Source organism: Xenopus tropicalis, chromosome 5, assembly GCF_000004195.4.
Source record: "Xenopus tropicalis strain Nigerian chromosome 5, UCB_Xtro_10.0, whole genome shotgun sequence".
Lineage (NCBI taxonomy): Eukaryota > Metazoa > Chordata > Amphibia > Anura > Pipidae > Xenopus > Xenopus tropicalis.
The window spans coordinates 105,999,710-106,071,798 of NC_030681.2; the positions used below are offsets into that span (position 1 = coordinate 105,999,710).

Sequence of the window (72,089 nt, forward strand, 5' to 3'; positions counted from 1 at the left end):
TTTTGCTGTACTACAACCATTAATATGGGTATGGTCATGTGATAACATGGGTGTGGTATCAAGTGGGTGCAGTTTCAAAAAGGGGAGTGGTCAAAACTGGCTTCCATTATCGGCCCTCCACCACGTAGGTCGGAAAAATTCCGGCCCTCGGTACAACAGAAGTTGGACAGCACTGCTGTAAGTAATCATTTCTGAAACCAGAGAGCCAGCTTCAAGTAGGAACCAGAGATCATAGAGAAACAGGTCCAGTAGCTCAAAGGAAATAAAGCCTCGCTAGTGGTCAGATTTAATTCTCGGAGTCGGCATATGGTAGGTCTGGGCAGTGCTACTTACCTTGAGTAATTGCTTCATACGATTTGTACAAAGTGCTGTGTAAATATGTCAGTGCTACATAAATAAAGCATAATAATAATTATGCCTTCAGTGTCTTAATATGTAATAAGTGTTTTCATCATATTTTTTAATGCTTGTGCTAAGTTCTTTGAAATAAATAGTCATGTCACATAGTTTATTGAACAAGCTTTATGGATCAGATATAAAGCTTTGTAAAATATTTGCATTAAATGTAATTTTAAGATCTGACAAGATCAATGTCATGTTTATGATTTAAGATCACCTATACAGTACGGTTAATACAGACATGTATTATAGATGTTGTATAATATTAAAAGAATATCTTTTTGCCTGGACACAGAGGCCTCACAAGTACATTAGGGCCGGCATGTTTTCCACCCAGTGATCTCTTGATGGCTGATTTAGAGTGGAATGCCAGATGCTTTTCAGCTGAGTTAGATTCTGATGAGTGAGGACCAAGGCTGGAATGGCGTAGATTGTGGTGAAAATGCCCATGAACTACTGAAGGTTGCGCAGGCACCAGGGGAATGCTTGGATCAACCTGGGGTTGCTACAAACACATACACGTTAATATAATTATAGCTGCAGTAATTACAGTTACACAAGGGCTCACAAACACTTTACACAGGAAATGTTTACTACAGTTCATAAATGAATGTAAAATATTTCCCTGGTAGGAGATGACAAGTTAAAAATTCTATATGCAAATGATTACAGTATTATCATTAATGTTAGACACATTGCTGAATGTATCTAAGCTTTTAAGCATATTTCATGTTTTATTCTTGGCAACACTTTATGTAGATAATGCTCATTCAACTCAAATAATGCAATATTAAAGGAATTCGGTCATGATTTTTTGTGGTGTAGTTTTTATTAATAAATTACACTGAACACATTGCAAATAAATCATTCTATCATATAAAATATTATCCGGGAACCAATAATTTTTTTTATCCATAATATTTTTTTGTAGGCAGCCATCTCTTGTCATTGTGCCTGATCCCGTGCTTTCAGAAAGTATATAATTGCTTTCACATAAGCTATCACTTCTCCTACTCCATGTAACTGGAGGAGTCATGACCAGACTTGGTTGTTTTATTATTGAGTGCAATTCTCATATCTCCCACTAGGTGGGATAATTTTTAGCCATGTAGGTATTACCTGCCCATTGTTCTGCTGATGGTTTGCTGGGGGGAAAAGGGGAGAAGGGGGTGATAACATGCCAACTTGCAGCACAGCAGCAAAGAGTGAATGAAGTCTATCAGAGCAAAAGTCACATGCCTGAGGGCATGTGACAGATTTCTGTGCAGGAGCACTATAAGCTGATGCATTTTGTAAAAAAAATGTTTTACCATGACAGAATTGCTTTAATGAAAATGGCTGGTGTTTATACTGTATAGCCCATAGTGGAGCAAAAAATCTTGAACTTGCACATGTAATTCTGTCCTAAGCCAATGCTCCTGACAATACCCATAGCCCTCAGTCTAAAGGCCCCCATACACGGGCTGATTCTAGCTGCCGATATTGGTCCCTTACACCGATTTGGCAGCTATTCGGCCCGTGTATGGGCACTACCGACGGGCCTGCCCGACCGATCTCTGGCCTGAAATCGGCCAGATCTTGATCGGGCAGGTTATAAAATCAGGCCAGATCGGGGACCGCATCGGCTCGTTGATGAGGTCCCTGGACTGACTTTTCCTATGCCCGACGTTATAATTCGGTCTTTTGGCCCCAGGGCCAAACAATCGAATTGTTGATAACAAGTTGTCTAATTCCAGGCAGTGTCATTCTGTGGCTACTAAAGCAAATAAAGTGCTGTCTTGTATAAAAATGAGCATTGACTCAAGAGATGAAAACATAATTTTGCCTCTTTTTGGGCTCCAGTCCTTAAGAAGGATATTAATGAGCTGGAGAGAGTGCAGAGACGTGCAACTAAACTGGTTAAGGGGATGGAAGATTTAAACTGTGAGGTGAGACTGTCGAGGTTGAGGTTGTTTTATCTGGAAAAGAGGCGCTTGCGAGGGGACATGATTATTCTGTACAAGTACATTAGAGGGGATTATAGGCAGATGGGGGATGTTCTTTTTTCCCATAAAAACAATCAACGCACCAGAGGTCACCCCTTTAGATTAGAGGAACGGAGCTTCCATTTGAAGCAGCGTAGGTGGTTTTTCACAGTGAGGTCAGTGAGGTTGGGGAATGCCCTTCCTAGAGATGTGGTAATGGCAGATTCTGTTAATGCCTTTAAGAGGGGCCTAGATGAGTTCTTGAACAATCAGAATATCCAAGGCTACTGTGATACTAATATCTACAGTTAGTACTAGTGGTTGTATATATAGTTTATGTATGTGAGTGTATAGATTGGTAGGATGGGTTGAACTTGATGGACTCTGTCTTTTTTCAACCCTATGTAACTATGTAACTATCCTGGATTCTCCCGATATTGCCCACACGTAGGTGGGGATATCGGGAGAAGATCCGCTCGCTTGGCGACATCACCTAACATTTTGGCACCCCCAAGTGACTTTGCCTTTCCTTCTCCCTTAATTGCACTACAGACTTATAATCTTAATAGGCAGTGTAGGAGGCCTTGACGTGGCACGTGAGCTTACATATTTTGGCCAAAGTGTGGTACTAACACCTCATCTTTTGTAAAAAAATCACTCTTAAAGGCAAACTGAGTGCTGACAATTTTTTTTTCTATTGCTCCTGACCATAACATTACAGGGGAGGAGTGGTAGTATATAGCTGGCATCAGTGTGAGAAACAATTTTTAATGAGTTGTTTTATAGTTAAGGTTTACAAACCTGACCTAATTTGGCTTTATACCACATACTGTAGTTTATATGCCACGTGACAGGTCTGCCGTACTCTGTCCACAAAATTAATGTGCAAATCCATATAGAAACAAGGACTTCAGCAATAACATGCTATTTGGTGTACTTTTAGGACACCTACTCATAATAGATTGTAGTATACTTATTGTACTTGGATAATGTTATGTGTGTTTGTGATAGCTTTGCATGTCCCTAAATATTGATGCACTACAGGTTTAGCAAAGGTTGGCAAAGTATAAGATGTGTAGTTTAGGTGTCTTGGCCCTAGACCTTTAGCTATAGGAGCAGGTAATCCAAAAACCATAAAAAAACTCATTGGCTCCACACACAGGCCTGTCAAAAAAAAAAAAGTACAATTGAAAAACATCTCTGATACAGTCTTACGCATTTCTGGCTTTCTGCACTCATGCAATGGGCACATGGAGCAGATATGCTGTCATGCGACCCTCCTGTAGCTCCATTGGCAGGCATGATGTTGGCATGTGGAAATCAGTGGAAAAATGCATACTCTTGTGTTTCTATGCCAATATACACTCCGTGTAGCTCCACACAGGCTGACACCATGTCTGTGGATAAAGCTACAGGAGCGGGCCCATGACAGCGGACCCATTTTCCTCCACCTGGGTAAAAAATGCAGGCAAAGAAAAGCCTATGATCTGCTCCTTGTGCCCCTGGCCTTAGTCCCAGCCTATGAAGCACAAAGCAGGATAAGCTGTGTCAGGGATATTTCTCTAATAAACTGATTTTTACTTTTATTTTACTGGACTGTATGTGGAGTCCATGAGGCCCTAAACTTTGGTTTTTAGATTACCCAAGAATAATGGCACATATAAAGCTCTAAGATGCCACGTGCTTTGGGTGCCATATGAGTGTGGGAGACATTCTTGAATTCTTGTGATATTTTGCTTTTCTATTCCTGACCCTTTGGGAAATAAGTTCCTGTGAACCACAATTTTGAGTCAAATTTTACTTAAAGGAAAACTATACTTCTAACAAAGTAGGTCTCTATAAAAATATATTGCATAAACAAGCTCATATGTAAAACCCTGCTTCATCTAAATAAACCATTTTCATAAAAATATACTTTTTTAGAAAATTGCCATTTTAAGAACTAAGGGGCACCTCCTGGGATCATAGAATTCACGGTGCACACAAACAAGCCAAGGCACACATACATGCTAGGCCCCATCAACCAATTAATGGACAGAGTTCTGTCTTTTGCTTCCACTACTTCCTCTTACAGTTAGAGCTGCATCACTAAATGGTGGCTCAAGGGAAAGGATATAAAAGGGCAATATTTACTGATATATATATATATATATATATATATATATATATATATATATATTCCAGTTTGGTGAGATTATTTAATAAGTCACTTACATGTAAACTATCTGTTGGTTAGGTATTCATTCTGGGAGTATAGTTTTCCTTTATTCCTATAATAGGAGAAAAGGAATGTTCTGCTTTCTAATAGTTTGCTTTCTGCATGAGGTATGATGCAACTTAGGGCATAGGGTATATTTCCACAGGAGATGTTCCAAAAGGGGCAAAGTCATCAACCAAAAGCAACCTGTTAGGTGCTAAGGTAATGCTAGGTGTGAGAGATGATTTGTAGGAAAAGAATGTTACTTCTGAAACTTTAGGCAGATAGAAGCTCCCATGGAAAAAACTATGGCTAAATACACAAATATATCTCAGCAAGTCTCTGCTATACCAATATAATAACTATTAATTACCTATCAACTAATTACCTAATAAAGCTGTTGTTGGAAAAATGTTACCTGTGGCCACAACCCACTTTGGTGGCCATATAGTAAATACCCAGGGGCTGCCGGTGCAGTGGCAGCAAAGATACTGTACATACTTGTAAGCAATATGACTATGAAGATTTTCATTCATCCAGGTCATGGTATATCTAGTATAAATAAATCTTGAGCAACTGGACTTGCTAAGTAATCATTGAAGACGTTTCACTACTCATCCGAGCAGCTTCTTTAGTTCAATGTGAACTGAAGAAGCTGCTCGGATGAGTAGTGAAACATCTTTAGTGATTGCTTAGCAAGTCCAGTTGTTCTAGATTTACTTATACTAGATATACTTGTAAGCATTTAACCTTTCTCCCACAATGAGACAGAGCCGTATTCTAATAAAGTTTCTTTCTCATGCAACATCAAGTGGCCTGGCTGTTGCTGTATATAAAGGTGCAAAAAAACAAATGTGAGACTGCAGGTGGCCAGACAGACATGCAGTAACCATGAGAGAGGGAGAGAATCAGCAGCTACTGTGATCTTCATTATGGGATTTTGGTGTATTTGTCAGCAATTAGCAATGCACGCACATGGTTGAGTTTACTGCAAAATGTTAGTTCAAGGACTACCACTAATAAAACCATTTCTCAAATCTAAGAAATAAATGACATTTATTAGTCCAAAAATATAATTAATATAGATATATTATTATATATGCATCTACAAAAGTTGACTGGATTTCACTGGATCTTTTCATAAAACAGTTCTCCATTAACATATTATTTAAGTAAATATACTACCTGTGGTTCATAGACAGCACACTGCACATCAAGCTCTTCATCTTGTGCCCCTGGCAGCTGGGTTACACTGCCAACACAGGAGCCATATTGCTAGAAGTACATAACAAAATGTGTGTATGACATTGTAATACACAGAAATAGTTAACTTTAATGATTACACAAATGATTTCAATAGTGGTGTTTTACCTAATGGCAAATAGGCAATTTACTTACAGCATCATCTCCAGTCAGGGCCACACAGCTGTCCAAAGCCTGTTCCTTTGAGCAGTTAGTTGCTACAAAAATAAACTCAACCTGTACTTTATTGTTGGCAGGTCCCTGAAACAAAAATCCAAACAAATATAATTCATTTATTTTGGGTAGAACTGTAGTGTAAAGGATAAAACAAACAGTACCAAATGAGGGGGCCAACTGAAAGTTAACAGGGGACATACTCTATGCAGGTGGCTATTGTAGTTATAGAAGTTCATAGATAGTGATGAGTGAATTTTTTGCCAGGCATGGCACGGTTGTCTCAAAAAAAAGTTGTGTGTGTCAAAAAAGGCATCTGGTAGCTGCATTTCACAAATTTTTCACCCTTGCACTAGTTCCTCAGCAGTTTCGCAATTTATTTGCCGAAGCAAAACAGGACAGATTCGGTCATCACTATTTATAGGTGAGCTGACCAGTTTCTTTAATAAACAGGGCCCACTCGTCTTTTATTTAAGTTACTTGCTAAAGTTCAATTTTCAAGGAAAATATATGTAAACCAAGAAACACATCATTTCGTTATTGATGAAACAATGTTATTGCAGCAGCGCTGTAAGTTGATCATTATTGCATTATTGCCCAGTAAGCTTCATGCTTTATGTATATGTGCCAAAAACTCTGTTTTAAGTAGGCCCTACTTCTCTGAATTATACCCCTTTGTAAAGTAAGCCTTCCTGTTTACCAAATTTTAGCTTACTCCTAGCAATTTAGGTGTAATGCCTTTTAGTATAGGCCTTGCAGACACCAAGATATCTCCACTTAGGAGGTATTAAATCAGATCCTGGTGGGGCTGTTACAATAAGGCAGTGATCCCCAACCAGTGCCTCAGGAGCAACACAGTGCTCCCCAACCCCTTGGATGTTGCTCCCAGTGGCCTCAAAGCAGGTGCTTATTTTTGAATTTCTGGCTTGGAGGCAAGTTTTGGTTGCATAAAAAACAGGTGTTCTGCCAAACAGAGCCTTCTGTAGGCTGCCATTCCACATAGGGGCTACCAAATAGCCAATAACAGCCCTAAGTTGGTAACTTAGGAACGTTCTTTATGTTTGTGTTGCTCCCCAACTCTTTTTGCATTTGAATGTGGCTAATGGGTAAAAAGAGGTTGGGGATCCCTGCAGTAAGATATGGTAAGTTGGCTCCTGCAATGTTTCTGATGTCATAGTAAACTAGACCAGTGCCTAGTGCAATACTTGTGCAAGGGCTGGTGTCCGTAGTAGAAACCCTGCCTGCAGCATTCCCTGGTGAGTGACCCTGGTGAGACTTGTCTGTCTGCAGAATAGCTGCTGCCAAAGGGAAATATTACAAGTTTCTTTTAGAGAGATGTAAAGGTCTGTAATATAACCCCAACCTTTTATTTCATTTACCATAACAATTCTAACAGTATAAACTAGCAAAACAAATTGTGCGGTATACAGATGTATATACTGCATGTATAGAAATTACCTGAATCTGAGCACGGCCAATTTCATGGAGCTTGAAATACACAGTGTTATTCCCATTGTTGAAGTCGGCAAGTGCTACATCAACAGCATGAGCCACTTGTGTGTCATTCAGAGGCGCCAGTAACCAACAAGTGGGACAAGCCCGAAACACGTTTTCAGCTGAATCTAAACATTTCAGAAAAGGTATATGTCATCTTAACCACAAATGGTACAGATCTGACCATTTTAAAGGCCATAACATATCATTTAAAGGAGTCTATCTCAGTGGACAGTGTCTCTGATAGTAAAGCTGACCTATAAAAGCAGAATAGTGCAGAGGAGCTAGCAGGCGCCATCTTCTGAATCTTCATGTTCTCTTGGATCAGTTCAGTGCCATGGAGCTTGCTGGTGCATGCGCAGTTAAGTACGCCGGGATTACCAACTGTGCATGTGCCAGCAAGCTCCGCGTCGCCGAACTGACACAAGAGAACACGAAGATTCAGAAGCTGAACTGCTGTGCTAATCTCATTAGATGGAAGTAATGGAGCATTTGTCTGAGGTGGGTTAGTTCAGCTTTAAAGTGACTCTGAAGTGCTGGCCAACTTGTAGTTATCAACAGAAACCAACCAAATCGTATTCTTCTATTATTATCCTTGCTGAAATGGGTTGTTGGCAACTTAGATGCAGGGAGTCATTTATTGTCAGTCAAGGTACAGTGCTTATGAGTTTATCACCACACAACAGCAAGTGCAATTTTACAAGTTCCTCTAGCTCTTTCAAGGTATCCTGATTGGCCACTAGATGGTACTGTTCTCTTTGTTGACAAAACACAAAGCTGTTCCAGTGTGCACTATTGGGCAGTACAAAATTCTAACAAAAAGTCAAGTCTGATGCAGAATGCACTGAATGTTATGCTGCCATATGATGTGAATTAATAATACAGCATACCTAATATCATGAATTTTATTTTGTATATATACTGTGTCAGTCCCTAAGCTTAGGTAACTGACAGCAGCCCCAAGCATGCACAGCAGATCACGCAGAAGTAAGTGGGGAGCTACTGGAGAAACCTTTGGAGGCACAGCTTTTCACTGCTAAAGGGTTGCAGTGTCCTTGGGCTGGCACACATATGTGTAACTTTTCCAGCCTAATTTTTTGATCAGCTTTAGTTTTCCATAAATAAAGTGCAGCTAGCAGATACTTCCTTTAAATGAGACGAGTGGCCTACAAGAGCCAAGCATTTCCTTTCTTGCCATAGGATGATCTTGTTATACAATATTGCACTACAGAATATTTACCTGGTTTAGATTTGCAACTTACACCAATGACAGTAAAATTGCCATTCTGCTTCTGGAGTTTAACTTTGCAATCACCTTCCACAGCCTGTAAGGGAATAATGTATTATGTAGGGTCAGTTTTATTCACATTTATGCATTTCTTAATACTGAAACTTGTGTTTACAGGGGGTTGGAGTTGTGGCTGTGCACTTCTCTAGCCTCTCTTCTCTCTCCAAATGGTGCTCTATGGCTCAAGAAAACCTAGCTTTTTATGTAGGACATATGGCCGTGTACACAGAACACATGGGTACTGTTTTATTATTACAGAAAAAAGGAAAATATTTTTAAAAAATGTGAAATATTTTATTATAATGGAGTCTATTGGAGATGGTATGCCTGTAATTCAAAGCTTTCTAATATATTTATATGTTTCTTTTCGACATTTTTCAAATAAAAGTATTATACACATTGGGTCAAACAATGCACATCCAATACTTAGGGGCCCATTTACTTACTCACGAACGGGCCGAATGCGTCCGATTGCGTTTTTTTCGTAATGATCGGTATTTTGCGATTTTTTTCGGAAAATTATCGCGACTTTTTCGTTACCAATACGATTTTTGCGGAAAAACGCGAGTTTTTCGTAGCCATTCCGAAAGTTGCGATTTTTTCGTAGCGTTAAAACTTGCGCAAAACGTTGAGATTTTTTCGTAGTGTTAAAACTTGCGCAAAACGTTGCGCCTTTTAAGTTTTAACGCTACGAAAAAAGCGCAACTTTTCGCGCAAGTTTTAACGCTACGAAAAAAATCGCAACTTTCGGAATGGCTACGAAAAACTCGCGTTTTTTCGCGCAAATCGTATTGGTAACGAAAAAGTCGCGATAATTTCCGAAAAGTCGTAAAGGCGCCGAAAAAATCGCAAAAAATACGAAAAAGTCGCAAAATGTTCGTTTTCCAATCGGAAATTTCCAATTCGGTCGGAATTCGTGTCTTAGTAAATCAGCCCCTTAGTGATTTATTAATGACACTAATTTGACCATAGGGGAAACTTATTTGCCTTCACTTTTTCCTGCAGGTGTTTTGCATTCCCAGCATGAAAGCAAATTGACTTTCTTCTGTAGCGTTTTTGTTTGTTGTGTCTATTTGAAAATGTATACTGACAATGTTAGTTATACAGTGTTTTTTTAATGTCATAAAGGGTTTTCAGGTAAGACTGAAAAAAGCATTAGTTGTAGCCCCAAGAAAACAAAGGACATTTGCTACGTGTAGAGCAGCATGCCAAGTGCAAAGCACATGCGGCCTCTGCCATGTTTTTGCACTTTGTATTCTGCCTTACACTCTAAATGAATTTCCACATGGGGGTTGCCCCATGAATACAGTACTGCTTGCATTTAAAAGAATTGGGGAGGCACATAGGAGTCCCCAATCAGATGCACAAGTTAATGAGTGGCGACAAACAATGGTTGCAGGGCTCTGCACTTACACCCTGCCCTATGGCAGACTGTATGGGCAGGGCTGGTGCTGCTGACACTGCGTTCTGCTTTTATGTTTTGTTAAGTGCAAAGCACAGTCAGGCCTTTTCAAATAGACACAACAAACAAAGCGCAGTCAGGCCTTAAGTGCTCTTGTTCTGCCCAAGCTTTATATTACCCCAACATCTTGTGTATGCACCAGAATGGGGGACCTGATGCCACTGCACTGGCTACACAATTAGAATGTGAGGAGGGAGGGGGAAGTGAATGCTGAATGGAAAGAGAAAGTAATTGTCTGAAGACACTATATTATTAACAATTCAGCAAAATATCATTTTTTTTTTCAAATTAGTTTAGCACCCCAAATAGTTTAGCACCCCAAATATATCCCCTTCAAAGATAAGCATACCTGTTCTGCTCTGGGCCTCACTGGGCAGTTCTCAGCAGGTGTGGGACTAACCCAAGGACATTTTGACTCCAAAAGGTCAAGTTCCACATAGAATACTTCTCCATTAGCAGTCTAAAACACAAACACAAAACCTTTTAGATTGAATACTGATTAGATATTCATCCCACCCAGGAGGACTTAAAGTTGGAGATATTCTTGAGGTGTTAAGGTCTCTTAAAGGGTTCCTCCACCCAAAAATGATTTTTTATTTTGTTGCATAATGAAAGAAAATATAATTCTAAGCAACTTTCCAGTATACATTCATTAAAGATTTTCAAAGTTATATGTAAATGTAATTGTGTTTATCCCAGTGTTCAGGTTTCCTCTGGATCCTTTAACCTGCTGGCTTGCAACAATTTTTCAGGAGTCAGAAATAGCGAGAGAGCAGTCAGAAACTGCTTTAGATTGCAATTACATTTACATATAATTGTATGTATGTATATCTTTATTTATAAAGTGCTACTTATGTACGCATCGCTGTACAGTAGAATACATTAATACAAACAGGGGGTTATTAAGATAATAGATAAATACAAAGTATTACAATAAAGACAAATAAATAAAAGATACAGTTGCAATAAGAGTCAAAAACACAAGCGGATGGAGGTCCCTGCCCCATAGAGCTTACAATCTATATTGTAAAACTAAAAAATGCTATATTTGTTGTGCAAATAACAGTTCTTTTGAATGGAGATCCTTTTAAATTTTCACTAGTGATTTTAAAATATCTTGCTTGATGTAACTGGTTTATTAATGAGAATTTCTGATTAAAATTACCAGATCATTCAGCCTTCACTTATTGTATAACATGTGACCCACATATAATGTTTTGGAGTCTACAACATGTCAAGGCATAAGGCATAAAGATCAGTCTAAGCCAATCTGCTTGATATTATCCTTCAGTACTCAGGGATGTCTTATGTGCTAGAAGCTGTTCAGCAGCAGCGGGAAGGCCACGTGCTTGCATGCCTGTTATACCAACCTCAGGTAGTACATGAATGTCCTCCACCTGGTTGAGAACAAACTTATATCCATGGTGGTGATTGGCATTGATGTAATGAAGAGCTGTTAAGGCTGCATCATTGGCCTCTGGGCTATCACAGTCGACAATCCTCCCTGTTGGTTTTTTATGTACAGCAGAGGCAATGCAAATCAGTGACAAGGAGAGCAGAAGGAGCTTCATGGTACCGCTATTTTCCTGAAGCTAAGGATGGTGAATGTGACATTAATGGCACTGTCCTTATATATTTATATAAAGAATGAGATCAGCCATGCCAGGAATAATATTTGTTCTGGCACAATGTATCTGTACACAAGGAAAATAAACATTTAGCAATTCTGCAATTCTGAGTGTCTGGTTAATTTTTCTCCAGTGAGTCTTATTGGGGAGTCCCATGCAGATCAAGGATTTAGATAAATCAGCAAAAACAGAAATGATGTGCATACATAGCATCAAGTCTTTAACTAAGGCTAATAAGGCTAATTTCGGGTTAATATAAATAGTAACTTCATAATTTGTATGTTGTACCTTCATAAACATAATACAAGGGTTCAGGGGTTGAGAATCTTGCACCACAAATTACCAGCGATGGGCTCTCCTGGTAACTTTAAATAGCACGTTATCAGTTGTCGAACTGGAAATTAGGCTCTTCTAGTGCTAAGAGTGCAACTGCACTATCTGCACTAACGATGCAGCCCCCCCACCCCCTCTGGCACAGAAAAGTAAGCATGGGGGGGCAAGGGGCTCCATTAAACGGCAGAATGGGAGGTGAAATGAAATTATGCTTTCTTCTGCAAATTTTAGTCTTGCTTGTTTCTGTTACTTGTTCATTCCCTTTTCTATGGACATCCTATTAGTAGACAATGATTAACTTAATAGTGAACTTAATTAAATAAAATATAATTCAAAGCAACTTTCCAATATATACTTTCCATAAATTAAGCATTGTCATTGGTGTTATAGTTATTTGTACATGTATTTAATACTGAAACAATGTTTGCCTGTCCCTTTTCTTTGCACTGCGGGTTCTGACTCTTGAATCTAGCAGAACCAAGCTGATTTGCAGACCTGAAGCATACAATGCATTGTGGGAAATGGAGTTTTGCCTGGAGAAGAACTGGCTTTTGAGTCATTATTAGTCAGAAATAGCAGTACTGAAACAGACAAACAAACATTGTTACAAATTAATAATTAAAGCAAAATAACTTGGAAAGTTGCTTATAATTATAATTTCTCTTCTTGGGTAAATTTTTTTTTACGTTTACATCTTTTTTAGCACTGTACAAAGCTATAATTTCATAACTAGATACTGTATCTGCCTACTGTCTGTGTATAAGTTCTTATGACTCCTGTGATTTAATAGATAGATACAAACTGTTTTGGATAGTGGTGTCTTTCTTTTTGTTGGACAACTTATAAGGCACTTTAAAGTTATTAAGTTATTCAAATCTTTCTGTTCCCCTTTATTTATCAAGGATTTATAAATCCTGCAAACTTTTTTTTTTACCCCCTGACCCACTATCAAATGTAAAAAGAGGTGGGGAGAACAACACAAGCATGAACAGGTTCCTGGGATTGCCAAATAAAGGCTGTAATTGTCTATTTGATATCTAGGTGGACTGAGGCTCTGTTTGGCAGTAGACAATGGCTCCCGAGGTGTAGGACAAGGGGTAACAATGAAAATTAAACATATGCCTGACAAGCTGGATATTGTCATCCTCTGTTTATACCATGGAATTAAACTGGTCAAATTAGTATTTCAACTATTTCTCTGTTCTTAAAAAATAGTTATATTATAAAAGGCTCCCTATATACTAAAGGTCCCCATACACGGTAAGATCCGCTCGCTTGGCGAGATCGCCAAGCGAGCGGATCTTCCCCCGATATCCCCACCTACGGGTGGGCAATATCGGGGAGCTTGAAGTTAAAAAAGAAAATAATACGATTGTTTGGCCCTGGGGCCAAACGACCGGATTATGTAGGCGGCAATGGGGCAGTCATTCGGGGACCGCATCAATGAGCCGATGCGGTCCCCGATCCGACTGGATTTTCTAACCTGGCCGATCGATATCTGGCCAGATATCGGTCGGCCAGCCCGCTCGTTTCTGCCCCTATACGGGCAGATAAGCTGCAGAGTCGGTCCAAGGGACTGATATCGGCAGCTTCTATCGGCCCGTGTATGGGGCCTTAAGAGCCTGATTTGTCAATGTTTGAATTCAAAATTTTTCATGATTCAAATATTTTTGCGCAAAAACTCCCAAATTCAAATGATTGTTTCCAAAACTCACTTAAACTCATTTATTAAGCAAAAAAAAATGAAAAACTCAGCATCTAGAAGCCTGCAAGTTCGTGCAAATCAATAAGAGTTGTCCTAGGCAAAATCTTGCATTTTTTTTCGAGTTTTTCAGGTTTTTCAAATTTTTATGAGAATTTGTAGACCCAATAAATATGATGAGAAGACAAGCCTTCAGCTCAGCAAAGACTGTTTGAGACACTGCGGCCAAGAGTGTACAGTATTACATATATGGTGGAGTTGCCCCAGAGTTCAGCACTTTTGATCTTGAATTTACACTACTATTTTCTCTGTCCAGAGGATAAATCTGAGGAAGGACCAGCAAACAGCATTTCTGAGTAAAAGAAAATACAGAACAGCAATACTTATAAAAGAATTTTAATAAAGCATATTTTCCTTGCTGCTAAAATAGCAATTGCAAATTATAACCAGTCCCATATTCAAAACAAATTGAATTGGATCACGATCAATGAAGAGCTCTCCAGTATAGAAAATTGATAAATAAAGGCTCTATTGGTGGGGGTGTAATACAGGTCACTGATGGGAAAAAAGTCTGCAATATGAATAAATATTCACATTGTGAAGAATTTTGCCTTTTTGTGAGGCCTTTGCCCATCATGTGGCAGTAGGATAGACTGCAGATTTTTAAGCTTGCACCAGTGCATGCAATAAATTAGATTGCGAAATGCAAATTTTTATTCTTATTTGTGTTCAGATTTTTCAGTTTATGACTTTGATTACATTCCCCCCTATGTGTATTATAAGTGCTTGCTGTGAAGGTGACATTCAACCTTAGCAAAAGAATAACCTATATCTTTAAAGTTGCAACAGTCAGATAACTGATTAACCCAGGTCATCAAAGGACAACCCAACTGTGTCCAGCAGTAACAGGGACATTGCATGGGATTTGAGCTATTGGCAAAGTAAAAAGAAAATTCGTTTTGAAGCAAACAGATTTGCATCATTTATACCTTTTACCTATACTGCAGAGATTCCATTTGGCAGGCTAACTGGTAAGGTTTGGCATCTTGAAATTTCAACTCCACTTGGAATGAAAGGGATTCGCCATGAAATGTTAAGGCCTAAAACGTAATATCTTTCTTCTCTTTAAAAAGAACAACCACTTGCCATTGTATTACATGCCTCTGAAAACATAAGGAATGTAAATTTAGCCCCTCTATGGTTCCTGGTATCTCTTTAATCTTTGCCATGACTTGGCAACAAGGGGAACAGCATGAACAAATACAATCCAGAACTAAATGGGTAAATGGTTATCTTTTGTGCTGCTTTAATAAAAAGTGATTCCAAAATAATACTAGCACCACCCAGATATTCACTTTGCTGAACACGTTTCCAGGAAAACCGGAGGCACTGCATTGCATTGTAGGAACCATTTTGTGGGTGGGTAAGCAGCGTTGGCCCCCACACGTACCTGCAGTATATCCTTTCCTGTGTGTGAGTTCAATTAGCTACCCAAATTCATATGTGTTTCTTGGAAATAAGCGTTGGATCACACCCACCACTCATTTGTAACACAGAAAAGGATCTAGAAAAAAGGATCTAGCAGCATCTCTACTAAAAATGCCATTATTTATAGGTAACAATTATTATAAGGCCCATTTTTTAATCATAAATCATATATTTATTATTGACTAGGCGATGAAGGTTGATTTTACAAAACAGCATCCCCATAAATTGTGCCAATTGTGAAATGCTTATGCTACAGCAGTACAGTAATTTTATCTTCTCTCTAAATATAAGCTTGGAGAAATCTCAAGAGAGTTTGACTGCCTTTCCTATGTCTGCCATTATTGGTTCCTTTTGTTTTGACTCACCCACAGTTATGCCCCAAACCACTAGGCACCCAAGCCATTCTTCTGTTCTGGATTATCCTACAAGGTGATAACTGACAGAAGTGCTTTTGGAAGTAGATTTTGGCTGAGAATTGTGAAAAAGAGAAAAGAACCCAATGGCTTCTACATTCAAGATGGCAAGAGAAGAAGTGAGAGGCCGACAATCGAAGATGCCAACTGCACAAACTGCACTAGGGGAGACCAATTGAGTAATGTTTACTAAGGAATTTTAGTCACCATCAATGCATGCTCAATTTGACATTCATATTATAGATTCCACTTATGTTCTCTGTTGTAAATGAGCCTTACAGTCTCAGGGCACATGGAATACAAATATATTGGTAATCATTTTATCCTCATTTAAAATGCCAGTTTTATATAAAATTGTGTATCGTCTCAACAAGCAAAGAACATGTCTGTAAACTGCATGAATATAATAACAAAGACAATGTTTAAACATGTCTCTTTAGTACTTGTTTGCTTTATAGCTTTATGAGAGTATGATTCAATACAGCTGAAGCAGGATTTCTTCCTATGTGGTAACTTTACAGCAGTTATGTCTCAGCAAGGACATATACAGAACATTTCACAACCGTGATGTTTTTATTTGTCCTTATCATTTGCAGTGCCAATGGTAAGGCCATGTTGTGTCTAACACAGTATAGTTACACAGACAGAACTGAGCAGAGATCAGATCTTTCACCTTCTCCGAAATACATAACAGTCAACATGATCTGGCCTTCCTGAACTTCCTATCTCTATCTCTTTCAGGTATTTTTTTTTTTGTTTTCTCTTTTTTTTGTTCTGGGTAAAATGCTATAGGTTCAACATTGAGTTTATTGATAAAAGAAGGAGCAAAGGTAAGCATATCATGTTTCCTGGTATTTTGTATTAGATCCTTTTTAGTCTGTTTAAAATATACTGTTATGTAATGATAACTTGTTTGTATGAGTTATCACCTAATTTGATATTGTAATTATGGTTAATTTTGTTATTTTTTTAATCATTAATACAGGTATGGGACCCATTATCTGAAATGGTTTGGACCTGAAGTTTATAAGATAAGGAGTTTTAACCATTAAAAAAAAAGATTGTTTTGCTGACAATATGCATTCATGCTACTTAATTAGGATCAAGTATAATGTATTGTTTTATTATAACAGAGAAAAAGGATGTAATTTTTAAGTTTTGCATTGTTTTCTTAATGTACTCTATAGGAGATGGCATTTCCATAATTGGGAGCTTTCTGGGTAACCATTTACAGATAATGGATCCCATACCTGTAGTTTAAGGAAGATAATGCGTTGGACCCACTGACAGATAGAATTAACCAGCCAACGTCAGTGCTATGTTCTTCTTTTAGCTCCTATTTCAGATGCCATGTTATGCGTGGCCTTGGGCCGGATTAGTTTTGAGGCTCACAGTGCACACCTCTTCCGCCCATCTGTCATCACTTGTATATAGCCACACCTGCGCCACCCTATCAATGACATCAGACACTTGGCGAGTATTTATTGTCCACACAATGAATGTATGTATATTTATAGTGCTACTTATGTACACAGCATTGCATGATCTCCTGTAGTTTCTATCACATTCACCTGCCTGCCCACTGTCCAGCCTGGCTCACTGGTACAGTTCTGACTTGTGTCTCTCTACTTTAGTACAACACCCTCCATGCTGCCACCACACAAGTCATTATTCTCAGCAGATTAAGCCAGGGGCCATGAATGACAGCAGGTGACAGGTGACTAAAAACTGAAGCAAACTGAGGGAGGAGGTCAGTCCTCTGCATATAATTAATATACTCACTTACGCTTTCATAGAGAGTGTGACATTTTAATGCTAAATGATAGCCTGTCTTTGTTCCCTACCCTTATCTGTGTGTGTCTTGCTCTCTGGGCCACTACCCACGCACAATATCATAATATAACTGCAATTTAAAGAGAGATGATGAGCAAGGCTGGCTAAGGGCAAGCTAACAGAAGCAGTCACATGGGGCATCTGGAAACTAGGTCACCCAAAAACACTTTTTCAATTTAACTTTATGCTGAAAATCTGGTCGAGCAGTCAGTAACTGCTGCTCTGTATAGCCAAGGTAGGATCCTGCTACACATTTTGTCCAATCATTCTCTCTTGCTGCCCTTGATGACATGCCAATCATTGCAATCAGTGCACAGTGGGGGGAGGCTATCAAGCGTGGGGGCTTTCCTTGGCCACCCCTTTCAATTGGATCATGATGGGTCAGGCATGTTGATAGAAGAGTACAGCAGCCCTGATAATGCAGTGCTGCTTTACTAAATGGGCTAAAGGGGCATCTGCCCATGGCCCAATGATTTGGTGGGGCCACTGTTCCACGATTCCTTCCCATCCCCTTGCCGCCACTGCCCTTCTCACCCTGGCCACAATGGCTTTCTATTCTTCATAGAAATTCATGAGAGCAAATCCTAAGTATGTGCTACTCTCCCATTAGCTGATGCAAGGTGGCACTCTCCCAAACTGTAAACTTCCAGGCCCCCAATAATCACTGGATCAGCTACCACTATATATACACCACTGTATAACTTTTGAAGACATTGAACTAATAAAGAGTACAGATGGCTTAAGAGACTAAAGCTGCCCCTGTAAAGCCAGTTGCCATAAATATTTAGAACACCAACACTTGTGCAGCAGCAGATGCCTCATGTTGGTGTTTTATGCATGCAACAATTGAACCATGTAGAACCCGGACAATATATTTATTCCCTCTTCTTTAATAAGCAAGCCTGCTATACAGGCAGTATCCCTACATACATAGTGGCAAAATCAATTTTGCTCTAAGTGATTTTGGAACTCACCATGATGCCTACCATGAATACAAACTAATAATATACAGTGCCCCATGATATCAAGCCTCTAGCTTCACACTGAGTAATTTCATGGGTATTTAAGTGGGATATTTGTTTTTGAGTATTTAAATGGGAATACTATTAGGCTTTGTGGCATTAGGGGGCCTGGACCAGCACACTATTCTGACTTGTATAAAAGGAATGGGCAGGGTTTGGGTGGGTAGTGGGCATTGTGAAGCTGCTTATATACAGTAGGTAAGCATCAGTATCATTATACCTAATGCCACCCAAGGTGGTTAAATCTATTTAAACATTACAGCACGTTACTGACTTACATTTAATATCTGGTTAAAGAAAATCAATGGTTTCTTACAAACCAGCCTGTGAAGGCATACTCTTACCCCCTTAATTGTGTTGGTAAGAGACTTGCGAGTTTTTTTTTTATTATACAGTACTATTATACTGAGTGCGGAATTTTGGATATATTCGTACCTTAGCCCTTTAGAAGTGGGAGAGAAAGGGACAGAGGTGCATTAAAGAGATACTGACACCTAAAATTAAACTTTTCAAAAATACAGTATATATTATAACATTGTCTTTGCATGAGCTTTATCATTTGGCCATAAAAGTATTTCCTGATGCCCACCACGTTTCTTTATGAGGGGGCTGCCATATTTATGCGGCAGGAGTCCAGTAGCATTAGAAGCTATAACTGACAGGCTGAGAAGAGACAGTCAGGTTGGCAAAACAGTCAGGTTTAGGGACTTCTAGTAACAATTACTTACAAAAGCAGAACTATCAGCAAAAAATGATCAAAGTGACCTATAGGGAAATTTTTATGTACATTAATATTTTAAACAGTATTATTTATGTGTCAGTATCACTTTAAGGTAAGATATTGAAGAAAAGAAGAAAGGATTGTTGTCAGGAGAAAATAGAGAAGAGACAACAATGTAAATGAGTTTTGTAGCATCAGCTTTTGTAAATGGCAAACAATTTTCAGCTTCATAATTTGGGATGACCCCTAAGCTTAGCTTCTCAACAGCTTCCCAGAGCACACTGAGCATGTGTGTGTCACTGACCCTGCATGAGCATGCGCAGTTGAAGATGATTCCTGACTAGCCCCAACTGTGCATGCTCCTGTAGGGTAGGTATCGGCAGTGAGACCCAAAGCATTTTCTAATGGACAGAAGATAGCGCCTACGTACTATGCTGCGCTGCTCTGCTTTTGTAGCTCAGGCTTTTAAATAGGGCCACTTTTCAATGTAATAGACTGTGCGAGAAGTGAGGGGTGAAGGGGGGCGATGGAGGGCAGTTGAGGGGGCTCCTTTAAGAACAAAAAGCTATGAAAACCAAACTAAAATGGCAGTTGCAATCTAAAACAAACAGAGAAAGCTTCTAGCGCTCTTTACTCAGGTATGGTAATGCTTTCTGCAGAATATAATATAAATATATAAAGACTTCACTCTTCTCAACTTTTTATTATTATTTATCAACTTTTTTATCAATTATTTTTAGAACAAGATACATTTTAATGATTTCTATAAGGTGTTAAGATACAATTGAATAACATAAAATGTATATACTGTCCTGTAATAGCCCTTATTCTGCACAATAGATCTTGCTATGTAGGACATTTAACTGTCATCAGAGGAATGCTAAAGAAGTGTCTCTGCTGGTGCTAAATACAGCAATTACAAATAGGCGATGGGCTTTCTCAAAATGTGAGTAATATCTGAGAGATATTACTGATCTTGGTACTTTTGTCCACTCAATTTGCTTAAAGTGATTCTTAAGTCCATAGCTTCTGTTATTTGTTGACCCTCTCTCGATGTGGCTGGCGCTCAAGGATTGTCCCAAGCCAAGCACACCACTGCCTTGTTGCTGGCAACTCTTTTACGCTGCACTCTCACTCTCTTTGCTGCTTTCACCTTCCCTAGATCTGGCTCTGTCTCGCTTCTGCAGCAGGGGTCCCTTTATAACCTCTGCTGGTTCATCCTGTGGATTTGGCTCCAAAGCAAGGCACTTCCTGGGTCCTACTCTTTTCCCAGTGGTGCACTGGAGCTCCCAGCCAATCGTATTGATCTTCAGCCTGTAATTGGGCTCGATGACGACACAGATCATATGTGTGCGTTTGCATGCTGCACTTTTTTCTCTGTGTGTTTCCTGGATGCACACAAAGAATATGTTTGGTCAGAAGCTGAAATGTGAATCAAATAATGATACAATAAACAAAAATAATTTGTATTAGCATTTTGAAATCAGGATTCCTTACTAATATAAGTGGATTTGCACAATTTTGTTGCATGAATATGAATATTGTATTTAATAGAATAATAATTTTACCCATTGATGCTAAGCGAAACAGAAAAGGTTTAAACCTAATAGATGAGCGTCTTTTTTTCAACCCAGATTATCTATCTAACAATGCCGATGTGAGTGTGAAATTGCACTGCCACATTCCAATGTGGTTGAACACAAGAACGCATGGGAAACTTGTACTGTAAATGCTGATTATTTCTGCAGCTTCACTCCTGCTGTAAGGATAATGACACAAAATGTTGCCAGTAACCTTGGCTGGGGCTGCAGGCTGAACTGTGATTCCTCACTCAGGTCTTTGCAGAGCGGCCATTCACCTTTCAGATGCCAGCAGTTAAAGATCTACTTGGTTAAAGCAAAAAGTCTGACAACACACAAAGTACAGGCCTCAAACACATATAATATAAAGTTAGGAACAAGTAAACTTTCAGCTGTAAGGTCAGATGTTATATTTTGGGTAGATATCAAATGGTTTATTGGTGTGGTTGGGTGTTAGAGTCCTGTTAGCTCTAACACATAAAACAGAATCGTGTTCAACTGCTCATTACAGTTGAACACCAAAAAATACACCAATGGCACAACTGTTGTCCCCACTAGGGTTTTATCTACAATTTATCCTTCAGAAAGCCAAAGCAATGCATAGGCCTTTCCACCGGCAACTCCTATTGTTGCCTGTGGAAAAGCATTTTGGAGCGGTTCGTCGCCCACAGTAGCAAAAATCTATTGTGGGCAACTAACTTGCTTACAGTTACATATCCTAGCAATAACTGTCTAAGTATATTTATCTCCTTCTCTACTTAAAGGAGAAGGAAAGGTAAAAACTAAGTAAATTTTATCAAAAAGGTCTATGTACTGTAAATACAGCCATAAGCACTCACAGAAATGCTGCACTCTCAAAAGAAAAAAAGGATTTCTTGTCTTGACCTTTTTTGTAAACATGTTCTTACAGTATCTGAATTCCTCTCTCAGAAAAATCCTTCATTCCTGGGGCCAGAGTCCGCACAGTTCTCTCCTCTATCCTGCTCCCCCTCCCATAAGAACTCATAAAACTCACTCCCCCCACCCAAATGCCACAATTACTTTCCTTCTCCTCTAAAGGGACTTATAACTTAGATATCTTATAGGATGTACTGTTTCTAGCAACTTTACATTTGGTCTTCATTATTTATTTTTTATAGTTTCTGATTACTTGCTTTCATTGTCTATACCTTTCCTCTTTCACATGGGGTTAGCTAATGTTAGTATGGGTAAAACATTAGTAAGCATAAAGATAAATGGTGTTATGTAGCAAATTATCCAAATTATTCATCATCATCAGATGATTGCTTTCACGTTTTCCATTCAACTAGAAAAGTAACTGTTGTAATGTCTTGCTATTTTTTCTACCATAAGCAAATGCACATGAAATTACTTTAACTTGTTTTTAGATTTGAGTTGAGAAGCACCGATTGGCTACTCTGTCATTTTGCCATGACAAAATTAAAGGACAAATGGTGGTATTAAAAAAGTGGTATTAACTGGAGGTGCTAATTTGTTAGGCACCCACAGTAAATACAGTTGCTCACCTTGGACCCTGGGACAGTGCCCCTTATCTCTGAAAATACACTGGCCTGTGGTACTTTCCCTGATAGGATTGTTGCCATCTTCATTCAGAATCTGCCTGTTTGATACAATAGTGTGCATGGGCACAACCCCAGAGAGACAAATGGGATCACTGAGAAGAGAATCTTCTGCCATCTCTCTGCCTGCATTTTTTAGCAAATAGACCTCAAACTGGGTTTCAGGATTAGTGGTTATATTTCACTGTGGGTGCATAACAAAATGGCAATTGCAGTGAATTATACTTTCCTTGTACTTTACGATAAGTGCCCTTTAAACATTCTTCTATCAGTTGATGAAAATGTCCCTCTTCTCTGCATCTATGCTGGGTCATAGTATTGTTGTATAATAAATACCCTACCAATGGCTGATATAAAAGGAGACTGCACATCAAATTAGTAAACGTTGCATACATTCTAAAAATGTACTGAACTGGCACTGGGAAAGCACTCATCCCTTAATGGGACTGTGGTACCTAAAGATTCTAAACTTTATTTACTTAATAGTACGCCTGATACACATTAGCCACTAGAAAAAAATCATGTTTCTATCCCATGCCTTGTTCCTGGCCTGAAGGCAGATAAAGTGAAACCAAGTCTCACTTCCACTTTATAAAACATGGAGAACAAGCATAAACAGTCAATGTGAAGTAGACAAATGTTAGGGCTTACTGACATCCACAAGTGCAGTTGTGGTTCCAGCAATTTCCCCACAGTCATGCACATAAAACCACTTTCATGAAAAGGTACTTGTGTCAAAATGCTGTCCTTGCATTTCTACACATAGTTGTGCTTAGTTACTTGGTTCCTACCCTGGAGCTGCCACCACATACTGACCCAGTGGTAGCTCCAGGGTTCTGTTCTTAAGGGAATACTGTAATAAAAAGTTCGATTATTTACAATCTCCTCCACAGAATGGCATAGGTGAGACCCTTCATCAGGTACTTCCAGGAGAGCAGAGAAGTGACCCCACAGCTATGGAGCCTTGATGGGGTGGTAAGAGATGTAATTTAGTTATTCCTGTAACTGCAAGATTTATTATCGTGCTGCTTTTCAAGGGCTACAGACGCTAAACTGCTACTTACATGTGTTACATTCAAGCATATACAGTATCCATGGCAATACCAATCTCACATGTGCAATCACATGCTAGGCTAGGAATTTTTTTCAAAATGCATCAGTTAACAGAGCTTCTCCAGCAGAATCCTGCATTAAAATCCATCTTACAAAAACACAAACGGATTTTTTTATATTTAATTGTAATATTTCACATGGGGCTAGCCATATTCTTCATTTCCCAGGGTGCCACAGCCATGTGACCTGTGCTCTGATAAACTTCAGTCACACTTTACTGCTGCGCTGCAAGTTAAGAAATCCATGTCTGGCTTGGGACTCCTCCAGTTACATGGGAGTAGGGGAAACAATAGGTTACCTAAAAGCAGTTCTAATGTGTAGCGCTGGATTCTTCTGAAAGCTCAGACTCAGGCACAATGCACTGAGATGGCGCCTACACACCAATATTACAACTACAAAAAAAAAATACATTTGTTGGTTAAAAAAATACAAGTTTAAATGGTAGAGTGAATTATTTGCTACGAAGACAGTGTAATTTAGAAATAACAAGTATACCATAAAACTCATGACAGTATCCCTTTAAAGGATCTTTATAGAGTGATCTGTCCCTAGGTCCACATTCACTTTCCCTTTACAAAATAACAAATTGGTCCCTTCCAAACAGAGCCTTAAAGGAACAGTAACACCAAAAAATGAAAGTGTATAAAAGTACTTACAATATAATGTACTGTTGCCCTGCATTGCTACAACTGGTGTGTTTGCCTCAGAAAGACTACTATAGTTTATATAAGTTAGCTGATGTGTAGCCATGGGGGCAGCCATTCAAAGGAGAAAAGGCACAGGTTACTTAGCAGATAACAGATAAACCCCCATTATATGGGGCTTATCTACTAGTTATCTGCTATGTAACCTGTGCCTTTTCTCCTTTTTTCCAGCTTGAATGGCTGCCCCCATGGCTACACAGCAGCTAACTTATATAAACTATAGTAGTCTTTCTGAGGCAAACACACCAGTTGTAGCAATGCAGGGCAACAGTACATTATATTGTAAGTACTTTTATACACTTTCATTTTTTGGTGTTACTGTTCCTTTAAAGGAGACATATTGGATAAATGGGAAAAACCCTACTTTTGTAGGCAATTATGAATAATATATGGTGCTGGTTTCCCTTTGGGCTAAACATTAACCCTATCTGTAACAATGGCCCCTTTATTGGAGCTCCCTATAGATCCTATCAGTTCTCTGTCCGAGTTTGAAATGGAGAGTGGGCGTGTCCTAACGGTCCCTGCCAGAAGCACAGTAGGAGGGGGATAGCCAATCACAGCCCTGCAGTCACACAAGCAAAGACAGGCTTCAGTTCCCTATCAGGTCAGCCTAGCTGCTGATTGGTTCCTATCCTACAGTGCAGTGTACGGAGGGCCGCCGGCTCCCCAGCTCATCCAGAGAATTCAGTCAGCAGGAAGTGGAACGGATGGGCGGGGCTAGTGGGGTTTTGGTGGAATTTCTCAATAAATCAGCAGGAAACACAACTTTTTAAGCACAATCCTTCTATATCTAGAGGAGTATAATTCACTGGTACATTCATAATGTTTATAGGATATGTCTCCTTTAAGATGCCTTAAGACAGGCGGTAAGTACAGAGCCAGATGTGGATTGTGCTTCTTGCCACTCCGTGCCTTGTGCATCTGAATGACGTGCAAGGTATGAGGTGGGAGAGGGGGAGGCCTATATGCCTTCCCCGCCCACCCTTTAATAATGCAGCATTGACAAACACTCCAAAACAGAGCGCAGATGTTTACAGCTATTTCTGCGAACCCAAATGCAGTGCAATATCTTAATATGCAATGTAGGTTCGTAGGATAGCCACAAGGTGTCTCACTGATGCATATACAGAGCCAGCAGCAGTATTTACACACTGTACAATAGTGATGGACAACACATTAGATTTTAGAGGCCTCACTTTTGGCCCCTTAACACACAAAAGGGACAAACATTATATATGATTATGATAGCACAATTACATAACTTTTAATAGAAAGGCATCAAAAACAGAAAAAAACCCCTTAAAACTTTATTATTTGTTAATAGATGTGCTCCTTCATCTGAGCCAATAACATGGTACGGAAGGCTGAAAATAAAGCACAAGAACAAATTTCAACCCTTTACTCAAAGCCACTGCCTGAAGCTTCTGAAAGGAATATACTCCTACATGATTCCATAAATGGCAACAGAACCAGCTAAACTTGTGCTCTTTTACTTGCTAAAAAGTCACAGCTGCTCAAAGGTAAAAACTGCATCCAAAGCTGGCCATACGCAGTAAGATTTGCTCATTTCGCAGCCTTGCCCTATTTGGTCACTCACAAGCTGGGCTAACTTCAGCAAATAAGCAGATCTTGGCCACGCACCCAGGGTCCAACAATCTTGTCATGGAGTGGGTTATCTATGTTCCAATACGGTTCTAATGTGATATCTTTTCTGAAATTAAGTAGCTATTGACTCTGATGCAAAACCTGCCTTTCACAACAGAGGTGAATTACTGAGAGGAGGAGTAGTTTGCTTTCAAATAGAGTTTATAGAGACTATTTTGGTTACTAGCCTGTAGCAAATATTGTGCTTTTTGTTACATTACCCCTTTAGGCTCTTGTCAGATGTGGTTATTCACACAGGGGGTGTGAAAGGTAAAAACTAAGTAAGCTGAAAGGTACAGCCATAAGCACAGAAATGCTGCACTCTATCAAAAGAAACAGGATTTCTTTTTTGTAAACATTTTCTTAGGGTATCTGATTTCCTCTCTCAGAAAATCCTTCATTCCTGGGGCCAGAGTCTGCGCACCTGCTCCCCCTTCCCGTAAGAATTCATATAACGACTAAGCAAGAAGCACTCTCTATTCCCCACCGGCAATTTATTATCTGTGAAAAAAAAGTTTTAGTGTTCTTTTTTTTCACAGATAAGAAATTTGGTGTTAAGGAAATCTGTACTATGAAAATGCTTTTTTCCTAGTTATTTTATTGGACTTTGCTTTCCATTGGACTGACTGGACATTAAGGAACTCTGGGTGAAGGGGCTTTTTTTCTGTTACAAGTTTGTGGTGCAAGTGTGTTTGTATCCGGAGATAACACCATGTCTGACATTATCCTTATTAAAGGTGCTCATACACCTTCGATGTCGCCAAGCGAGCAGATCTTCTCCCGATATCCCCCACCTGGGGCCAAACGATCGAATTATAACAACGGGTATAGGCAAAGTCGGTCCGGGGACCACATCAATGAGCCGATGTGGTCCCCGATCCGACTAGATTTTTTAACCCGCCGATCGATATCTGGCTGATTTTAGGCCAGATATCGGTTGGGCAGGCCGTCAGTAGTGCCCATACACGGGCCGATTAGCTGCCGAATCAGTCTGTGTATAGGGACCTTTAGTTTTATAGTGTTTTACACTGCCTCTTCTCTATATGTATGTCTCTCACCATAACCCACGCTTCACCCAGGCTCATTAATGGCTTAGCTACCATGTGGTTCATATGTTCTTATATGAAAGGCCACATATCTAACAGCCCAGAATGTGTGCACAGGAGAAATTTAGATATAGAACCAACAGGCACGATTACCCTAGTGAAATGCCCCTGAAGACAAAATGACACACAGTTATCTGCTACACATGCCAAGTTTTTATTCTGTAATAAAAAACAAACAAGAGAATAGGTCATAGTCAGGGTAAAGAAAGTGAAAGAAAGCAGTGGACCTGCCCTCTCCTTGTCAGGACGCCCCACCGGCATACCCCCTGTGCATTCATGTTTGCTCATTTGGCCTGCCTCTAGCTAAGTTTTAAAGGAGATGTAAGGACATGCAAGGGTTAAAATCACACCTCCAGAACAACATCCCTATAAAACAATGCTACATAAATCAGGCCAAATGTTAAACACAGCTTCACCACAGCTTCTGAAAGTATATTTTTGTAGCAGTATGTGCCATTGGATAATCCTAAATAGAAAATAGCATTTTTTAGTGTTAAGTGCCTCCCCTGACTTGCATGATTCACAGAGCATGCAAACAAACCAAGAGCATGTATACATACTAGGTTACATTAGCCAATGAATTGACACTTCTTCCTGGTAGTTAGACCTGCATTATTTCCTGTCAGGTGATCTCTGAGGAAGCACATAGACCATCACATAAGGGTGGCTCAGGGTAAACTATGTAAAAGGGCAATACTTACCAATACATTCATTATAATTTGGAAAGATTCTTTAATAGGTCACGTTTTATGACTTAACATGTGCCACTATGTAAAAAAGGTACCAGTTCTCACTTTTGGATGGGATAATAAACCTAAATACACTGAAAATTACAATACTGTGATGTACTAGCATGGTTTTATGCATAATAGATCTTGCCAGGAAAATTTAAGGTGAGCATTAACTTAGACTCTGGGATGCCAGTGGATGTGATCCACTGAGACCTACAGCACTTATATTTGCCTATTTGTGTCTGTAAGTTACCCTCCCATTTAGATTGTAAGCTCTACAGGGCAGGAACCTCCATCCTCTTGTGTCTTTGACTCTTAAATTATTGCAACTGTATTTATCTTGTATTTACGGTATATACTCGAATATAAGCCGATCCGAATATAAGCCGAGGTACCTAATTTTACCTAAGAAAACTGGGAAAACGTATTGACTCGAGTATAAGCCTAGGGTGGGAAATGGAGCCACTACTGCTAAGTTTCAATAATCAAATAAATAATAAAAGGACACTCAGAGTGACCCCCTGTGAACTCTTCATAAATATATTATGTTGGCAGCTGCAGATTAGGGAAAGGTGGGTGGAGGACCCTTTGACCCTCCTGCCTGTTTTCTTTGCACTTTATATCGTGCCCTGCTGTGAGCTGCCACAGACACAGGCCTTTGGGATCAGGAATGCAGTACTATATTCATAAGAGTTGGGCTGGTGCTGGCATGTAGAATTCTACTCTCACACCCTCTAACCTAGGTGTCATACAGATGATAGTGGACAATGTGCAATCTTATGCTGTGTTATCATTACACATAGGCCCTGTAATCTTCCTTACTATTGTACTTATTACAAATGGTGTACCTGAAAGCTTTTACTGGACCACAGAGACCTTATCCGCACACCCTAACACTCCAAAAAATTTTGCTGGAGGGATTGGCACCCTCCAAAAACACTACAGCAACAAAGAAAGCGAATGGCACTCAAGACTACTTATTTATAGTCCTGAGTGCCATTCGCTTTCTTTGTTGCTGTACCTGAAAGCTTTACCATACCCGAGGCTGTACGTACCTGAAAGCTTTACCATACTTGTAGCTGTACGTACCCGAAAGCATACGCACGTATTATTATCTTAATAACACCGTTTGTATTAATGTATTCTACTGTACAGTGCTGCGTACATAAGTAGCACTTTATAAATAAAGATATACATACATACATACACACAGGGGCCGATTCATTAAAACGCGAGTTCGAATCCCGAATGGGAAAAATTGGATACAATAATTTCTGAAGATCGCAAATATCCCGAAAATGCTTACGAAAAGATCGTATCAGTCACGATAATATCGGATTGGCGATCCAAAAGTCACAAAATTTTCGTACCAAACGATTGTAAACAGCGGCAGAACCTTTCCGAATTTTTCACGAAAGCGTACGAAAAAGTTGCGCAAGCGTACGAAAAAGTAGTGCAGGCATACGCTTGGAGCGTTCGTGTCTTAATAAATCTCCCCCCTATACAGTAACAAACAGAAGGTTAATGATTAAATTAAGGAATACTGGCCTTGAACATAATATTTGTACTTGTACTTTGTACAGAGTGGCGGTGAATGCAACATTTTCTAATTGGATCAGTGTTGTTACTGAATTGCTGCTGTAGTCTGTCCTTGCCCCTTACCTTGTTAATTACCTGGAGGTGGGTATTGAAAGTACTAAATTGTGCAAAACTATAAATTTCATGCAGGATGCTGCCACTTTGCAGAGTGATTTGACCAAACTGCAAATGTGGACAACAAACTGGCAAATGAGATTCAATATTTACAAGCACAAAATTATAGACTTTGGTAGAAATAATATAAATGTGAGTTACACACTAAATGGCAGTGGTGGGGGGATCCTTAATTGAGAATGATCTGGGGTTTTTTTGTGGATAATAAGCTGTGTAACTCTAGGCAGTGTCATTGACTGGCTACTAATGTAAATGAAGCGCTGTCTTGCATAAAAAGGTCATTAACTAAAGGAATGAAAACATAATTTTGCCTCGTTATAGGTCTCTGGTAAGGCCTCAACTTGAGTATGCAGTGCAGTTTTGGGCTCCATTCCTTAACAAATAAGTAATTTCAACTGAATAAGCTATAGTGTTAAATAGTGTTAAACAATAACTCTCAATTGTACCCTTTTTATGATTTGTGTATTTTGGGATCTGGAACGAAGACGCAGTGAGTGATACAGATAGCAATCTGCATAGAAAAAACCTGCTAATGCACACTGGCTCCTACTTCACTGTTGCACTGTCAGGCATGCACAGAAGGCTCTACTCTTCAACTATTTTATAGTCGAAAAGATAAGGAGAAAGCAGAAAGAAGAGGGGACGAGGCTTCATGCTGTACCCTACATGGTGGTGGGCTGCTAATAGAAGACAGTTTTGACCACTCCCCTTTTTTACACTGTACCCACTTTGAACCTTGCCCATGTTATCACAATCAATTAACACCCAAAGTCCCAGATCGCTGTTTAAGGGCCGTGGCAGACGGCCCTAAATGTATAGCTGTTTTCAGAATTCAGTAAGGGGCTGGTACATTACACTGCACTTCCTGATACTCCTCCTTGTGTATTCTGGGATCTGAAACAAAGGAGTCATGCTGATAGCAATCTGCGTAGAAAAAATTGAAATGGAGAGAGCAGAAAGAAGACGGGGTGAGGCTTCATGCTGTACCCGGAAATAGTGAAAAGCTAGAGCAGTGCTGTCCAACTTCTGTGGTACCAAGGGCAGGAATTTTTCTGGCCTACATGGTGGTGGGCTGTGTATGCCATAATCTGCCTGCCCTATGCTGCCTGTATGTGCCATACTCTGCCTGTCCTATGCTGCCTGTGTGCCATACTCTGCCTATCCTATGCTGTGTGTGCCATACTCTGCCTGCCCCATGCTGCCTGCGTGCCATACGCTGCCTGCCCTATGCTGTTATGTGTGTCATACTCTGCCTGCCCTACCTGGCCTGTGTGTGCCATACTCTGCCTGTGTGCACCATACTCTGCCTGTCCTATGCTATCTTTGTGTGTGACATACTCTGCCTGCCCTATGCTGTCTGTGTGTTCCATGCAGTACATACAGTGACACAATGTTTTGAGGTGTGAACAGGCGAAAAATGCAGGGGCTTACAGTCTGAGCCTGAGGTGTGAACAATGCAGGCAAGGTGTGAAATGTACACGTAGAAACAATACAGAGGGATTACAGCCTGAATCTGAGGTGTAAACAATGCTAGGGGCCAGTTAATCTCAGTACTGATACCATTTAAGGCTTACATAAAGGTAAGCAGTCACAGTAGCCAGACAGGTGAGGGGTCCACACACAGGGGGTTTGTGGGCTGCCAGTTGGATAGCACTGAGCTAGAGGGTTTAACTTAAAATTCAGAAACCATATCAGACTGAGGTATGTTAGTGTAATTTTAGACCTAGAAAAAAAGTTAACTTTTTCCTCAAGGATATTGTTCTTAAACAAGCATGATAGTCAAGGCTATTGTGATCTTAAAATCTGCAATTAGTTTAGTATAGCTATTGATAGCTAGGTATATAGTTATATATGTGAGTGTATAAATAGTGCAGAATCAGCAAGGATGCGCTTGCTAATTAACAAAAATAAAAATAGACATGGTAACCAATCTATTGAAGTACTTAGGTGCATTATTCTGCTGGTGGAGGGTGTGAGCACATGGTCAGGCTTTAGATGAGCAGATCATTTTCTGATGGTCCCTGTAAAGCTTCAGGTCACCCTATCATATCTACTGTTTTGACCCCGTGGCTACACAGCAGCTTATTATATAAATTATAGTAGTGTTACTGTAGCAAACACACCAGTTTTACCAGTGCAGGGCAACAGTGCATTATATTTTTATTACTTTAAAGCTCTTTCATTTTTTGGTGTTACTGTTCCTTTAAGAAGCACTGTATCTGTTTCTTTGCCTAACTTTCTTTGCCCAAAAAACAATGTGAACCTCTGATATGAGTAAAATGGGCCTAAAAAGTCAATATTATGTTTGGTCAATATTACCTATAGTCTTCTCTTAAATGTACCCTTTTTTGTCCCTAAATTGCAAATTCTGCCCTTATTCTAATAAAAAAAACTCTGAGATCCTCAGATGTCAGAGTAAAAAACAGAGTCTAAAAAAATTAATATCACTTTTGCTTTAATTCCGTTCTCGTAAATGAGCAATTTTTTGTCCATAAATTAAAAAAACTGGCCCTGAATTGCACAGAAAACTGGAGCCCTCTGATGCCACAGTAAAAAGACCCAACCCCCCCCCAAAAAAAGCTACTTTTGGTAAATTGCACCCATCATCCCCTTTAAATTAGCCCTTATTTCGTCCATAAATAGTGAAAAATCAGGACCTAGTTTGCGTTTGCACACTTTGAACCCTGTGATGCCAGGGTAAAAAAAAAAAGCCTAAAAACTCTGCATTACATTTAGTCAGTTTCGCCCAATGTCTCCTCCTGAATTAGCCCATATTTTGTCCCTAAACTGTGAAAAAATATGACCTCTTTATGCACGGAAACACCAGGATACAGATGCTAGAGCAAAAAGAGACAAAAATAAATGTTACCTTTTGTTATTTTTAAAGGACAATGAAAGGTTAATATAAATTAAAAGTAAGTCTAAAGGCATTCTTATTAAGTACTTACTGCATATCTAAATTCCCAGATCCCTGCTTGCTTCTCTGAGATATGGTGCTGGCAGCCTACAGCAGTGTGAAGACTACAGTGACATCACTGAAATCTCTCTCCCCTTCCTGTAGGTGCCAGCGGCAGCCTTCCTATTCTCTGAACATGTGTGTAACTTGATCCTGTCTCCTGTTCTGAGCTACACATGCCCACCAGCCAATCAGAAGCAGATCTGGCAGAGGGGAGGGGCGGAGGAAATGAAACACATGTGCAGTATGAAGCAAGGAGGGAAAGGAAGGGAGAATACCTTTTTAGAGATGGCTGCCTGTGAGCCAAAAGTGTGGTGTTTTTACTAAACAATAGGAGGACTATTGGGCAGTATGCTTTTTACGTTTTGACTTGCATTCTCCTTTCACCAGTGAGCCTTGCCCTTAAATTGTGAAAATGTGGCCCTTGCTGCTACATCAATCCCATGAACGCTATTTTGCCCGCGTTCTGCTAATGAAACCTCTTCTCTGTCCCTAAGTTGTTGAGAAATCTGTCCCTAATTTTCAGAAAAACACTGGGACCATTCCATGGCAGGGGCCAGTTTTCGCCTGAAACACTGGGAATCCGACATCACAAAGTAATAAAAATGAAGATGTCTATTAGTAAATTCCTCCTTACTCGTCTCCTATATTAGCCAGTTCTTGTCCTTAAATCGCATCCTTTCACATAAAACGAAAATCCCCTAATACCAACGTAAAATACTAAAAACTTTTGGCCAGTAACACCCATTGTTTTCTCCTAAATCTGCCCTTATTTTTCCCAAAACTGTATAAATACATTGCTCTTGTATTCACACAAATCACTGGCACCCTCAAACACACGCGTTTAAAAAGCCTAAAAGCAAACGCTCTGACACAAGCTGCTATTGTTTGCAAGCAACATATAATATTCTTTTCTGTTTACTGGCGTTTGTAAAAAATATTAATGCTAGCCTTGGTTAAGAATTAGTAGCTGAAGCTCTAGCGGCGCCATGTATTGTTGGTAAGACGCAACCGCATGTTCCCATAAGCTGCCGCTGCTATACCCATGACGCAGCCATAGCTGCCTGCCGCTCTCACTGCGCCTGCGTGTGCGTCAGCACGCTGATATATTCTGTAGGTACGTCACACTCTCATCTCGCGAGACTGTGACGAATCTGTGGGCTACAGGCCGGTAGGATCCGTACAGCTATACATTTATACAGCGATCTGGGACTTCGGGTGTTATGAAGAACAGGACTGTCCCGCGAGAAGCGGGACAGTTGGGAGGTAACTTGAGCCCTTGGTTAGAGAAACGGGACACTTGCTTAGCTGATGAGCCTAATGGGCATGTGGATAGTTGACTGTAGACAGGATCCCACTTGGGCTTTTACTCTCGCCATTATTACTTCATTTGTAATTCCTACGTGTGTAGTAATAGTCTTTCTTATTGCTTTACAGATTACGTTCACGTTCAGAATGTGGCAGAAAAATGAAAGCACATAAAAAACACCTACGTTGTAAAAGTGCTCTATTCTTTGCCTTTTCCCAGTCATGGGAGACACGATTTGGAGGTGTTAGTTTGAATCAGTATTTCAGGAACAGACGCAATGTTTTCTCATTCAAGAGGCAAATTACTACCCCTGCCCAGCGGAGAGTTGCATTTAGTGTCACAGCAAAAACAAAACACATTGCTTTAAAAAACATTCATAGATTTCCTAGGATTCAGCAAAAAGGAAGAAAATTCCTCTCATTGGGACAGAGAATTCAGAGAAGACAAAGCAAAGTTGTTGAGCCGCCTGCCTGGGAGGGAGAGACTGAGAAGGCAGCGCCACATGAATTGAACACCGACATCAGCAATACCAGAAAGTTGCAATTAAAAGAGAAAAACTTAGAGGCTCTCGATAAAAATGAAAGAAATAAAGACTTTGTGATCCTGAACAGTCGTCAGCGAAAGCCTTCCTCTTCTTTACAGCAAAAATGCTTTGGTGCTCTAAGCCTAATGGGAAGGTGCAATTTGTTATCTAAGGGGAGGGTACTTTTATTTATGATGCAGAAAAAGCTTTCTCTGTTTACAGTTTACGGTAGATTGCAATTCCAAAAACTCAGAAGAAGAAACAGGAACTTTAAAGCTGTCGAGCCGAACAGGCAGCGATTTCAACGAGATTTTTGGAGCCGCTGCAGGAAGTCTTTTCGAGACAAGGTTCACAAAACTGTTTCTTATTTGAAGTCGAAACTTCTGAGACCTGCACAGGACATAAGCAGGCCATCCGATATGAACAATAACACTTCGGGAATTTTATGTGAAAAACAGCAATGTACAACCAACAGCTGCCTAAGAGATGAGACTGTTAACCTGCAGAATATCGATGGTCAGATTGTAAATGTTGTTTCCTGCAAACCTGTGTTAAAAATCAGCCAGCATCAGCTTCATGGCCCAGCTACTACATGGGATAGCGGGAGTCCAGCATCTAGAAAAATAAGTGACATTCCAGCAGCAGCTGGTTATCCAGATGATGTATATATTTTGGTGACAGAAAAAGAAGTCTCTGTGTCATGTCAGGAGGACACAGATGCACAGGGAAGGGAGGGTGATGAATTAATGCATATGGCTCCCGATAAGTTGCAGTTATCTGTTAATGAACATACCGGATGCCAGGCTACCACTCCAGTGGACATGCTGGAAAACTGTGATGATTCTTCCCACATGGATGTTGAAGAAACCACAAACATGGGTGTGTTTAATACAAAGCTGTTGGATCACCCTTACTGTAAGAGTCCACCACAAGATGCAAAAGACTGCCCATCTGAAGAGGCATTACTTATGCTAGCAACAGAAGGCTTGAAGAATGGCCAGAACGTAATCAGCAGTGTTTCAGATGAGCAGCTAGCATCATTTATTTGTGGTATTTACAACTTCTAAATTCTCAAAATTCCACAGTTTTGATTTACTTCTTCGACATGTATGGCACACACTGAAGTGATTTTGTAGCAAGTTTACCCTGATGTGATATATGGATGGAAAGAGTATGTCCTATTGCAGTTAAACATCAGATGGATTGTAGTTTACCAGTCGTTTTTATTTACAGCCAAAGCAGCATGTCAGAGCATGGTCTATCAAGTACAGAGTGAAGAATTGTATAAATTATTTTATTTTCAGCTAATAAGAAGGTAGTTAATATTTAACTTTTCGTATGATTTTGATGACATTTTTCAGTTATTCTTCATTTTTTTTATTTTATGGGTTTTGACTTATTTAGCATTTTGTTCAGTTGGTGTCTGGTTTGGTACTATCTGATTGCTAGAGTCCAGTTTACCCTAGCAACCAGGCAGTGGTTTAAATGAGAGACTGGAAGATGAATTAGAAAGGGCCTAAGTAGAAAAAAGTACCCAAGGAACAGTTAAACTGTAAGTTGTCATATTTTTTTTGCTGGGGCTAGTGGCCACCATTTTAAAGCATTAAAGAGGCAGAAGTGGAAAGCAAATAACTAATGTTTGAAAAATGAAGACCAACTGGAAAGTTGCTAAGAATAGGACACTCTGTAACTTACTATAAGTTAACTTAAAAGGGTAATTCACCTTTAATTATCTTTTGAATGCTATGTCCATAAGTAGCAGCAATAACAAACATATGCAGTATATGCTTTGAGAGATAATGCAAAGGTAGAAGCAACTGGATCAGGCACAGGGATAAATTCAGTGTTAAAGTTTATTGCTAAGGAAATGACTGTTGCAGAGACGGTAATTTATACCATTTTAAAATAGGATTCTTTGCCTGTAGTGTAGATCATGGCTATTAGCACTGTTTTGTTTTGTTTTTCTTTTTTGCTACTTTGGCCAATGTCACATGGTGGAGAGAAAATGCTGAAAACACTGATACTGCTATTGGCAAAACTGACTTCAAAGTAATCTGTTTGTCAGTTCACAAATGAGGCCACAATTAAGTGTGTGACTGGAATCGGCCCTGTATGCGCACTGACATACCGATGCCTTTGAAGCCAGTGGCACTTTTTGGTGACAGTATCTGACCTTATTGGCATTTTCTAATCCATTCCAGAATATAGCATGTTTTAGATTTTTCTCATATGCAACAATGTGCTTTTCACTCAGTAATGTCTTTCACCAGCAATAACATTTGAACAGCCATTTTGAAGAATTAAGTATCTCTTGTGTTAAATGAAGAGTAAATTTCTTTCTTTAATATATATTTCTTATATTGGCCAGTTATGGATTTAGACAACAGTACCTGTTTTGCTAGGGTATTCGTTCTGATTTAAAGGCCACCTAACATAGAAATTGTTTTTCCTCCACCAGCCCACAATCCTGTTGGGGAAAACAATACTATTTGAAACAGAAAATGTTTCTAGCACTATGTCCCCTACATCAAGAGGGAGCTTCCAGTTTGGGCAATCATTTTGGGACTCTAAGCATGCAGTTAATGACTAGTGTCCAAGCTCACCCATTAGGGCATGCTTTTCAGGGAAAAAAGATAGTTCTGATGCACCTTTACAGCAGTCTCTGCTACTACAATTTGTTTTTCCCACAAGTGGTCTTTTTATCTACACAGAGTGCTTTGTATTGCTTTTAAAGTAAAGAAATGTCCCCCCCACGGTTTCACTAAAAACAGTGCCAAAATAACTAAATCCACATGTGTATAACCTACTTATTTTTAGGCTTTTTTTTTTACATGCTAGGTGTGGGAGAAACTGCAGTTACATCAGGAGTGCAGGTCACATGGGGGCATGATGACATTGCAGAACTCCTTCTAGAATCTGCAGAACTCTTACTAGAATCTTATTGGATAGCAGATAATTAGCCCAAATTAGTAAGAGATTAACCCACGTTAGCCGAAAAATCATAAAGTCGAACAGTGAAAGTATCAGTGTTTTGTACCTAACTAGCAGAGAATACATGCAAGAGAGCTGGCTGTGGTATAGCAGAGAAAGAATAGACAGATACCATTGTGTTCATTTACGATTTACTTGCTAAGGCAGCAGTTGATTATGTGGATGAATAGTCATTGCTTTGTGATTGCTAATGTTGGTAAAATGCTGTATTAAGAGTAAAAGGGGATTTACTTCATGTACATGTGCAGTAGAGTTTGAGGTTGTGCCCATACTCGTTGTTACGGATGCTTTGTTTGCACATACCCAGTCAACTGTAAAAAGGGGTTGGATTGCTGTATAAATGGGCTTTGGTATCCTTCTTGATGAGAGTGGGATATCTGAGGTTCAGGTGTTGAGGGGACTAGAGAAAGTTGTTGGCTGAATATGGGGTGTACTGAATCCAAAGAGGAAGAAAAAATGAGTTTGGCTGTACAAGGGGAGTGCAGTTGTGTTGCCTCATTTGGGCAAGGAGATAAACAAAATTGTGGGTGAGCAGAATTTTGTCTACATTTGGTTATAAAGGGAAAGAGCCAGACTGTGAACATGAATGGAGCAAAATAAAACTGAAGCAAGGAGAATGCAGCATTATTGCTGAATTGGTAAAGGAGTGAAAATGCAGGATCATTAATGTACTTGGGCAGGAAACAACAAAGGGTTGTGGCTAAACGGGCAAAGAGGTTTCAGGTCAAGATACAGAAGAATAAAGTCTGCAAGATGGAGATTTTATACATTACTTTATTAATAGATGGCATGAAAACCTCCTGGAATCCAGTTTAATGTAATATATTATATTTATTTTGCTACCACAGTAGATGTAATTTTATATATGTTGAAGTGTAACACTGACTGAAGTGTGACTACAATTATTCAAGGTAGATTGAAGCCATTCAATTTCATCTCTGACTTTAGTCAAGTGTACCTGCTATTATGGAAAGCATAGTAAATGTAAGGCTCAGTCTTGAAAACAGGGGGGTCCGGTCAGAACTGTTTTGGGGAGGGGGGGCATCATATTCAGGAGATTTGATGTTCTTTGGATAATGGTGGAAAGCCACCACACAACAGTGTATGTGCTAATAGAGTTAATGTGGGGGCAGGCACCAAAATGTATTTCTTTCCTCTTAGTGTTGCATTTCACTCCTTTATTACTTACCCACAGAAGAAATAATGCCCATTGGTTGGTATATAGATGTGAATGGGAAAAATAAAGGCATTTTTTTCCATGTTACAAAAATGTTTGTATGCCTTATCTTGTAATGCTTTTTCATCCATTTTTACTCAAGGCCTTCTGGATGATATCATTAAAAAATATGGAAGCCTGATTCCGTTATCAGAAAAAGACATATTGACTTGTTTAAAGGACACTTTTAATGAAGATTTTTCCAACAGGTCTGTAATAATATAATGGTGTGCTATATTATCCTTTTCTTGATAGAACATTGATCTGTTTCCATTTGTCCCATCTAGCTGCCATAGCCCATTATTTACTGCATTATTTACACACATTAAGGGGCCCATTTATTATGCTGTTTAAAATGTAATTCGCCAAAAAAAAAAAAAAACGGTGTAAAAAGTAATGTAGAACACCATGTAGTTCGCCATTTAAACACCAGATTTTACGCTATTAGTTTAAGTAAGTTCTGTCAGAAGAAAAAAAGTATAAAAAAAAAATTACGCCAATTTTGCACTGATTTTTACACGGCGAAGCCTGGCGATGTGTTGTGAATTTTGTTGCTATTTTTTACACAGCATAACAAATCTGCTCCTTTTATCTAGCATTTTTAAAATCTCATTTAGGACTGCCATCACCCAGATTTACTTTGCTAGCAAAAAGCAATATATAATTTGCATATAAACCTTTAACTTTTCACCCAGTGAAATTGGCCATATATCCAAGACATCAGTACCTAGAGCCTCTTCCTTGTACATCTGCATTGCATGGCTACAGGTTTGCCTACATGGCCATCACAAATACATACAAGGGATATTTATTTAAACTACATCATACATGATTGCAAATAAACAAATGCATTCTCCCTAATGTACCCCTCCTGATTAATACAAATTATCCAGCATGGGAATTATGTATTGTATTAGAATTGTACTTCTATGACAGATGTAGCCCCCATCTTATCATGAACTATCTCTGCAGCATTCCAAATAACCATCATAGAGTCTCTATCTTTGTTAGCCCTATAATGTACATCAGTTCATGTACATTATACAGGAACCTGTTTTCCAGAAAGCTCCAAATTATGGGAAGCCCATCTTCCATAGACTCCATTGTAAGCAAATAATTCTAATAAATTTTTCTCTGAAATAATAAAACAGTACTTTGTACTTGATTATAACTGAGCTGCATGAATCCATATTGGTGGCAAGACTTATTATGGAAAGATTCCTTATCTGGGAAAATACCAAAGCTTCTGGAGAATAGATCCTATACTCAGATGGGTTACAGTTGTCCTAGGGAATGGAGTTTAACCATTTTTTTTTTTAATCTTATTACCTCTATATCTGTTAGGATATCCTTCATTAGTAAAGAGATAACAAAGTACCGAGCCAAGCATTCCAAAGCTCCCACATGTAATTTCCGTGTTTTCTATAATAAACACATGCTTGATATGGATGATCTCGCTACATTAGATGGACAAAACTGGCTTAACGATCAGGTAAGTAAGGAAATCGTATTGGTTTTTGTGCTATCACAGATATCAAAGCATGGCTTACTAGCACGTAACCAGTAAAGTTCCTTCTAAACATGTATTCTGTTATCAATAATACTGCATAACAAACAATGTACTTTCTGTTTTAAATGTAGGTATTTTATAAGTCACAGGGGAGTAGGAGTTCCATGCCAATAGTATGCCTTTGTACAAGATAATGTAAATGTTTTTAAGTTATCAATTGGTCTATGGTGTTTTTGATTTGTTTTTCTGGTTATACCCTATCTTTCAGCCTCGTGTTCAAATTACTGCCTAGTTACTTGGTTAAGGGGTGACCCAGACAAGCAGATAACAGTCAGAAACAATAAAGAATAGAAACAAAATCCTAATGGCATATTGTCTTAAAATATTATGAAACTCAGTAAAGTACATGTGTGGGAGGGAACAGAATACTTGAAATCAAAGTAATTGGGAATTTCCTCCGGGTACCCACTTGGTCTTCATTTTACATTTTTCATAGTTTTTGAGTTATTTGCTGCCTTTTTCTCATTCTTTAAAGCTTTTAAGTGGGGGTCACTGACCCCAGAAGTCCATAAACTATTTATCTGTGAGGCTACAATTTTTTTTTTCATTATAGCCATATTTGATGAATTATCTTTTTATTCAGAGGCTCTACTATTAATATATATTGAACAAGGGACTAGAATATAAACTACTGCCTGGTTGTTAGGTAATTTTGGACCCTAGCAACCAGATTGCTGCTAAACCTCCAAACTGGAGAGCTGCTGAACTAAAAGCAAAATAACTGGAAAAACATAAAAAACAATTACCAATTGTAAATTGTCTCAGAATAGCACCCTCTATATTATACTAAAAGTTAATTCAAACATGAACAGCCCCTATAAGTGCCAGAGGTGTATTGCTTGTAAACTTGCATATCTGCAGCTAGAAAATGCTTGCAGTCTTTCAGTTATCGTAAAGATCTGCAGAAATGTATGAGATTGGCTGCTCCTTGTGTGGGACAACTATTTTGTGTATTTTAAGTCTGACCAGTGGGATAGGGTGTTGAGATAGAAGCAAAGAACAACCAAGTACCTACAACTTCTGCAAATCCAATTCACCCAAATAACAACAATATTTTCTGTTAAACTTGGTGTTGGTGGCATTATGGGGAGTGTATTTTGGCACTTTCTGTGTGCATTTATGATGTTATATCTGCAGTCTCTTTTGGCCTAGATTTTCTGAACGTTATTATTTCAAGATGTTGTACTGATTACTGGATATATTTTTTACAGGTTATAAACATGTATGGTGAGCTCATAATGGATGCAGTGCCTGAAAAGGTCTGTAGTTTATCTGATTCTTGAATTCTGCATGCATCTCTGCATTGTATTCTTTATTTAAATACAGTGTTATGGGGAAAACGATTGTAAATTAGATACCAAGCATTGTGGTCATAAAATAATCTGTTACAAAGAGCTAACCTTGTTATTGGTATTGTATATTTTCATTTATTTAGACCTCTTTAATGCCAAAAGTACACCATTATTCTACACCACCTCATATTTTTAATAAGTCATTAAAATCAATGGGATAAATTCAGGCACACTATACTGTTTTTTACATGGCTTTTTAGGCTTTTGAACACCTGAATTTTTCTCTTGTTTACATATTTGCATAGAACCATTGCACAGCAGTAAAAATGTGTACAGTGGTGTGTTTCTTTAATTATTATTCCCAATGGTTTGTTTTTTTTTGTTAATACAAAGTATATTTTATTTGCATTTAAAATGCTTATAGACTGTAAAAGTGTTAAAATGAATTTAAACCCTTGTGACTTTAGTACATTCAACAGATGTTTGCACTTGCCAACAGGATTTATTTTTTCTTTCTTCTCCAGGTACATTTCTTGAACAGCTTTTTTCACAGACAGTTGGTTACCAAAGGTTATAATGGGGTAAAAAGATGGACTAAAAAGGTATGTTTTTATTAGTTTAAAAATCTTGTACTTAAATGTAAGAGCAGAATAATTCTGTTGCAGGGACCAAAGTATAGTAGGATTCAGTGTTACTAGTCAGGAGTTACATCGCTGTGCTTCATAAGGCCTGTACAAATTGTTGAGGGTACAATAAAGAATCTTAAGTATCCAAATGATTTGCATTCCTATGCAGTTATATCAGCTGCTGCAGAGTGCATGAAAGCTGATTGTGACTTGCTGCATGTAATGACACAAATAATTAAATGGTCAGCCAGTTTGTTTGAATTATTACTATGACATAAGCAGGTCTTACCTGTCATAATGTTATTAATTAAATGTCTGCTTGTGTTTTCCTAGGTGGATTTTTTCAAGAAGTCTCTGCTGTTAATTCCCATACATTTAGAAGTGCATTGGTCTCTCATTACTGTGAATATCCCCCAAAAAATCATTTCATTTTATGACTCCCAAGGCATCCATTTTAAGTTCTGTGTAGAGGTACGATCATATGTTTTCTGCATTCTTGTCACTTGGGGGCAGATTTGTCAAAACATATTTAATACATAAAAACTCGTGTTCTATTCATTCCTTTAGGATTTCAAGAAGCATATTTATCAATTGGTCAACTATAACTTTTATTTCACTTACAAATCCCATATGAATGAATAGAACATGGGTGAGTTTTTATGTATTAAGCTCTAAACTCACATATTGATAAATTTGCCCCTGGGTGTACTGAGAGAATATTTGAAGAACAATGGTGTATTACATTATGTAAACTAGTTGCTGCTTAGAAATGCATATTTCAAGTATGGGTTTCAAACAGAAAAAATAGAGGTTGATATAGGCATTGTAAATGAAGGTTAAATGAAAATACATTAGTCTTATACTTTGATGTGCACATTTGTATATTTCAGAATATACGAAAATATCTACTAACAGAAGCCAGGGAGAAAAACCACCCAGAATTTCTTCAGGACTGGCAAACTGCTATTACAAAGGTACATTTCAGTGTTTTGTTTGTTGTTAAATGTAGAGATGCATCCATTTAGTGACCCTTAGAAAAAGCATTTTTGTAGGTGTTGACATTCAGAAGGACAAATAAAGACCCTGTCGATAAAGGATGCAATGCTCGTTTACTAGGGATATAATGAAAACCAAATTAAATGAATGTGAATATATGGCTGTTTTAAGACATCAAACAAATTTGATTTGAAACAGCAGGCTATGAGAGTGCCATAGATTGATTGTTTGTTTTTTTGCTATTTGTGGTAATTTTGTAAAACCTTTCATTTATAGTGCATTCCACAACAGAAGAATGACAGTGACTGCGGTGTGTTTGTACTTCAGGTGAGTATACATACATACATAAAAAAAAAAAAAAAATATATATATATATATATATATATATATATATATATATATATATATATATATATATATACAATATAGTACATGATGGATGCGTACATTTATACTCAAACCACAGAAAGAAATCGCCAGCACTCCGTCTAACACATGCTTTGGATTTGACCAGCTGCTAGAAGCACCCTTGTGTCAGTGCTAAGTCTAACCCACATTTTGGAGATGACCAGCTGTTAGAAACGATAAAAAGCCATTATATGTACACAAAAAGGAGAAAGGTTGCCAGCATTCACTTTTCCTTGAAACTTTTTTTTTTTTTTTTTAAATAGGCTGTTAGTACCACACTTTGGCCAAAATATGTAAGTTCACATGCCATACCAAGACTCCTACACTGCCTATTAGCAGTGCAGTTAAAATCAAGTCCCCCCGCAAACTGTGTGAGTAGTAAGACCATGTTGCGCTTACACTGTGGTGTAAATCAGCCTATAGAAGCACCAGTGTTCCAGCGCTCGGTCTAACCCAATGGACCAGCTGCTAAAATGTATATTCTGTAGTTTAGGGCAGTGACAGACGGGGTTATTAATCTGTCCCCTCCTTTAGGGATTTGACTGGTAGAAAGGATATTACCATATCTTTATAAAGATGCCACCTGGCACTGCAACTGTTAGATGTTTTCATTGCTTTCTGTTAGAAACAGACTTAAAGAAGCAGTATACCCCATGAGTTCAATGAATAGGGCTTGTGTAGAACAAACTTTTTTTATTTTAATAATGAAAAATCTACAGTTAGTTGTTTCCAAATGGAGAAATTTAAGCTACTCCATGTTTGGTCCTTACAAGCAAGAGAATTAGATTACCAGTACACAAACTCCTCCCTTCCCCCTTTGTTGTGACTGTGTTGTTTTAGCAGGAGTCCATTATGAAGGAGGATTACCTGTGCACTGATAAGGGTGAAGACACACAGAGTTACTTAGTAGCAGCTACTTGTCATGGCTACTAAACACCATAAGGGCTCTGGCACACGAGGAGATTTGTCGCCTGCGTTTTTTCCCCCAGGCATTTTTTCCCCCAGCCCATTTCTGGAGTTCTGTGTGACATTATGTCCAATTTGCTTTTTTTCCTCCCTTTTTTTTGTTCTGTTCCAATACACACAAAGGGAATAAACGTGTATAGCAAAACATGTGTTACTGCAATACTTTTCTGTGAGAAATACTTGATTTTCTGGAAAAATTTCTGGGGTGCCAACAATTTGGGCCATGATTGTACATAGAGACAGTTATCAGTAAATAATTAACATTGTCTATTCTGTAGCTGCTACTAGTCGCTCTGTGTGTCTTCAACCTAAGAACCATACATGGAGAAGCTTCAGGTTTCCTTGTTTGCCCTGTTTATCTCAATAAATAACAAAACCAAAAGCCCTATTCATTGAAGTTATGGGGTATATACTCTCGCAACTCTTAAGCACTTGGCTATCTGCCCCATGCAATTCCATCATTACTAAATAGACACTTTTAAAGCAGGAAAGATAAACAATACATTTATACTCAGCCTGGCATATGTTTCTTACTAAAAGTATTGATTGGTGGTTGAACAAGCAAAATGTTAGTTTACCTTGATGCTACCTAATTGGTGTTGTTGCCCCAACCCTCCTTGATAAAATATTTTCTGTGACCCATGGTTAGTTAGTGAGCAGACAAAATACATTAAAATTGTTTAAAGAGAGATAGGGCTGTTGCTTGCTTATGTGTTTTACCCACATTTAGTTGCATGACTCCATGTTATAAAATACCTCTGCCCCTAGTTCATTTTGCAGACCACATATTAAGCCCACACACATACAATTTCTATATTAAGCAATCCAGGTAAGTAAAAAAAAAAAAAAAAAATGCTGTAGAGGTATAGGACCTATTATACAGAGTTCAGTTGGCCTGAGCTACGTCACATGACTTAGGATTCGCATTCAACTCAGCTGAACATTGGGACACACTCACACACATATTCTGTATAGTGGTTTTGATAGAAGATGATGTTTCTGTACTTTAGAGATACCAGTTGGGGGGGTCGTTACCAAAGATTAATTTTGCCCTTTTTATTTACAGTACTGCAAGTGCCTCGCTTTAGATCAGCCTTTTCAGTTTTCCCAAGAGGACATGCCTCGTGTGCGGAAAAGGATTTATAAAGAACTTTGTGAACGCCGACTCATGGATTAAACATTAAAGCTACATTTTCCTTTCCCTTGGAATCAGTCTAAGCTCTACTTGAATAGCATAATACTTCCACAACTTTGAAGCAAGAGATTTAGAAGGGTGGTTTATACCCTCCATCATTACCTCAGATTTTTTTTTTTTTTCATTTCCACCTTTGGTCAGTTGTGGGACATGACATTGGTCGGCTGTGAGACATAAAATTACCATGACAATTAATGACATTTTGTTTCCTGTATTTAATATTTATTATGTTAGCATGCAATAATGCAAAAGCATGCAGCAGTAAAACTATAGATTTGATGCACCTTTGACTTGTAGATAGAAGTAACAAAGTTTAATTTGTCAAAACAATTAAGAAGGAATTTGTTTTTGTTATTAAAATGTATGTATAAAATTTATATGGAATTTCTAAAGAAAATTCACAGCGGGAAGCTACAATGTCTTCATGGCAGGGACAGGTAACCCTTGGCACTCCTTCTGTGACAGAATGACAACTCTTAAGTTCATGTTAAAAGTTGCAGTTCTGCCATACTTAATGTGCCGTTACCATTGCCTGTTACTTTCAGTCAAACTCCACTTATGGCTTTGGTTTTGATTAGGGATGCACCAGATCTAGTTTAGTGTGGGGGGGGGGGGGGGGGGTTGAGGGCAGAATAGGGCCAAATCCAAAAATCGTGGCTTTGGGGCATTGCTAGTTTTATTCCCCTGAGTGCTAATTATCTGGTTCCAAGCACACAAGCAACTGATCCATAGAATTTTAGCATGGGGAGTAAGCAGATTACAGGCACTAAGCCCATTGCAGAATCACATTATAGATTACTGCTCAATCCCCACTTGTTTTATGTTTATTTGTAATTATGTTGGTTTGAAAAACCCAACATACTGTTCTTCAGCTTCAGCTTATTCTTCCGCTTTTTCTTATTCTTAGCGCCCCCATTTTCTAAACACTACTCCTCCTACAGTTTTAGGGGTACAACACCCAAACTTGCCACACTTCTTCGCCCTATAGGTTGCCCTGCAGTGCTTGTGCTTTGCTAAACAATCCCGCCCCCTGTCTTTTTGTGGCTCCAAACACCCCAATTTTCCCATTGACTTTGACAGGGAAGATTTTCAAACTGCTGCCACTCTTACAGCTTTGAAGCTACACCCCCCAAACTTGAATAACATAATCTTGGGGTCCCCTGAATGAAACAGCAACATTTGTTGGATGTCCCAAATTGGAGGAGCCAACAACATCCACTCAAATTTCACCAATTGACTTTAATGGGGAAATTGAAACTGCTGCCACTCTTTAAACTAAGGTCCCCAAACTTTGCAGAGTTAGTCACCAGGTAACTGCGGTTCAAGGTTAGAAAAAGTAGGCGGAGTTGCCAACAGCAATCAGATTTTACCTGTTGACTTTCAATGGGGAAATTCAACCTGCTGCCATTCTCTCCAGGGTCCCCAAACTCTTCACTCTGAATTTTTAGGTTTAGAGCCACCAAATCAGATTTCAACAGTTTTTTCTGATTTTTCTTTTTTTTGGTTTAAATTTAAAATGCTGGCATTCTTATAATTTTTATGGCAAGGTCCCCAAACTTTGTTAGTCACTGGGTGAAAATAATTCAAGGTTTTAAAAAAAGTGGGTGGAGCCACATACAGCCAATCACATGTCTTTAATTGATTTCAGTGGGGAAATTTTAACTGCTGCCATTTTTACATGTTTAATGTCAGTGTCCCCAAACTTTTCACAGTTTGTCACTGGGGGGACTAAGGTTAAAGGTTAGGAAAAGTGGGTGAAGCCATCAACAGCCAATCCGTTTCCACCCATTAAATTTCATTGGTTATTATATATTTAAACTTTGCCAAGTTAGTCACTGGGTATTTGCCGTTCAAAGTTGGGGAAAGTGGGCAGAGCCACCAACAGCCAATCACATTTCACCTATTTACTTTCAATGGTAAAATGCTGTCAGTCCCACAATTTTTACACCTGAGTCCCCAAACTTTGCAAAGTTGGCCACTGGGTACTGCAGTTCAAAAATAGCAAAAGTGGGTTTACATTTAAAATGCTGTCACACTATTTATTCCAGGGTGCCCACAGTTTGTCACTGGGTGACTTTGACTCAAGGTAGAAAAAGTGGGCACAACCACCAATCACAATTCACCTATTGACTTTTATTGGTTCAAATTTAAACTGCTGACCTTCTTTAACTGTTTTAGTCACTGGGTAACTGCAGTTCAAGGTTAGAAAAAGTGGGCAGAGCCGCCAACCGTCACTCATTGACTTTAAATTGCTGCCATTCAGACACTATTAAAACCAGGGTCCCCAAACTTTGCACAGTGGTTTTTACTATATAACTGTGATCCGGGTTTAGAAAAATTGGGTGGGGCCAACCACAGCCAATCAGATTTCAATTAGTGACCACATTTTTCAAACCAAAAAGTTTGTTCTCAAACTTCTCTTTCTAGTTAGAACCATTTTGTTTTTTAAGGGCAGTGTTTTTATTGAAGAACAAAACTAAATCAGAAATTGATATGATATTACTGAGCTCATTATATCAGTACCCTGATTACTGACAGGCAAATTCTCTTGACTAATTTTTACTAAATGTCACCATTTGTATGGTGCTGCCTGTTTATAGCCCCAAGGTTAAGCTAGTGTTTTGTACAGGTGGTATCAGTGCAGTGCCACACCTAGAAGAGCAACATCATTCTGTTACAGATCATGGTGGAAGGGGGCACAAAAGATTTGGCTCCAGAGAAAAACAGGAAAACTATGGGTCGGGATCATTTGGGGGAAATACTAAAAGGTATAATAAAATTCAAATGATAACATTCAAACAATTTACTTCTTTGGGACCCAGCAGTAAAGAGGGTCCAGTGAAGATTCTGGCAGAGGCAACGCTGTATACATGTATAAACAAATCATTTGCACGAGGGTCACCAGAAGGGTGCAACAAAGTGCACATTGGCTGTGCTTTAGTTCAGACCCATAAAGGGAGACTATTTACACTTTCACTAATTGGCGTGGCCTAGAATGCATTTGTAGATTATCCTACAATACATACTATTTCACAGGTTCCAGGCAAGTGAAGTTTAGATAGCAAGCCCATATTTTACGCATTTAGGAGCAGATTTATAAAAATGTATTTATCAATGACTATGAAGATTTTCATTCATCCATCCATGTCCATGTCATGGTCCTTCTCAAAAAATTTACATATTGTGATAAAGTTCATTATTTTCTGTAATGTACTGATAAACATTAGACTTTCATATATTTTAGATTCATTACACACAACTGAAGTAGTTCAAGCCTTTTATTGTTTTAATATTGATGATTGTGGCATACAGCTCATGAAAACCCAAAATTCCTATCTCAAAAAATTAGCATATCATGAAAAGGTTCTCTAAACGAGCTATTAACCTAATCATCTGAATCAACTAATTAACTCTAAACACCTGCAAAATATTCCTGAGGCTTTTAAAAACTCCCAGCCTGGTTCATTACTCAAAACCGCAATCATGGGTAAGACTGCCGACCTGACTGCTGTCCAGAAGGCCATGATTGACACCCTCAAGCAAGAGGGTAAGACACAGAAATAAATTTCTGAACGAATAGGCTGTTCCCAGAGTGCTGTATCAAGGCACCTCAGTGGGAAGTCTGTGGGAAGGAAAAAGTGTGGCAGAAAACGCTGCGCAACGAGATGAGGTGACCGGGCCCTGAGGAAGATTGTGGAGAAGGACCGATTCCAGACCTTGGGGGACCTGCGGAAGCAGTGGACTGAAATGGCGTGTGCAGGAAATGGGCTACAGGTGCCGCATTCCCCAGGTCAAGCCACTTTTGAACCAGAAACAGCGGCAGAAGCGCCTGACCTGGGCTACAGAGAAGCAGCACTGGACTGTTGCTCAGTGGTCCAAAGTACTTTTTTCAGATGAAAGCAAATTTTGCATGTCATTCGGAAATCAAGGTGCCAGAGTCTGGAGGAAGACTGGGGAGAGGGAAATGCCAAAATGCCTGAAGTCCAGTGTCAAGTACCCACAGTCAGTGATGGTCTGGGGTGCCATGTCAGCTGCTGGTGTTGGTCCACTGTGTTTTATCAAGGGCAGGGTCAATGCAGCTAGCTATCAGGAGATTTTGGAGCACTTCATGCTTCCATCTGCTGAAAAGCTTTATGGAGATGAAGATTTCATTTTTCAGCACGACCTGGCACCTGCTCACAGTGCCAAAACCACTGGTAAATGGTTTACTGACCATGGTATTACTGTGCTCAATTGGCCTGCCAACTCTCCTGACCTGAACCCCATAGAGAATCTGTGGGATATTGTGAAGAGAAAGTTGAGAGACACAAGACCCAACACTCTGGATGAGCTTAAGGCCGCTATCGAAGCATCCTGGGCCTCCATAACACCTCAGCAGTGCCACAGGCTGATTGCCTCCATGCCATGCCGCATTGAAGCAGTAATTTCTGCAAAAGGATTCCCGACCAAGTATTGAGTGCATAACTGAACATAATTATTTGAAGGTTTACTTTTTTTGTATTAAAAACTTTTCTTTTATTGGTTGGATGAAATATGCTAATTTTTTGAGATAGGAATTTTGGGTTTTCAGGAGCTGTATGCCACAATCATCAATATTAAAACAATAAAAGGTTTGAACTATTTCAGTTGTATGTAATGAATCTAAAATATATGAAAGTCTAATGTTTATCAGTACATTACAGAAAATAATGAACGTTATCACAATATGCTAATTTTTTGAGAAGGACCTGTATATATAAATCTAAAGCAACTAGTAACTAGTAATCATTGAAGATGTTTCACTACTCATCCGAGCAGCTTCTTCAGTTTAACTGAACAGATGAGTAGTGAAACGTCTTCAATAATTACTTAACAAGTCCAGTAGCTTTAGATTTATTTATACTAGGTATTTATCAGTGGGTGAGTTTTTATGTATTACCTTTTATTGGTGCTGCTGTTAAGAGAGAACTGCACCAGTCAGGGGTAGCTGGGAGCCAGCGCATGCACAAGAAGAAGGAAGAGGATCGCAGCTACCCCGGAACTCTGCACAATTTATTTGGCAATCTTGTTTCCTTCCCAAGATTATTGCTTCTTTTTATTTAGCCCTGTATAAATTAAGCTAAAAGTAGCCACACAAAGCCGGCCCAAGTAACTAGTATAGTAATTATGTATATTGTGCATAGCACTAGCCAATAGGGGCAGCAGCCCTGTAATCATGTATACTGGGCTGCCATTGGTAACCATTAGGTATGCACCAATGTGCATCTCGGTGAAGGTGGTGGCAGGGGGCTTCCTTCAAAATGGAGACTGATTTAGAAGTGTGGAAATGCACTGTACTGTTTTATCCACAAGTCAGGTACAGTAGACCTGTGCATTAACCCTGTAGGGCAGTGGCAGACGGGGAGATTTCTCGCCCCGCGATGCCATCCCACTGCAAGAATGTAAATCGCTGGTGGGATGGCATACACGTTGTTATGATTTCCTGAAGTTTCCTCTCAAGGCAACTTCGGGTGACTTTGGGAAATCTCATCGACGCATATTACTGCCCTTAAAAAGACAGGGATTGTGAATTCCACAATGCAGGGAAAAAATTACCTATGTGATAGTGCTGTAGATTTTGTTGAAAATTGTAATTCATTGAGGTTTCCAAAGAGAAAAGGAACTTGACATAAAGTAGTCCACAAATATTTAGCAGCAAAATTGCCCTAGATCTTCATAGGAAAGATACAAATTCCATACAAAGCGCTTTCTCTTGTTCTTATCTACTCTCTTTGTGCTTCTCCATGTTATATTAATGTATAACATTTCTTCAGATAACATATCTATCTCCCTTTCTTTGAATATCTGTTAAAGCTTAGGGCCCACATTCTCATGATTGTGGTTTTAAAAGAAGAAGGCAAGTGTTGGAGAATAGGCACTCCTCCCTTCTTCAGATCTGATGGGAATATACAGTGGTGCTTGAAAGTTTGTGAACCCTTTAAAATTTTCTATATTTTTATTTGATTGGACCTTAAATATCATCTGGTTTTCAAACCTAAAAGTAGATGAATAAAAACTACTTGGCCAAATGAAACAAGAAATATTATATTTAGTTATGTATTTATTGAAAAACAATGATTCAATTACATATTTATTTGTGACAAAAGTAAGTGAATTGTGCTCTCAGTATTTGGTGTGATCCCCTTGTGTGGCAGTAACTGCAACTGAACATTTGCGGTAACTGTTGTTCAGTTTGCACATTGAATTTTAGACCCTTCCTCCATACAGAACAGCTTCAGCTCTTGGATGTTGGTGGGTTTTCTCACATGAACCACTTGCTGTAGCTCTTTCCACAACATTTCAATTGGATTAAGGTCAGGGCTTTGACTTGGCCATTTCAGAACTTTCACTTTATTGTGTAACCATTCTTTGGTAGAACGACTTGTGTGTTTAGGGCTCTGGCACACGGGGGAGATTAGTCGCCCGCGATTTAACTCCCTGTTCGCGGGCGACTAATCTCCCCCGTGTGCCAGAGCCCTTAGGGTCATTGTCTTGCTGCATGACCCACTGTCTCTTGAGATTTTCCTTTTGAATTCTCTGATATAGTTCAGAATTCATGGTTCCATCAGTGATGGCAAGCCGTCCAGGCCCAGATGCAGAAAAACAGGCCCAAACCGGAACACTCCCACCACTATGTTTATAGCTGGGATAAGGTTCTTATGCTGGAATGCAGTGTATTTCTCCAAATATAACACTCCTCATTTAAGCCAAAAAGTTCTATTTTGGCTTCATTTATCCACAAAATATTATTCCAGTATCCTGATCCACATGATCTTTAGCAAACGTTAAACAGGCAGCAATATTTTGGGGGAAGAGCGGTGGCTTTCTCCTTGCTACACTGCCATGCACACCATTGCTGTTCTGTGTTCTTCTGATGGTGGACTCATCAACATTCATCAATGTGGGACAGGTCTTCAGTTGCTTAGAACTTACCTTGCATTCCTTTGTAATCATTGAGGACTATAAGATGCCTTTAAAGGTCGACCACTTCTGGGTAACATAACAACAGTCTTGAATTTCCTCCATTTGTACACAATCTGTCTGACTGCTGATTGGTGGAAAACAACAAGGGGTCCTCTGCACTCTCCCATTATCAATATATATAGGACATTAAGACATTATGTGTGGTAAGCTGCCAAGATATGCCCTTCCCTTTAGCAAAACAGGGATTATTTGTCCATATATTGCAATATGAGGGTGAGGGCGGAAGACCTCTTGTTGCTGTCTATATACATTTTGTGGTCACAGTCTCATTGCACCCCCGCCTAATGATTTAAAATTTAGTGGTGAGCACAACTTCCCCCTTTTTTTTGCTATTGTTGATTGGTGGAGTCCAAACTCTTTAGAGATAGTCGTGTAACCATTTCCAGCTTCATGGGCATCAATAACTCTTTTTCTGTCATTAGACACCACTGTTCAAGCCATGATACACATCCACAAATGTGTTGTATGTGTGATCAGGATTTACTGGACCTGACTGTCATCCTATTAACTGAAAACACCAGACTCTGATTTTACCTTCAAATTATATGATAATCCCAAGGATTCACTTACTTTTGCCACACACAGAAATGTTATTGGATCATTTTTTCATTTATGTATTTTAATAAATACATAACCAAATACAGAGCCCTCCATAATGTTTGGGACAAACACATTCCAGACTAAATTTATTTGCATTAATTTCAATTTCACCACATAGAAACTATAACACTTTATATACTTATTCCCCCTCATTTCATGGCACCATAATGTTTGGGACAAAGTATTGGGAGGTATATTAAAGCAGTCATGTTTAGTACTTTGTTACATATCCCTTGCATGTAATGACTGCTTGAAGTCTGTGATTCAAAGACATTACCAGGTACTGAGTATCTTCTCTGGCGATGCTGTGCCAACCCTCTTACTGCAGCCACCTTTAACTCCTGCTTGTTCTGGTGGCTTGTCCCTTTAGCATATGGAAGGCAAGTTCAGTTGGATTTAATCAGGTGACTGGCTTGGCAATTCAAGAATTTTCAATTTTTTTTTAGCTTTCAGAAACTCCTGTGTTGATTTAGCAGAATGTTTGGGATCATTATCTTGTTGCAGGATGAAGTGCTGTCCAGGGGTGTTTTTGGCCCCTGAGCCTCCCAAGGTGGCCCCTTTAATGCAGCCCCCCTCTCAACCCCCATGCCCTTACCTTTACAGCGTCTCGGGGGTCCAGGGGGGGGGGCCGCATCGCTAGTGTAGAGAGCACGCTTTTTAAAAATGAAACGGAAATTCGTCTCTTAAAGTTACCAGGAGCGGCTTTTTGCCGCCCCTGGTAACTTTGAGGGCGCTGCTGCCTGAGATGAGTTTCTAACTCGCCCTATGGTAGCAGCGCCCCTGGTACTGTCCATTGAGTTTGGAGGCATTTACTGGAACTTGAGCAGATAAATTGTTTCTATATACAGTACCTTAGAATTCATTGTGAACTGCAATCAGCAGTTACATCATAAATGAATAGTGTGCCAGTACCTGTGGCAACCATACATGCCCAAGCCATAACAACCCCCCACCATGTCTAACAGGTGAAATGGTATGCTTTGGATCTTGGGCAGTTCCTTTTTGCCTCCTCAAGGTGCCCAAACACGTCAAGATCCACTTGCTTGGCCAGGTTTGGCCCTGGGGCCAAACGATCGAATTATGGTGACGGCAATGGGCGCAGTCCGTTCGGGGACCGTATTAACGAGCCGACTTGGTCCCCGATTTTAACCTGCCCGATCAATATCGGGGCAATTTCAGGCCAGATGTCAGGCATGCCCGTCGTCGTTGCTGCCTCTACATCGGTCTAAGGGACCGATATCAGCAGCTAGAATCAAACTGTAATCTGGCCATTTTTGTGGCTAAGCAGCCTGCGTATCACCTGGATAATCACAGACACCTATGAAGCCAATTGTCCCAAACAATATGTTGCCCTGAAATGAGGGGGGCTGTGTATAAAAAGTGTTTTATTTTCTTCATGGTGAAACTGAAATGTATGCAAATAACTTAAAATCTGGAATGAGCACTTTAATCACGTCTCAATTGTTTGATTTAAAATTTTACACTGAGGAGCAGAGGGGTAAATCAAAGAATCAAGAAATGTGTCTTTGTCCTGAACATTATAGAGGGCAGTGTCTAATAATATAAATATAATCATATCATATAAAAATATAGAAAATATAAAAGGGTTCACAAACTTTCAAGCACCACTGTGTAAAGAAGTGCTAGTGCTGGAGTCAATGTCAGAAATCCAGTTCAGTTTCCAAAAGATAAGAAACCTCTAGCCAGGATACGGGTTTTAGAGCAGTCCCAAAAACATGGGCTAGTGTACCAATAGCCCCACATTGCCTCCAACAGAGCAGTGATACTACTGGGTATATATGAGGCAGCTTCTGTGGGGGTGCTGTAAATCATATGATTCCAACTTTTTGATCTCTGCTCTGCTGCACATTTACTGGGAAATGTGGTGCAACAAGATAAGAGTGCTAAGGCACTTACAAAGTTAAAGGGTAATAAACACAAATACAATGTTTTGGATTATGCAAAATTTTATACATATCTTTGCTTACTCTTTCTTCAAGATATCTTCCTATGCAAACTGAAGGCACACATTATTCTGTACTCCATACTCCTGTAAAAAAGCTAACTGCACACGCCATCTAGTGGTCAGAAATATTCCACTTCTCCATTAATGGCTAGCATGTCTCAGGCTAGGCACATTTTGCAGGGAGGGACTGTCGACTGGATTGTTGCCTATCCATTAATTTATTTAGGATAAATATTGTACTATAAATTTCTCTATTTTAAACATTAATGACATCAACGAATCCTGTTAAAATAGAAAAACAGGAGTGGGACATTCCCTCTTTAATACATTTTTACTAAGATCCAACACTGCCTGATGTGATTAGTAGCACTTTAAATGGTTGCTATTATGAAACAAATATCTTATGTATCTAACAACTTCTTTGTAAATTCCTCAACCACATATGTTCTGTATCTGTAATGCATCTGTATTTAAAACCCTCATGCTTTGAGTCACTGACCGATTCACGTACTTTAGCTTAGCAAATGCTACAGTTTAGTCCATTTTTTTAAAGCGAACCTGTCACCCTTACCATAAAATTCTGGTAGTACAGACAGTTTTAAAAACCAGCACTTATTTTTGGGTTTTTTTTCTGTGTAGTTCCCCAGATATAGCACTCAAATCAATGCCTTATGTATAGAGGTGTCTCCTGGTATTCTATGTCACAGCTCCTTCTATTCTTCCCCCAACTCCCTTATTGAAGCAAGAAATTATGCGCATCAGTTCATTAGCAGCGGATATGCAAAATTTGATTGCACAGGACCAATGTCATAGTCTAAAATCAATATGGTGACTTCTATCCCAGTAAAATACAGCTGCAGGTTAGGCAAAAATGAATTGACTTACAGATACTTAAATTGTAAGCTCTGTGGGGCAGGGACCTCCTTCCTACTATGTCTCATACCACATGGCACTTATTCCCTGTGCATTTATATATATTTATTATAACACTTGCCTCCCTGTGTGTAATTTTGTATTTTGTAAGACTGTACAGTGCTGCGTACCCTTGTGGCGCTTTATAAATAAAGTTATACATACATACAGATGCAGGTTGCTTTTCCTAAGTTCTTCTGTAATTGCAAAAGGTGACAGGTTCCCTTTAATAATAGTGATGGCTTCATTATAATGGAATAATAGTGCTAACAAGAAAATAAAATTAAATCTCTGTCCAGCTTTCCCTCCAGGGAGATCATTCAATGTACAAAAAAGTTCCCTTATAGGCAAATTCCCTCTTATGGTGCACTAGGCAATTTTTCTGTTCATTCCTATTCCCAGAGGGGAATGTCTCCTCCCCAGGATCACGCAAGGACAACCTTTTAGCTCACACACGGATCACTTGGGACAGGATGTGGAAAAATCTCCAGTATAATTTAAAATAAATCACTCTGCTGCACTTAAGAACCCTGGCAGTAGGAGTGGGTAAAGCTTTTCCTGTTTATGATCAAACCATAATTTGTTATTTTTATACATCCATTTAGTACAAAAGCCACAACATAAAAATCAGCGAGTCTAATGCATATGGAACCTTGGTGTCATGGAATGTTGGGGGGGTAATAATAATACATTTAAGACGACACAAATATTCCAGTATCTGAAAAGATACAAGCCCAGTAATTCTTTGTTTTCCAGAAACACATCTAACTCTACTGTTGACAGGCATGTTGCACTAATCCATCTTTAGCCACGATCCTTTTATTCACAGGGGCTCAGATTTCATACCTGTATCAGGTCATTGGGAACTCACTTGATTTTCCTGTACATACGGCACCAGCAATTAAGTGCGTTAGCGGTACTTGAAAGTTTCAGTATTTCTTTCCTTAGTTCGATCCATGACACACTTGCACAAACCTGTGGTGTTCAGATCAGACCTGGATAGTGAAGAGCCACATACTTTTCCTACATAAAACGTGTTATTTTAGATCAATTTCCTCAATAAATAAATGAACAAGAACTGCGTTTCTGATTTAATTGTTTAATTTGGTTCTCATTATTTAGGACTTGAGCCAAACATGATCTACTTTTCAGTCATATTTATGTAGCAATACTAACTTTCAAGCACCACTGTACCCTTTCCATTGAGATCATGACCAATCATTTACATTTAGAATCAGCTCAAAGTTTCCCCTTAAAATACTTGTTTTGCTATAAACAACCTCTAATTAGTGCTGGGCATTTTCCTTATCCAATGCTCCTGAAATTACATTTCAAAAATGCTTTGATGTTGATTTTGCATGTTGTGATTTCTTATGTAAATAACTTGCTTCAGTAAACCTTTTAAAGGTTCAAAGTCCAGCTGTGATGTAGGCAGTTGAATAAAGGCTTTATTAATCACTACCATAAAACTGACAGAACGGCCAGATTGTGAGGAAGGGAAGAAGCATTTTATTTATGATTACAGTGACAATTTTGTTTCATAGCCATTTTGTTTTCCTACCTAGTTAACATGAGCCAACATGTAGACGGCATCATCACATACAATTGATATGAGATGGCTCAACGCGTTTCGTGTGGTTACGCCACACTTCCTCAAAGGTGGATATTTTGCCATTGTCAGGCACCTGCCCTTTAAAGACACCCTTAATCAGATTATACTGTTCAAATGTTGTGCCAATGATCAGTTAACAGGCGAAAAAAGTCACAAATAGACCCATTTGAGTTTTATTGTTTAAAATAAAAAAAAAATGTCCAGCAATGCATACATATATACAGTTGATTGAAGGAACTTTAGAACACAGTTTGATACTCCCAATGTACAGTCCAATTAAGCTCTGGAAGTAAATGTTGAGTAAAAACAGCTTTGGAGGTTAAGGGCAGCAGATACACATGGACACTAACAGTGTTGTGCTTCATATCGACTGAACAATTTTACCATAGCCTCCTCTTCCTGCATCATAATCTTGGCGGTACTCATCTCTGACCTTTAATGAAAAAGATAAGTTGTATTAAAAACGAGAAACAAAAAAACATACATACATAACAAAACCACACCCATATTGTATGTTACCTGACCACCCGATTTCCCACGTCCATACTGTCTCCCTTCCTTAAATCCTGCATCCCAGTCTGTTCGGATTATTCGATCATCTAGCCGTGTACCATTGATAAACCTCATTGCTTGTTCTGCATCTGTTCTTGTATAGTATCTGATAATGATGATAAGGAAAACTGGAAAAAACACGTTTCTGGCACATACAAACTACAGCACTTCTTTCCCCTGTCTCCTCCTATCTTGTTGGCACTTTTTTCTGATCTAAGATTATCCTTGATCTCCAATACCACCCCCTACCCATCTCATCATTTTTTGCTGTTCATGTCCTAAACTACCTGCACCTTTTCCAATGCTTTGCTATTCAATCTTACATCTCCTTGATGATCCATTTTCTCTTAAAACTAATTCAGTTTTATTCTTATAGGCTTTACCCATCATTCCCATTTGCTCTCATTTTGTCACTTTGCCTTTTTTTCTTCCCAGAAGGCTATTCTCTGCAGATGAAGCAGTAAAAAAGGAGATCTTCTACAGCAGTGCTGTCCAACTTCTATTGTACCGAGGGCCGGAATTTTTCTGGCCTACATGGTACAGGGTCGATATTAGAAGCCAAGTTTTGACCACTCCCCTTTTTTAAACTGAACCCACTTCAAACCACACCCATGTTATCACAAGAGCTTTTAAGACCATGCCCACATTAATGGTGGTAGCACAGCAAAAACCCAAATGGTTGGTGTAGGTATATCACACTTCATTCATATGTGAAAGAATTATATTATATCAAGACATACCCTTAAATCTATATGGCTTCTACTCCCCTGTAGATAGCACAGCAAACCCCAGCACATAATTACACACCTTAGGGACCATATAATGACTATTTCCAACTGCTAACAAACTCCCAGAACAAGCCCCTGCCAGGTTCACCTCCCATATGGCAGGCAGAGTATGGCACACACAGGCAGAGTATGGCACACCCAGACACATACAGTGACACAATGCTCATACTGAGGTGTGAACAGGTGAACAATGTGTGCATTTACAGTTTGAGTGTGAACAATGCAGGGGTAAACAATGCAAACCCTAAAAGGGGTAAACAGTATAGGGGACTAAATGTTTAAACAATACAGGGGGATTACAGCCTGAACATGAGGTGTGAATGATGCAGTGAGCCAGTTAATCTCAGTACTGATAACATTCTTACAAAGGGAGGGGGGGCACTGGCTGCCAGTTAGACAGCCCTGTTCTACAGAAAGAAAAGTGTAAAAAATAACTGGTGGGGACTGGAAGGAAGTGCATTTAAGGGAAATTACTGTGGGGATCTGCTGGAGATTACCATTAAAGTCCAAGGGGTGTGTGTGCTAAAAGAGTGAACAGCGATTTCCCAGACACAGACTGCAATCCAGCCCATCGAAGACACTAGTTTAATAATGAGAATTTGGAAGTGAGATCTGCATTTAAAGCTATAAAACATAGCTTAGACATCCTGGAAGTTAAGGGCCCCAACATTGCTGGCTTTTAGGACTAAAGGGGAGCTCCCAAACACCCATACATCACATATTAGGTGTCTATTTACCTTGTAAAATTTAAATTCCTGTGTGAATTTAAACGATTTATATTGCATTTCACTACATTTTGTTATTGCCTTCTGTTTCTATTTTCTGCATTAACTACCAATTTATTTCCGCCCCGTCTTGTATAATAAATACAGGTTTACTTTTTACTTGTGTTGGTATACAGTGGGAAATCTTTGGGGTATCAACATAGTCGTATTGCTAGTATCCAAGCCACACCTAGGGGTGGGCTACATTTATATATACCCGGTCCTCCTCAAAAGTGGGCAAAAAAAAAAAAAAAAAGGATTGAAAAAAAAAAATATATAAAAAGGATACTCTACAAAACAGAATCCACAGGCTGTTTTCTTAATCTTATCGAGCCCCATAACAATTTTTTTAACATCGCCGCTCTTGCTGAACAGTTCATGGATTTGTTCCTCTGTTGTATAAAATGACAGGTTTCCTACATACAAGGTGCAACTGTGCTTTAGCAGACACTCCTGATCAGACCGGTTTCCCTGTAATATAAACAAATCAACATAATTAGTGATTATTTGGAAGACAAACTGCATCCTTATTTTCTTATTAAAAAAAAATAAACTTTCACAGTCTTTAGAGGCAGCCCTGCCACAATCATTAAAATCATCTAGTTCTCATACAATTAATTATTCAATGCATTTATCAACACAGATTGTTTTGTAATAATTGCCTGCTTAACCTGGGTTAACTTCTATAATGCAATAATGTCAGTTTAAGCCTGACTGCCACATCAAGTCACTCCATGCTGGCAGGTCATTCAAGCCAATGCTATTGCAGATACCTCAAAGCAGGTAAGTACATTAATACGTTCAGACAAACTACCTTCTGGTTCCTCTGGAAGTGTGTGACACATACCCAATTAGATGACAGAAACTAAAAGGTGCCCATACACTATAAGATCCGCTCGCTTGGCGATGTCGCCAAGCGAGCGGATCTTCACCCGATATCCCCACCTACAGGTGGGCGATATCGGGTAGCAAGTAGCTTTAAAAAAAAATAATCCGATTGTTTTGCCCTGGGGCCAAACGATCGGATTACAGTTGCGGCCATGGGGCAGTCGGTTCGGGGGCCACATCAACGAGCCGATGCGGCCCCCAATCCGACTGGATTTTCTAACCTGGCCGATCGATATCTGGTCAATTTCAGGCCAGATATCGGTCGGCCAGGCCCCTCGTTTCTGCCCCTACACGGGCAGATAAGCTGCCAAGTCGGTCCAAGGGACCAATATCGGCAGCTTCTATCGGCCCGTGTATGGGGACCTTAAGAGAGAAGCACACACCAGCATGGGAAAGCAGGAGCTCATAGGGTATATGAGAGATGCCCATAATGAGTTATTATGAACAGGCCGGACTGGCAATCTGTGGGTTCTGGCAAATACCAGAGGGGCTGGTGAGGGCTGTTTGGGTCTCTTTGAACTTAAAATGCCAGGGCCTATTTTGAATCCCAGTCCAGAACTGAGTGTGAGCCCCCAGTGTTACATGATACAGGATTAGAAACCGGCAATAGAGTTCTCAAGTAGGGATTATTGCAGTAGGGGAGAATGAAGCAACAGAACAACACACAGATCCCGCTGGTACTGTAGCTCGTATCCCGGCCAGTGAGACAAAGGAGGCTGGTTCTGAGCAGAATGCGTGCCCCCACTGCCTACAGCACTACTAACAGGCACAGCCCGCCCAACCCAAACAGGTAGGTGCCGCCGGCAGCTCACCCGGAAGTGCTGGTCCCGATACTGACTCAGCTCCACGTACGAGTCGCTCTTTAGGGCACCCAGAGCCATGTCGGTTCTTCCTTACAGAAGCTACAGTCTCCTCACTAATCTTCTCCAAGTGGCGCCCATTAAGCCGCACAAGGACCAATCACAGAGCAGCAGTGTAATATTGTATCCGGGTGAACCGGAAACTATAGTGAGGTCAGGCAGGTGACCGTGAGAATTGGGATTGGCGGAGAGCGGCGCACAAGTGCAGTCTATCGAGCAGTGAGTGAGTATGGAGCGAGTGTAGCCGATAGCCGGGACTGCTTTTTATACATGGTGGGGCGCAGCGATATAATTCATTTGCACCTCTGCCCAGTTTAGCATTTGTACGTTTTGCCGTAGGTGGCGGATCTTACAGAGCGGCAGTATGGCTCAATAGTGAATTAAGCGACATTGGTGTTTGTGAGAGCGAAACTGAATTAGCACAATGGTTCTGAGGAGACTGCTCTTTACTCTGCTCAATAACCCCCAACTGATAGAGAAACTCTCCGAGTCCCGGCCCATACGGAGAGCAGCGCAAATCACTGCCTTCGCTGTCACCAAGGCTCAGCTGAGCGGCAAGGACGCGGCCCAGAGAATCCTGCGCTCCGACACTGTGCGACAGATCCGACAGGAGACGAGCAGGGCTGGGCCCCCCCGGGACATGTGGGAGATGGGCCGCAAGGCGGAGCGCATTAAGGACACTTTCCTCAGGGAGTTCCGGACTGGGCTGCAGGATGCCAAGAAACAGATCAAAAGGGGAGAAGGGAAATAATGATAAACTGTAGCCGCACACACTGCCCACTTACACACGGAGGCAGCTGGTTACCTTGCCCTGGCACTACAGCAATATCCAGGGCCTCCCACATCAGTTCCATCACTGGGCGTAGTTACCCATAGCAACCAGTCAGTGGGTAACTGTTAGCTGCAAACTGAAGTTTGAAAACAAACATTTGATTGGATTTCATAACTACTACTGCCCTGTGTGGGTAAATGAGCTAGAATTTGTCAGCTTGTGACAAGGTGCCTTTTAGAGAAGATTTCAAAATAAATGTATACATTTGTGTTTAAAAGCATTGATTTTGCTCTTTTTTTTATTTTACCCTGAGAAAGTAGATGGTTCATAATTTGTACTTTGCTTGTAAATGGGGAAAGCCCTGGGGTCCCGCTGGATGTAGAATGCCCAATAACACGCATGTCAGTTATCTGTTTTTCCAGGAGTAGCTTCATTATTAACAACCTGGTTAATCTGGTTGTCATTATTGGGTTCCACAATATAATGAACCTTACCCCTAGACACTTGGGAATATCCTGAATTTTCAATTCTTTATACCAGCTGAGTAAAGCACTGGAGGAAACAATAGTTGTGTATGTAGGCAACAGGATTTCTTTTGGTAGGAATAATAAGTCTAATACTGTAAGCACAATGCTTGGGGAGTTAACAGAGCTTAGTATATTTGGTAGAGCAACAGTGTATGTAAGCAGGGTTATTCTGAAGTCAGAATAGGGAGACGGGCATACATTGCTGCAATAGCATGACTTTTGTTTAGTGTTGTATAGTACTGCAGTCCATGACCTAATTATTTTATATATATATATATATATATTTCTTTTCTTTTTTAAGACTGGCACACCCTAATTAAAATTCAACTTCTTTATTGTGAGCACACTGCACAAAGTTCCGACGTTTTGGTCCTTACTCGGACCTTTCTCAAGGATATATAAAAAATAACTGGGAGCAGAAAGAAGGATTTGATTAGCAGTGCACAAATAATCCCCCTGCATAACAGTCACAACAAATGGAAAATGAAGGTTTTTTTTATATATATATATATATATATATATATATATATATATATATATATATATATATAATATGCATGCATACATACACTGGTAATCTAATAATCTGCCTCATAAAGACCAACATGGAGTAGCTTCAATCCCCCTGTTTAGCTCAAAATATAACAAACATATAGAGTAAAACAATAGGCAAAATGAAGATTAGTGGGGTGGTGCTCACTAGAATAGTACCCTGGAACAGCAGTCCAGGGTCTGAGATTAGCAATTATCACTCCCCTCCCCAATGATTAACCCTTTGCTTTTTCTTTTAAGGTGATTGTACACATTGTGCTTTGTCCCTCACTGAAAATCACCTCTCCTGAGGTTGAAAATGTCAGAAATTACTTTGACATTGGAAACTGCAGAAATTGGTGCTGCATAATAATGCAACATGGACACCTGCAATTCTGCATGATTACATGATCTACATGTTTTACCTGTAGCGAGTCCTGCAGTTCATAATGACAAGGGATTTTTGGACACTTGTTCACGGGGGATGTGATTTCCTGCATGTCATCACCCATTAAAACATAATTTTTTAGCTTCGTGAATTGTGGAGATACCCTTAATAAAGCAATTTCCTCCCCAAGTGAGAGTTCGCAATTAATCTTAGAGAGAAAGGATAACTGTAATTTTTTCTGTTGCTTAGTGAATCTGGCCAATAATGTAATGGGATTTGGTGTTTTAGATGATAAAAAAAACCTGTAAACGATACCCTTTTAACTGGTGCCTTGTTAGAACTGGTGCTTACCCATGTAACTTGTCACATGACAAACAGATTTAAATACATCTTTAGTTGTTGACTGTAAAATGACATACCCAAGAACAGCAACCATCCTCCCATTCAATCAATATAATATGAAACACTAGCTTTTTTTATGTATTAATATTTCTTTATTTTCCCCATGCCATCTTTAGTTTCACTGAACTGCAGTAAAGTGCTGCATAAATTGATGATGCTTTATAAATAATAATAAGCCTCCTCTCTGCACTGCTACTATATAAGGGGCTATCTAGGTCTGATGTCTGTGGCCATGTTGACAAGAAAGAAGCTTTTTTTTTTTTTTTTTTTTTTTTTTTTTTTTTTTAAAATAGGTTCATGACCATTTTTTTTACTTAATACAATTCAATACTATTAAAAAAATGAACATTTTGTGCTTTTCCTGTAGGTAAAAATATAAATGTAAGTGCATAAAGCCATGAAATGGAATAAACAAAATATTTAAATCCCTTAAAACAATCTGCAGCCAGTGTTACTAAAAGGAGACAGTAATACAGGTTGGAAAAAGGTTGGCCAAGTTCGACATATATTGCATGCTGAAGGTGCAGGAGAGCTGATACACACCAATTGTGTGGATATTCAAACTAAACAAAGGGACTGGAATAAAAGACTAAATCCAGCAGTTGTTAAAGGCAACATACTGCAACCTCCCCTGACTGTCAGTTGTCACAGGGCAGCTGTGGGCACTGATGTTTTCCATCTGTGGGAATCTTGCAAAGTAGAGAATTGTCACACTGCCTTTTCTCGTAATTGGCAGGAGGTCGTCTGTGAAACAATTTATAAGTCAATTCTATTTCAGAGGTGAAGCTCTGTAGATCCAGCTATGCAAGTTGCAAGCAGTGCCAGTATAGTTTTGCTCTAATTCTTCAAATCAGCTGCAAATTGCCCAACTCTGAATCTAAAATTGCTTTTCTTTAGATTTGCCTGTTCTTCTAAAATGTTTAACACATGCGGCAGATTCTCAGCCTGTAAATAAACGCAGGCAGAGAAACCTTAGGCTCCTGAAAGCTTCATGATGTGCGAGCACCCAAAGCCATTCTAGACAGTGCCCAGAATAACACCTTTTTTACTTGCATTGAGTCTTTGTTTCTACTGCACAAGCAGCTCAGTTACTTCCTACTCTAGCAAGAAGCTTCACTACCTTTTTCTGTTCTGAGCTCTCCTCTGTCAAAGAGGTGCCAACTGTGCATGCCTTGTTGATTTCCATTGGAGCAGAGGCAACAGGCCTGCACAGTAGACAGCTGTTTGACCGCCTTTACAGTCAAAAGGAGAAGGAGAACTCAGAAAAGAGGATGGAGCGTTGCTCTAGACTAGGAAGTACTTGGAATGAGCTGGAGTTTTCAGTTTGTTATTTAGAAACCACATAAAAATAAATGCAGGGAGAAAGAGAAAGGTATGTTATTCTGGGGGCTGTTTAGAGTTTGAGGGATTTTCATATAAAAGCTAACTTCTCCTTTAAAAAGTGTTTGGAAGTTGAACAGCCACTTTAATCATTTAACGGGACTTTCCTCATTGTCTTTTTGTTATACATGCCAGTCACTGGAGATACAGCTGAATGCAAACATTTTAACTTGTAAGTTAAAAAATAGGAAACAACTACTGCAAGAATCAGTGGGATCAGCGAACTAAACTGTATATGTGCATTAACATTTCCACATAACGTTCCACATAACCAAAGAATTCCTGGAGTAGCTGGCCCTTCTTTTCACTTACTGTTGGATCTGCTGACCAGGGTCCCTTTACTAACTTGCTATTAAGAAGCTTTTAAGCCAGAAGTCAATTGACTATTTAAGTAAAGTAAAATAAAACAAAATAATAACAAAATAACAGAGTTTCAAGTACAGATGCAATGTATAAAGGATATACCTGTACCTAAGCCTACCTAAAGGTCCCCATACACGGGCCGACTATAGCTGCCGATATCGGTCCCTTGGACCGGTTCGGCAGCTAATCGGCCCGTGTATGGGCAGAACAGAGCAGCCTGGCCGACCGATATCTGGCCTGAAATTGGCCAGATCTCGATCGGCCAGGTTAGAAAATCCAGTCAGATCGGGGACCGCATCGGCTCGTTGATGTGGTCCCCGAACCGACTGCCCCATAACCACAAATGTAATCCGATCGTTTGGCCCCAGGGCCAAACGATCGGATTATTTTTTTTTAAGTTTCTTGCTACCCGATATCGCCCACCCATAGGTGGGGATATCGGGTGAAGATCACCAAGCGAGCGGATCTTATAGTGTATGGGCACCTTAAGTCTAAGATGTAAGTCTAGGTCTAAGTCTCTAACTATATTTTGACCTCTCTGTGAGCCATCTTATATACAAAATCCGATGCATTCAAATCCAAAACTCCACCCCTGTCAAAGGGTAGTCACACCCTAGAGAAGTCCCAGCCAATCAAGTCGATGTCATATGATGATCCATAGTAACCTCCAAGTTAGTAGTGTCCTGTAGATGTCACTGTTGACCAAATAATGGTAGTAGAAGTGTCCTGTAGGTGGCAGTGTTGTATAGGTAGTGATTTCCATTCCTGACCCTCATTCCCAGGGTCTGAAGCCTTTAGTTTGCCTTTTGTTCCTGCTGGGCATCCATTTGTTGTTGTTCTTTCCCATGCTTTTCCTTCCTGGACACCACCTTTGTTTATTGCTGTTTTGGTGCGGGCCTGTGGGTCTCCTCTTTTGTCCATGACGGGTGTGGCTGATTTACATACCCCATTCAGGAGATAGACTTGAAAGAGCATTTTATGACAGGATAGCAATCTCTGTGGCTGTTACACTCCCTCCTTCCTGAGCCCAGAATCACTGTTAACCCCTTATATGGCTCATAAGTCCAGGAGCAACTCTGATATTGAATATTACACTTACAAAATAAACTAAACACAGAATTTGACCAGGAGTGCCCAAACTTTTGAAGCAAAAGAACTAGATGACAGATACTGAATGTCCATGTGTAAGTATAATACTAGTTCCCACTGAGTGACTGATCACCGTCATTTGGCTTTCCATCAAGTTACAATTTTTTTGCAGTAAAAAAATAACATAACTAAAAGGTTCCAGTATCCGACCTTTACCAAAGATTTATAACATCAGTATAATACATGAAAGCATGTAAAATAAAAAAATATAAATACTGAGATACTAAAAAGTGCTGTTTGACCACTATACATACTTTTGTAGATCTCATGCCTTGTACATGTTGAGATTCACCTCAATCAGATGCAATGCTAACTGGGTAGTCAGATTACCGCTGAACAAATCTGACAATGGAGGTGGATCTTCCATTGACAAGTGAGGGAAAAACAAAGTCTGGTTTTTGAAAGCTAACTGACAGTTATCCAGTACTGGTGCAATGGTACCAGGGAACACTACTAAAAAATTATGCTTCATCTGACCTGCAAATTGTATATTTCTGTGTAAGAGATCTCTCTTAATCTCATTCAGTTTGGGGCACAGTTGGTCTTTATCAAACCCAGCAAGGTCAATAATACTCACCAAGTTTTGTCCATTAGGTAAGTAGAGCAAATGTTTAGGAGGCATATAGGTATGGGTGAAAAGTATAGTATAATGGGCTGTAGCGTTATTAGTTGGGTAATCAGACTGTAACATTTGCTGCATGTGTGCTAAACTGGGAACTAGCCCAGCTTGGTGTAGACTTCCAAAGAAGAAGGACCCTAAGATATTAAACAAGACAATACCACATGTCATGCCTGTGCTTCGGCCATACTGGGTACTTAATAAAACTAATGGCAGCAGCAAGGGGATCAGGAAGCGAGGTTCTTGGTGGTTAAATAATGACAGCAGTAAGAGAGGAACAAAGTAAAATGTGAACAATGATATTGTCTGTTTAGTTAATGACTTATTACAGTCATCATGTTTAGACTTATTTCTATATAGTGATGTATATATAAACCATTTTATTATTTTATAACCAAAATACACAGCTGACACATGAAGAAAACCAAAAAGCATGACCCCATTCACTACCAAGTGTGTCACGGGAGGATGAGTTCCATGCTGGGCAAGATTATCTGGGCTAAGGTTATAACGGAGAAAGTTAAGCGGAGTTAACACTATATTTTCTAGTATGTGCTTGGAGAAGGCCTGAGTACCATATAAAGAATATGGGTGGTACCCTCTGTAATACAATGTGTCTGCAGCTATAAAGATGCTTGCAGTAATAACAAAGCTAGGCAATAGATGTAAGATGTTGGAGAGTGCTGTTCTGAAAGAGAACTGGCAGTTTGAATGCTTTCCAGCCCAGAAAAAAACTGGCATAAATGCAAAACCAAGAAACGTGGGCCTGTTAAAGAGCCCAGCAGCCAGAACAATCCCAATTAGAAGCCTTGATTTGCCTTTGCAGTGGCTGGGACTGCCATGGCTGCTGGGTGATGTGAGAAGCAGAATCGAAGCAAACAAGATACCTTCTACTGCATTGCTGGTTGTCCTTGTATAGAAAACTAGAGTGACGTAAGAGGCAGAAAGAAGGATCATTGCTTTCCAGCGGTCTGATCCCCAGGCAGGTGCTATATGATAGATACTGTAATCCAGCAGGAAGGATAGAATGGTTATAAAGACCCTTGGAAGCACTAAAAGAGTATAGCTGTGGCTGAGTGCCCTTTCAGCACCCATGGGCAGTAATACTCCAATAATCCAGAATGCTGCGCCAGATGTTAGCAGAGGTATGAGTATAGTTCTGCAGGGGAAAGTAGGAAGGAATTCCCAAGGGCGATTGGTCTCCAAATCTAAGAAATCACCTTTGAAAGACAAAGTGATAAGTAATTTTATGCAGATCTATAACTGACTAGTCACATGTATACAAAATCAAAAATTACAAATGAAAACTCATTAGGGGTTTGGTTGCTCAGTTCAGGATACAAGAGAGAGTAATGAATCAACTACAGACAATGTAAATGTGTTTTTCTCCAGGGAAATCCTCTATACCAGTGCAGTACGTACATTATATGCTAGCGATATTATCATTACTTGAGTTAAAAATAAAGTGTGCAGTAAAAAAATAAAAAGCTGGTCTCTGAGTGAGTGGCAGTGCAGGTGACAATAAGAAATAAAATATATATAATATGATCCTTAACATGTCATACCCCAGAAAAACTTAAGTGGATTCTATTTTTTCCAGTCACTGGTCAATTGAATACACAATGAATCTTGTTCTTTTCTTTATACGTCTATTTTTTCTTTCTTGGGATATTAGGAATATTATTACTACACTTATCGATTGAACACCAGTTGGATCTTTTTCATTTCTACTGCACACATCATGTTTTGCAACATATTAAACTCCAGGGATATTATCAATACTATGCTACACCACCTTCAGCACACACGTCAGTCATCTACTATTAGATAATGAAGTCTGGACAAAGCTGTAAAGGAGTACTGAGATTACAGTTATGTTTTATAAAAAACAGAGACCCACATACCAGCCATGATCTCTGGGGACTGGAAGAATTCATCTGGATGGATATATCCCTTCTGTGGAAGTAGGCACCATACTATCCGTAAGAGGCCTAGCGCTCCCCACAACACTTTTGCATCCATTTCCAGGCACCTTTGAGCAGTGATTTAAGTGCACAGATGTACGTTTCTGTAAAGCCTAAAAACATTAGGAAAGTAATGAATTGTCTTTGAAAATATAAAGTCAGGTATAACAGTAGTGGAACTTTGTAGGTTTGGTAAAGGAAGCTGACAGTTTGACTGTTCTAAAGTAGCTTCATGTTGACAACTTTACCTTCTTGTACCATTATGCTCAGAGTATATATATATATATATATATATATATATATATATATATATATATATATATATATAGGGATATTGTGTATATATGTAATGTATATGTCTATCTCTAGTATTCACATTTCTACACATTTACAGTATACAGTGACTGGCCTCCAATATATTGCTCTAGGCAGCTGAGCATAGTGGCAGTTACAGTTAATACCTGGGAAACTACAATCAACTTGTGTGGTACAAAGATATATATACTTAAAGGGCACCTATCACCCTAAATTGCTTCCTCACCATGTTATTTAGTGCACATGTGCATAATGAGCGAGACTCCCGCTCGCTCATTATGTGCATGTGTGTGACTTGGAGATTATTGTTTCCCCTGACCATAATGTGGGCTTTATTAGCTGGCCCTTTAAAGTGATTGCCATCCTGGTAAGGACTGGCCAATCCTTCTGACAGAATATGTTGTGTATTCCCTAAAAGTAATTTCAAGATAGTTTTGTGTCTATGTCAGCTCTAGAGTAAACAAGAATTTGTTGCACCTGAAACCTACATAGAAATAGCTTTCTTTATTTTCTAAAGGCAATTAATATCACCAGGCCCAGCAGTATCCTCATTCTTAAATTGTAGGTGCCCTGCCAGTATTATATGAATGTTGTCTGACTAGCAAGACTAGTTTCAAAATGCCCAATGCACACCAGTACATTTAACACACAATGGTATGTGCAAAAAGGGTTTTTTTTAAATTATCTTCAAAAAAGTGTTTATATAATACAGTTACAGCACAGATGGATACAACCTAAACAAAAGAGAACAAAAGAAAGGGTGTGTTATTTGAATCTTAGGCTGATGCCACACGTGGCGTAGGGCTGATTTTTCAGCCCTACGCCTGCTACTTGTGCCTGCACCCGAATGAATGGGATACACTCTGGTGCAGGCACATGTAGCCGATATACGCATGAAAACGCGAGAGAATGCAAAGTCTGAAAATTTCAGCCCTATGCCTCGTGTGGCATTAGCCTTAATGTCTGTATCAGGCACACCCCGGGTGTTTCCCACCCTTCATAGCTATACAAAGCAAGGAGATTTTTTTGGGTGTTATGCCTTAAAATCCAAAATTTTATTGAAATTTATAGTTTAAAATAAGTATCAATTACCACTCATAAAAACAAAAATCAAAACAGGAACAATTAATAGCGTTCCAATTGGCTAATTAATTTCAGAGCAGAGTAGAGTGGTAAGGAAGGCGATTAATTCATTAGTGGATGGACTATGTACATTGTATGCAGTATATACATTAAGTGCTTCAGTGCAGAGATTCGCAAATTCATTAAATGGGAGTTGGGGCCAATCGTGGCTATATATTATGCATACCACCTATTAACTAATTCATTGGAAGTTCTGTTTTTAAGAATTCAATTATCCGGTCCAAATCACGGACATCAATTCAATTTCTAGTATTATAAATAGAAAATCAATATGAGCGTTATTATTGTCTCAGCAGCGCTCACAACCAATAAATAGGTGAAATAAATAAATAATTCAATAAATAGATAGAGGAGTAGCAATATTTTTAACTCAAAACACGCGGTAATGTACTCCGCGTTCTATCTGCAGCTGGTTGGAAAATTCTGGTTGCTATGGGTAACTGCCCAGGTGCAAATTTGCCCAGTGTTTATAAATGAGCACCATTGTTTTAAAGGTGAGAAAACATTTTAAAAAGAGTCCATTCCCTATGGAATCACATATAATATCAAATTCATAGTAACACATCAAGTGCATCAATGTGAAATATATTATATATTATACAAATTTAATAAAAATACCAGATTATCTGATTATTGTGCATAAAAAACATGCTACAAACATGGTCCAAAGGTCAAGATATTCTATTGATTAGAGATAGGGGTAAAACAAACATTCTGCCACATCAGAAGGAACATAGCCAGTATTCTATATATATTATAAACTGGCAATACAAGTTAAGATTTTTAAAAGATCTTTTCGTTATCATAGGACCAAGCTTGTTGAAAAGAATGATTTGTCCACCAACAAAAACAACCATTTCAAGCGATATCGTATAGTTGAAGCTAGGAAAACTACCTATTTGGTCCTGCAAACGATTGGAAAATGGGCACATTTTATTGCAAATGAAGAAAATTTATCAAACCTGCCCATCGATTTTCTGACTGACACTGGATAAAAAAAAAAAATCACTAGA

The 72,089-nt window shown here is 39.3% G+C and overlaps 5 protein-coding genes and 1 long non-coding RNA gene across 9 annotated transcripts in view; 3 read left to right on the top strand and 3 right to left on the bottom strand.

Annotated features, from left to right (window-relative positions):
• Positions 1-507: 507 nt before the first annotated feature.
• Positions 508-11,817, bottom strand: ahsg (alpha-2-HS-glycoprotein). The gene is made up of 7 exons (NM_001011278.1): positions 11,591-11,817; positions 10,570-10,680; positions 8,711-8,795; positions 7,435-7,598; positions 5,959-6,063; positions 5,746-5,835; positions 508-904 (listed from the first exon to the last, which is right to left on the bottom strand). The coding sequence occupies exons 1-7, from the start codon at positions 11,789-11,791 to the stop codon at positions 665-667; spliced, it is 996 nt and encodes a 331-aa protein (NP_001011278.1). The 5' UTR covers positions 11,792-11,817; the 3' UTR covers positions 508-664.
• A 4,556-nt stretch (positions 11,818-16,373) lies between these two features.
• On the top strand, positions 16,374-25,815 carry LOC105947370. 2 transcript variants are annotated; one of them, XR_001170768.3, is made up of 3 exons: positions 16,374-16,525; positions 23,414-23,495; positions 25,662-25,815. It is a non-coding gene; the product is annotated as an uncharacterized LOC105947370 (long non-coding RNA). The 2 variants fall into 2 exon arrangements; XR_001170769.3 differs by lacking the exon at positions 16,374-16,525 and adding an exon at positions 20,563-21,280.
• A 7,785-nt stretch (positions 25,816-33,600) lies between these two features.
• Positions 33,601-45,952, top strand: senp5 (SUMO specific peptidase 5). The gene is made up of 10 exons (XM_002937829.5): positions 33,601-33,753; positions 33,925-35,369; positions 38,630-38,735; positions 39,871-40,018; positions 41,308-41,355; positions 41,913-41,990; positions 42,348-42,485; positions 42,905-42,988; positions 43,287-43,337; positions 45,451-45,952. Exons 2-10 carry the CDS (start codon positions 33,956-33,958, stop codon positions 45,559-45,561), a joined length of 2,178 nt encoding a protein of 725 aa, XP_002937875.2. The 5' UTR covers positions 33,601-33,753; positions 33,925-33,955; the 3' UTR covers positions 45,562-45,952.
• Positions 45,953-57,828: 11,876 nt separating this feature from the next.
• Positions 57,829-61,578, bottom strand: ncbp2 (nuclear cap binding protein subunit 2). Its single transcript, NM_001006878.1, is given in 4 exon segments — positions 57,829-58,104; positions 58,191-58,329; positions 60,065-60,246; positions 61,476-61,578. Coding segments are annotated over 4 exon segments (462 nt in total). The 5' UTR covers positions 61,545-61,578; the 3' UTR covers positions 57,829-58,032.
• Positions 61,579-61,742: 164 nt separating this feature from the next.
• ncbp2as2 (NCBP2 antisense 2 (head to head)) lies at positions 61,743-62,575 on the top strand. Its single transcript, XM_018094027.2, has one exon. It carries the CDS (start codon positions 61,948-61,950, stop codon positions 62,272-62,274), a length of 327 nt encoding a protein of 108 aa, XP_017949516.1. The 5' UTR covers positions 61,743-61,947; the 3' UTR covers positions 62,275-62,575.
• A 4,101-nt stretch (positions 62,576-66,676) lies between these two features.
• The window catches only part of pigz (phosphatidylinositol glycan anchor biosynthesis class Z), an 11,928-nt gene continuing 6,515 nt past the window's right edge, over positions 66,677-72,089 (bottom strand). For all 3 annotated transcript variants that reach the window (XM_002937841.5, XM_031902118.1, XM_031902117.1), the window contains exons 2-3: positions 69,559-69,731; positions 66,677-68,874 (exon numbers count right to left, since the gene is read on the bottom strand). In XM_002937841.5, coding sequence (XP_002937887.1) covers positions 67,301-68,874; positions 69,559-69,676 — 1,692 coding nt within the window. In that variant the 5' untranslated portion in view covers positions 69,677-69,731 and the 3' untranslated portion in view covers positions 66,677-67,300. The remainder of the gene's footprint in view (positions 68,875-69,558; positions 69,732-72,089) is intronic.

Bases quoted from the DNA above. Each gene is read 5' to 3' on its own strand.
- ahsg (NM_001011278.1), bottom strand. From the start codon at position 11,791: ATGAAGCTCCTTCTGCTCTCCTTGTCACTGATTTGCATTGCCTCTGCT. The intron at 8,796-10,569 runs GTATGCTTATCT...ATTCCCTTACAG, and splicing joins TGAGGCCCAGAGCAGAACAG to GCTGTGGAAGGTGATTGCAA. The intron at 5,836-5,958 runs GTAAGTAAATTG...ATGTACTTCTAG, and splicing joins CCCTGACTGGAGATGATGCT to CAATATGGCTCCTGTGTTGG.
- senp5 (XM_002937829.5), top strand. From the start codon at position 33,956: ATGAAAGCACATAAAAAACACCTACGTTGTAAAAGTGCTCTATTCTTT. The intron at 41,356-41,912 runs GTCTGTAGTTTA...TTTCTTCTCCAG, and splicing joins TGGATGCAGTGCCTGAAAAG to GTACATTTCTTGAACAGCTT. The intron at 42,989-43,286 runs GTACATTTCAGT...TTTCATTTATAG, and splicing joins GGCAAACTGCTATTACAAAG to TGCATTCCACAACAGAAGAA.
- ncbp2as2 (XM_018094027.2), top strand. From the start codon at position 61,948: ATGGTTCTGAGGAGACTGCTCTTTACTCTGCTCAATAACCCCCAACTG.